Source organism: Dipteris shenzhenensis, chromosome 26, assembly GCF_047967505.1.
Source record: "Dipteris shenzhenensis isolate YYH24624 ecotype China chromosome 26, Dip_SZ_1.0, whole genome shotgun sequence".
Lineage (NCBI taxonomy): Eukaryota > Viridiplantae > Streptophyta > Polypodiopsida > Gleicheniales > Dipteridaceae > Dipteris > Dipteris shenzhenensis.
The window spans coordinates 18,206,560-18,278,648 of record NC_141621.1 but is presented as its reverse complement, the minus strand read 5'-3'; the positions used below and the strand labels follow the sequence as shown (position 1 = coordinate 18,278,648).

The 72,089-nt window shown below is 44.1% G+C and overlaps 1 protein-coding gene across 4 annotated transcripts; it reads left to right on the top strand.

The window, feature by feature from the left end:
* Positions 1–14,514: 14,514 nt before the first annotated feature.
* LOC147884762 (uncharacterized) lies at positions 14,515–59,160 on the top strand. Of its 4 annotated transcripts, none has more exons than XM_087397978.1 (4): positions 14,515–15,553; positions 16,309–16,511; positions 43,035–43,178; positions 58,929–59,160. In XM_087397978.1, the coding sequence occupies exons 1-4, from the start codon at positions 14,704–14,706 to the stop codon at positions 58,965–58,967; spliced, it is 1,236 nt and encodes a 411-aa protein (XP_087254104.1). In that variant the 5' UTR covers positions 14,515–14,703; the 3' UTR covers positions 58,968–59,160. The 4 variants fall into 4 exon arrangements, with proteins under 4 accessions (XP_087254104.1, XP_087254102.1, XP_087254101.1 ...); XM_087397976.1 differs by having other exon boundaries at positions 58,155–59,160; XM_087397975.1 differs by having other exon boundaries at positions 58,143–59,160.
* Positions 59,161–72,089: the final 12,929 nt, after the last annotated feature.

Below are 72,089 nucleotides of genomic sequence, written 5' to 3'. Positions count from 1 at the left end.
CTTTCTGTGCAGATTTGAGCCATTGAATAGCCTATTGATTTTGATTGTTTTCTTTCTTATTAAATCCTTAATTTGGTTATTTTACACCGAAAATCGCCATATCAATTCATACTTTTTTGTTCTAGTATTGTCCTATCGCAGCATAGTCTAGGGTTGATCATACAAGATAAATGGGTGCTCACATTTAATATATTTTTGAGAGTCAGAGGATAGTGGCTGTAGACTACAAAATCATCACTTTGAATAAATTTGGCAAGAGTCTTCTGATAGAAGGAATAATTTCTATCGCACTAACAATGAAAGAAAATTATCAAAAGGCTGATACAAGGCTCAAAATCACACTGGTGCTACTAGGCTTAATACTCATAGGCTAGTAGTAGTACTAGTGTATTTACTAAGTAGTGTGCGTGCCTCTCCTCATTAAAATTCATAGTCTTCAAAAATATATAATACATAAGTCAAAATATTCTAATTAGTTTTATTATCCTAATGTTGAAACTGACTTAAAGTCATAGTCTTCAAAAAGGTATAATACATAAGTCAAAATATTCCAATTAGTTCTATTGTCCTCATGTTGAAACTGACTTTCTCTTCCTTCGTCTCCTATGAGTTTCAAACCTTTAATCCATTAATCTCTCAAATAGTAAGAATGGTCTTGTATTAAGAGGCGATGATATCTAAAGTGATCTACAAATACTAAGAATGGGCTTATATTAAGAGGTGATGATATCTCAAGTGTTATACAAATCGTAACAATGGTTTTGTATTAAAAGGTGATGATATCTCAAGTGTTCTAGAAATAGTAAGAATGGTTCAAGTGTTCTACAAAAGTATTAGGTACCTCTTAGTGGCTGAAGGGAAGGAGTGATGATATCTCAAGTGTTCTACAAATAGTAAGAATGGTCTTGTATTAAGAGGTGATGATATCTCAAGTGTTCTACAAATAGTAATAATGGTTTTGTATTAGGAGGTGATGATATCTCAAGTGTTCTATAAAACTATTAGATACCTCTTAGTGGTTGAAGGGAAGGGGTTGGAAGTATGGGCAAAATCTCTAGGAACTATAGGATGGTTGCAAGAACAATTTTGAATGTCATAAATGACATGGGTTTTTCAACATACGGGTGAACTATTTTTAAACATTCACTTCTTTCATGGTTGATAACACTTTTAATAAGAAGAACCATTTTGAATTTCATAAGTGTTGATGCAATCCCATGCTATGAAGTCTACAGAAAGTTTTTTTTTCCCCACATATGGGTGAAGTGATGTTTACGTTACTAAGTTCAACATATCAAGCAATGCATTTGTTTTGATTATTGAAGGAGTTTGATAATAAGACCCATTTCAAATGCAAAAGAATTGTTGTATCAGTAATGGAATCCACTTTGGAGTGGAAATTCGGTTTCTTTCAAACCCACATACTATTGTTGCATAATGTGAGTATGGCTCCAATTGGAAGTTAAGGTAGACTATAATTCGCAATATTGGTATAGTTACACATAGTAACATAAGTTTTATTTTTGAGAATCTTCCCAAATAGTGGTTTCCACAAAGCTATGTTGAGTACCTCGATAAGGAAATTGTGGAAAAGCTCGCTCACTTTTTTGGGCCCGCTTGCTTTTCCTCGCTCACTCTATCGACTATCTCCATAGTACACTGGTTACTCTATTTCATACTCAAATGACAAGTCTACTTCCTCGGCTTGTATTTGATGGATTAGAACTGCTTGAGGAGCTAGATTTGGTGCTCTTGGATATGGTCATGGATTCGGATTCCTGAGTAGCTATGGGACTTGTGTCCGAATGGGAACATGATTTAGCCTCAGATCTGGGGGTGCTTGTGCAAGTGTCAGTTGCCTGTACATGGGCATGGATGCCGCTTGGTATTATTGTGGTCGAGGAGGGTTGTTGCACATGTTGAAGATGCAATTGTTCTCATCATGGCTGTCGATGATGCAGATATGGCACCACAACCTTGGTGGTGGATTTGTTTGTGTAGTGATCCTGGCTCTTAGGACCGGCCACTCATTTGCTGTATGATTGGCCATGCAATGTGGACACTAGACATTTTCTCGCAGTGGATATGTTTGAGTTGGCGGCTGAGATAAGTGAAGTTTTTGTTCCATGGCCTGCATCATGTCTTCTTTCAGCTGCATCGTCATGGCCTTTAGGTGACCTTCATTTGATGTTTCAGTAGTGGACTTGGATTTGCCTTTTTTTGAGCGCTTATCTCGTGAACTAGATCTGCCGTCATCACTGCTAGTGTCTAAGTCAGTCATGCCATCCTCGATGTCAATGGCTGCCGCATGAGCAGCACTGAATGTTTCATACTTATCTTTTTCATATCCTTTCGGTTTTCCTTTCTTAGTCCTACAATGAACCATGCCGTGAGGTACTTTGCATCGGGGCATGGGTCATAGTTGGTGATTAATCATTTCATCTTACCCAGGTATGTGCGTACATCTTCTAGATGGCCTTGTTCGATCTTGCTTAGTTGGAGAGCGGGATCATTTTGTAGCCTCTGAAAGCGTCGTTTAAATTCTATTGGAAGTAGGTCCCATGTGGTGAGCTCTTCCACTAGAAGGACTATGTACCATTAATACGCTTCATTAGTTAAGGACATGGGAAACCAAGCCACCTTGATTTCATGGGATTGATCTCCAGCTGCTCGACATGTTGCATCAAAATGCTGGCGGAATTAGGCTGGATCTCCCCTACCATTATATTTGGGAAGTTCCAATTTTCCCAAGGGGTGCCTACCTTGAGTGTTATTATTTCTTCGATTAAAGACATTGTCAGCCTCTGCATCGAGGTCAATATCCCCATCATTGTCGCGGCTGGCTTCCAACCATGTGGTGGCACGGAGGAGTTAAAGGGAGTGATTGAATATTATGGGGGGAATCGCGGTAGAGGATTGCCAGAGGCGGTGGTTGCAAAAAAGTTGTATGTGGGTTTGGCGAGCGTTGGAGTTAGAGGCATTGACCGGAATGTAGCTGCATGCAGATTGGGCGAGATTTGCAAAGGGTGTCTCTGTCGCCATAAGTGCGGGTATTGATGTAGTTTTGTTTGGAGGGTTAGAGTGGTGTTGGTTTGTGTAGGGACCATCGTGTTAACAAAGTGCCTAAGATTGTCCTATGTGTGTAGGGAACTGTGTCAGTGCAGACAGATCATTAATCGGAGGTCACAACGTGAAGATACGAGCGAATTTGTGCGAAACAAGGCCCATATGGAGGCGTGAATGAGTGAGTGCTAGGGATGCCAAAATGGTGTGAAATGGGATGGAAAAATAGCCCATAGTGTGGTGTTTTCGTGTGTGAAATTTGGGTTCAAACAGGGTCCCCAGTTTGGGTTCCAAACGGATGAGTTATGAGGGGTTAAAGTAGGGGTAAATTTTGCTTTTTGGGGGGGTGTCTTAAGGGGTCATGTGAATGGACTTTAAGTCCAACTGAGGGGTTTGAACTAGGTAAAGTCAAGTTAGATTAACTAACCTATATCCTCCTAGTTATTGTAACTGGGAGGTTAACCTAACTAGGTTTACTAACTAGTTAGTTAGACTAACCTAGCTATCAATAACTAACCTAGGTTAAACTAACCTAACTAACCTAACCTAACCCAACCTAACCTAGGTTTAACTAACCTAGGGTTAAGTTAGGATTTTTAAAAAAAAATTTCATTAGGGGGGGAATTCCGTGCGATGGCGGCAGTGTGTGTGGGGGGGTTCGCACAGAGGGGAGGGGAGGGAGGTGGTTTTTTTGCATAGAGGGGAGGGGAGGGAAGTGGAGGGGGGAGGAGAGGGAAGGGTGGAGGGGCGGGTGAGGGGCAGCGCTACAGCGGGGGAAGGGGGTGGCGTGGCGGGCGGGTGGGTGGGGGCCGACGCTACGGAAGGGGGTGGCATGGGGGGCAGGCAGGTGAGGGGCAGCACTATAGAAGGGGGTGGCGTGGCGGGCGAGTGGGCGAGGGGCAGCATTGCGGAAGGGGGTGACATGGCAGGTGGGTGGGTGTCGCCACTGGCAAGGCGGGCACTTGGCCCGTCACAGGTATAGCAAGGGCTTAGGCCCTTGCTTTAGTGGTAGTAGTAGGTAGGTAGGGGAGGAGCAGCGAGGGGGGGTAGAGAGACAGAGAGAGAGAGAGAGAGAGAGAGAGAGAGAGAGAGAGAGAGAGAGAGAGAGAGAGAGGGGGGGGGAGGTAGAGAGAGAGAGACAGAATAGGGGGAAGAGAGAGAGAGAGAGAGAGAGAAGAAAGAAAAAGAGAGAGAGAGACAGAGAGAGACAGAGAGAGAGATAAAGAGAGAGAGAGGGGGGGGTGGAAGACAGAGGTGGTTGAAAAGAAAAAAGGGGTGGTGGAGATGGAGGAGGGGGGAGGGGGGAACATGGAGGGGGGGAGGGGGGAAGGGGGTTGTGGTGAAGGGGGAAGGGGTGGTGGTGGAGGGGGGGGGTGGGGGGTGGAAGTGGGAAAGGGTGGTGGAGATGGAGGGGGGTGGGGTGGGAATGGGGGGAGGGAGGGGGGAAAAGGGGTGATGAAGATGGAGGGGAGGTGGGGGGGAAATGGAGGGAGGGAGGGGGAAATGGAGGGGGTGGGGGTGGGGAGGGGGAAATGGAGGGGGTGGGGGGTGGTGAAGATGGAGGGGAGGGTGGAGGGGGAGATGGAGGAGGAGGAGAAGAAAAAAAGAAAAAAAACTTGACGGACGGACAACTTTGATGGAAAACGGAAAACTTTGATGGAAATCCAAAGGGAGGAAGAGATGGTCACCTAAACGCTCTCCAAGTCTTTCTCGATGTAATGGGATTGTTGAGGACCAATGGATGGTGGGTGGATGGCTAGGTTATCGCTGCTATAAGATGGGCTCAAAGTCACTTACCATGTGAGGATGGGAGTAGGGTGGTGGTTGATGGAGAGGGGGGACTATCTTGTGTAGGGCTCGGAATGGGGGAGAGGATGGAGGCAGATGTGAAAGATGAAGAATGAGGGGGTGGAGTGGGTTTTATAGGAAATGGGTTTAGGTTTAGGGTTAAACCCTAAACTCTTCCCGAGCCGTAACTTTTTATGATTAGCTCGGTTTGCTCTTCTTCAACAAGGTGAAATGATCAAAATTGCAAGCTCTATGCATTCGTGTCCACTACCTAGCTTGATTGTTTATCAAGTGGCTTCTTTTTAAGAAATAAAGAAAATTTCTTAAGGTAGTAACCCAAGGTTGATGCATGGGGTTGATATGTTTGGCTAGAAATGGAAAAAATTTTACTCTCCTTAGCCTTAAGGATTATGTTCGTGAAAGTTCAAAGTAGTTTGTTTTTTACACATACCTGCGTATGTTTACTCGTTACTTGAGACACTAGTCTCTCTGGCAGTGATGCCAAATGTTAGCTCTTTCCCATGCCTTTCATAGTAGGAAGAGCAGGGTATTCTCAGTATGTAAGGTTCCGAGGCTTTTTGTTACCTATAGATATATCTAGGTTGTCATTTGTTACATGTAGCTTAGAACCTCAATTTGTGTTCCGGTGAGAGACGTAGGCTTAAGTGTGGTAAGCAAACATAGTGCATGCATGTGTAAAAGAAACGTGTATCATCATGGTTAAGGCAACGAAGGCTTTCACCTTCATTCGGGGTTGCAAGGTTTAGGAGGAGTTTAAGGGTTAGAAGGAGGTTCCAGAGTTTAGGAGGAGGTTCCAAGGATTAGAAGAGCTTCCAAGGTTTAGAAGGAGGTTCCAAGGCTTAGAGAGAGGTTCTAGAGTTTAGAAGAGGTTCCAAGGTTTAGAGTAGAGTACATGGTGGAGAACTCATCTCCCTTGTAGATCATGGAGATTAAGGGTTGAGGACCTAAGGGTTTAGGGGAAGCATAGGAGTGGGAGAGGAAGAAGGTGTAAGAGCATGGGGGAAAGAAGACAGAGGACGGAGGAGGAGGAGGGAGGAGGAGGGAGAAGGAGAAGGGGGAGGAGGAGGAGGAGGGAGGAGGAGGAGGAAGAGGGAGGAGGAGAAGGGAGGAGGAGGAGGGAGGAGGAGAGGGAGAGGATGGGTTGCAAGGTTGGAGGAGAGGGGAGGAGGAGTTGCAAGGTTGGGACATGCTTTTGGACATGGAGTGCAAGGAAGCATGGACACTTGAGACAATTGCTTGGAATACCAAAGTAGAACTCAACACAATGCCCCAAAGAGTGTGGGCTTCATTCCATTATGGGGTATTTATACAAGTTGGAGAGCTTCTCTCTTTGCATGTAGGAATTGTAAGACATTCTCTCTCTACATGTAGAACTTGCATGGAGTTGCATGTAGGAGTTACATGTAGAACTCGCATGTAGAACTTGCATGTAGGAGTTGCATGTAGAACTTGCATGTAGAACTCGCATGTAGGAGTTGCATGTAGAACTCACATGTAGGAGTTGCATGTAGGAGTTACATGTAGAACTCGCACGTAGGAGTTGCATGTAGAACTCGAATGTAGGAGTTGCATGTAGAACTCGCATGTAGGAGTTGCATGTAGGAATCATATGTAGAACTTGCATGTAGAACATGCAAGTTCGATTTCTAAGAGGGATTATTTCTAGCCTTATGCAAGTACAAGCACAGCTTTGCCGCTACTCTACACACACATTCTGTTTGACCTAAGTCCATGTTGGGACAGAGACAATAATCTTATTGCCCCCCACCCTTTTTTGAATTCTCCTATGTGGGCGTATCTTGCTCAGCTCCTTCGCATGCATAACTTGCTCTACCCTCCATCGTTGCAAACCTCCTCCTTCTTTGTTGCTACTGTGCCCCTCTCCTTCTCCTCCCTCTTCATCTCTCTCTCCAACCATCATGCTCCAATCCTACATCCTTACATCATTCCTTTGGGCCCTTGTCGCTCACCTCAGCCCCTCCTCCTTTGTCAGTCCCATAGAGCCCCATGCAAGCCCCCCCCCTCTCTCTCTCCCTCTCTCGTGGTCCTCAACCCTGCCTTCATGCTTTCCCTACCATACTATTTCTAACTCCCATGCCTCTCACCCTTGAATCAAGAAGATCACTAGGAAGAGGCATGGTTGTTTGCAAGCTCTTTGATTTGGAGATGGGAGTGACCAAAGACTTGGCAATCAACCAAGAAGGGTTATAAGAGGGGAGATTGGCTACTTGGTAAGAGGGTAGGTCGAATTACCTAGAGCTAACAAATTTCACAAACATGTATCATATTTGGTAAGAATGCAAGAGTACTTCGTTCAACTTCTTCAATGGCGATCATATAGAGCATCAGATTCTGACTGTACTTTTTGAATATATTTTCTGCTCCTGATCGTTAAGCATAAGTGTCATTTGACAATTCTATGTTGCCCTCTCCTTTATGCATTGATCCGAGTTAGATCGTCAACAAGTAGTTCTCTTAGCTGTTCCAGCTCTTTGTGATTTAAAGCATTGGTCGAATCCCTTTGTCCTCTCAGAATTCCATAACTTGCAAAGCTGTGATCCAAGATGCTAAAGCTTGCATTGTTCTAAAAATCCCCGAACAACCACCTGTGTTTTTTTCCAGGCTCATGGCATTTTATAGATATGTTCCAGTTACAAATTGGACATTCATTTTTAATTGACCCTCGAGGTGTATCTTGATTGAAACGCTACTAGAAAAATCACAAGGCATGGAAGTTCTGGCAATGACCAGATCAGAAGGACTAGTTCAGGAGAAACCATAAGCAAAGAAAGGAGTCAAAGAGAAAGCTCTTAGATGGAAGCACCAAGAAGAAATCCAAATAGCAACATTGAAAGAAATTGAGAAGGCACAAGTGAAAGAGGCAATGACAAGAGTTTGGCAATCGGTGGATCTGCAAGAACGGACCATTTCGGCAAATCTAAAATAGATTAATAATTTGGCAAGAAGTCTGAAGACAAGTTCAGGTCATAGCTCGATGTCCAATCCAAGAAAAGTTCTAACTACAGATCTGACGAGTAGCCAAAATTTGGGGAACAATTAGTAGTTCAAGAGTAGGGGGTGACTAGTCGAAAGTAGGATGAAGAGAACCTCTCAGCCAAATTGTTCCAAGCTCTGAAGCAAGCCTCTGTCAAGATCACATTGGATCAGCTATTGAGTTTGGCTCCCATGTTTCGTGAGAGCTTCATTACGCAATTGCAAGAGGGAAAGAAGGAGCAAAAGAAACCAGAATTTTCATGTGAAGTAGATTACCAGCCATTAGTGGAAGAACCACCAGGCTGCAAGTAGAACCTGATGATGTGGGCTATAAGGTCCAAGCAATTAAGGTGCATTGTAATGGCCAAGAAATACCAGGAACATTGCTAGATGGTGAATATCCTCCCGTGTAGTATGTATGAGAAGATGGGTTTAACGGAGGGATGAAGCACCTTTTCAGGTCAAAATGGTTGATCAAAGATGAGTTCAACCACCAGGTATTGTTTTGAATCAACAAATTGTAATTCAAGGCATGCCATTTCAAGTAAGTTTTGTGGTCTCATATGGAAAAGGGAGATTCCTCCTATCCAATGTTGCTAGGAAGGCCATGGTTTAAAACAGCCAAGGTAAAACAAGATTGGAGTGCCTCTAAGATCAGAGTCCAAAGTGGGAAAAAGAAACTCCGCCTAGACATGGTCCCAAAGAAAAAACCCAAGGTAAATAGGATTGGAGTGCCTCTAAGATCAGAGTCCAAAGTGGGAAAAAGAAACTCTGCCTAAACACGGTCCCAAAGGTGGTATTGCAAAAAGAAGATAGACCATTGATTACAAAGTGCGTCAATATGTCGTCAGAGATGGACAATGATGAGGAGCAAGAATTTTTGGATGTAAATCCATCCATTATGCAAAGTGCGTCAATATGTCGTCAGAGATGGACAATGATGAGGAGCAAGAATTTTTTGATGTAAATCCATCCATTATGCCACTGTTTGAAGTTGATGTAGGTCATATGGCATAGTGACACGATTGCCTATCAAGTCATGTTGATAGAATGGCAAAGAGCGCATTAATTCGGAATCTGAACAAGATGTGGATGAAGACTCTGCCCAACAAAAATGGGGCAAGGACGCCATTTGTAAGGCAGTAGAAGCCTATGAGGAGCAGATGCAAAAAACAACAAGGGTAAAAGAAGATGAGTTAGAAGAATTGAATTTGGGCACGGCCAAAAAGCCACAGATAGTAAACTTAAGTGTGCATGTGGAAGGAGATTTGAAAATAGAATTGATGCAATTACTATTGGAATTTAAGTATTATTTTGCTTGAGAATACAATGACATGAAGGGCATAGATCCGAGCCAGTGTGTTCCTCGCGTAAATCTAAAAAAGGGTGTAGTTCCAGTGTTGCAATAGAGGTGCCGAATGAATCCTAAATATTCTAAGTTGGTCAAATAAGAAATTGATAAATTGCTCAGAATAGGTTATACACCCTGTGGAAAAAGTAACATGGCGTCTCTTGTAGTCATAGCTCCCAAGAAAATGGCAAATTGTGGGTCTGTGTGGACTACAAAAAGTTGAATGCAGGCACCATAAACAACCCCTTTCCTCTGCCTTTTTGTGACACAATGTTGGATGTAGTAGCAGGCCATGAGGTGTACAACTTTTTAGATGGATTCAGTGGGTATAGCCAAATCCAAATGGCAGAGGAAGATAAAGACAAAATAGCATTTGCCATAGAATGGAGAGTGTTCGCAACAAGCAATGTCATGAATTTTGGATTAACAAATGCTCCACCCACATTTCAAGGATGGATGCAAAGGATTTTTGCACCATACCTCAACACTTTCATGAGAGTGCTTTTAGATGATTTCAATGTGTTTGCCAAAAAAGATGTACACATTGAACACCTTCGACTCTGTTTCAGAAAATGTTAGGAGTCTTGATTGAGCTTAAATCCGATGAAGTGTGCATTTGTAGTCCGCCGGCTATTTTACTTGGACACATCATTTCAGCCAAAGGGATGGCCATTGATCCATGGAAGGTCATGGCAATCCAAGAGAACCCAAAAATGCCAAAGAGATCGTGAGATTCATTGGGCAAGTAAAATGGCACAACAGGTTTCTCAGATATTTGTCCTATGTCTGTCACCCATTAACAAGATTGATTACGAAAAATGAACAATTTGTTTGGAGAGAAGAGTAGCAAAAATCATTTGATCTACTAAAGAAAATGCTAGTAGTAGCACCTATCCTTATTCCACTGGGCTGGACGTGGGACTTCCATGTTTTTGTGGATGCATTGGATATTGCCATAGAGGCAATCTTAATGCAAACTTTGAAAAAGTGTGGGTTCCATCTAGTCTACTATGCCATCCCTACCTTATCATCAGCCGAACGAAACTATTCAATCACCAAAAGGGAAGGCTTGGTTAGGGTATATGCATTGCAAAAAATTTGGCATTATCTTCTGGGCAATGTAGTGGTCTTTCATGTCAACCACCAGGCATTACTGTATTTGGTCAACAAGCCACAACTATTTAGAAGGATAGCAAGCTGGATCCTCTTCTTGCAAGAATTCAATTATAGAATAGTGCATACACTAGGAAGACAGCATCTCATTGCGGATCACCTTAATAGATTGGAGTCCAAGGAACACCTAGGACAAGGAATTCCAGATGACTTACCAGATGCATCTTCATTCCAAGTAGAAGCCATTTGTAAAATGGATTGGTATGACAGAATGCTACAATTCCCGACATCCTGAGAGTTTCACAAGAGTTGAAAGGCATAGATTGGCTCTCAAAAGCAGACCATTCATGATTATTGTGGGAGCATTACATAAAAAGGTAATAGATCAAATACTTTGACAATGTGTCCCAAACCATGAGCACCATGCTGTTTTGCAGGAAGCCCATCAAGGGACATTAGGTGGTCATTTTGCGGGTGATATCACAGCGAAAAAGTTTTTTCACGCTGGATTGTGGTGGCCGATAGCAATTAAGGATTCACATTAATTTGCAAAGAAATGTTGGTACTGCTAAAGAGATGGACAACAATTGAATGCTGACGGATTTCCACTTAACCCAATCTTACCACTAGAGCCATTCCAAAAATGGGGTCTAGATTCATCAAATAGTACCGCAGAGTTCATGTGTCACAATATCATTACACGGTTCGGATGTTCGATGGAGTTAGTATTGGATCAAAGAGGACACTTTCAAAACAGAACCATTAAAAAACTGACAAAAATTCACATAATTGTTCACAAAATCGTATCAACATATCATCCACAAGTAGTCGGATAGGTAGAAAGTTCTAACAAAATCATGAAGCGGATTCTGAAATTGATAGTTTCAAAAAATAGTATGAACTAGAACAAAAATCTAGATTCAGTGTTGTGGGCATTCCAAATAGCATTCAAGGTAAGCATGGGAATGACACCCTTCAAGTTGGTATATGGAATCGAGGTGGTAGTGCCAATGGAATTTGTGACCGCCAGTTTATAGGTGCCACATTGCCCCAAGCTATGCTAGTAGATAACTGCATAGTCTTAATCTGGTGGGATGTTACATCGGATACAAGGGCTCACAACTTTTTGAAAGTATTGATACAAGGGCTCACTATGTACATCGGATACAAGGGCTCACTACTTTTTGAAAGTAGAAATTTGAAATTTTGAGGTGAATTCAGGTCCAGGAAATTTGTTCGAATTCCTATGTTAAGGGGTAAAATAAGTGACCTGACTTTAGTATCGCAATAGTTAAGCATCTTGAAGTTAGAGGTTGTAACCGAAATAACAACTACCGAGTTGGATATAGCAAGAACATGAGGGACAAATAGAGAGAGAGAGAATACACTATGTGAGGTCTTGTAACAGTTTCTCTCTAATAGGGGAAATAGAATATAGCTCTGACTATTACCTATTCTGTGTGTTATGTTTCCTTTATTGTTTTTCTGAATGCAATGTCACATATCTTTCCTTCCTTCCTTTTAAGCAATGAGAGAGAGAAATATATTCTACCCCACAGTCGGAATATCTCAAGCACTTTGTAGACCTCAGTTCTTCGTTTTAGCAATGCATTGTTAGTCTAGTTCTGTCCTTTTCCCTGAACAACAGTGTTTTCTATTTACATAGTCCTCTTCCGATATAGCTATTTGAGATCATGTCTCATCCTTCTCTTCATCTGCTTGTCCAGCAACAATCATCATTAGCTATGCTATGCACTTCTTAAGCTAGTATTCGTGTGCTATTTCTCTTGCAAGGTGCCATCCAAGTCCTCCCGTTTAAAAAGGGTCCTTTCCACTTAGTCTTGAAAGTATGATATAACTTATTGTTGTAACGAAGTACAAGATCACTCTTAACCTTTTGTCCTTAATCTTCTCATTGGCTCTTTGTTGGTTTTGCTCTTGGGTCATTCCATAAATGCTCCAATGCTTACATTTAGTCTATCCATTATTTACAACCCCAAGAGCCAGTTCTTGAAGCAATGTTGAGGTTCCTCATTCGTCTTCATAACAAGAACTTCGAGGTTGGCACCTTTACCTTGACAGGCAATAGTTCTACAACTCCATAGAGAAGGTGAAAAGGAGTGAAATAGGTTCCCTCCTTTACTGCAATCATACAAGCCCACAATGCACAAGGGAGCTATGTGTCCCAAGTTTTCTCATGAGTCAGGGTCATCTTGTTAAGCATGATATCAATTTCCCATTGAAAATGTTAATTTATTCCATTACACTGCAGATAGTAAGTAGCAGCATACCTGTGTTTGAATTTTAACTTCTCACATAGAAGATCCATCAATTCACTTTAGAAGCCAAATCCTCTAGCTGAAAAGGAGTTCCCACGGTACTCCAAAACACCATCAGATTTCCTCATATACAACTTTCACATCTCCTTTGCATTTACCCCGCTTTCACTATGTGATTGGTTGCAAATGGGTCTACAAGGTCAAGGACAACAAAGCTGATGAGAGTGTAGACAAGAAACCGTGAAGATTGGTGGCAAAAGGATATGGTCAACAAGAGGGCGTTGACTATGAAGAGACTTTTGCATCAATTGCAAGGATGAAGACAATCTGCCTTATTCTTTCTTTTGCTTGCAGTAGTAAGGGGTTACGCTTGCATCAAATTGATGTCAAATCTGCATTCCTTAATGGAGAATTGTAAAAGAGGTGTATATGTGGTAGCCTGAAGAAATTGTTGAAAAAAAATGTGCATTTTTCTAGGACACACTCCCTAGGGTTGCCAAAGGATTTGACTCTACCATCCATAATCCAATAGAGGCATTAAGTCCTTTGGGACACACTCCCTAGGCTTAACTGCCAAAAGGCCTTGAACCTCCATAATGCCCATCCTTGCTTAGTTGGTGAGTGGGTAAATAGTCGTATGTGAGGAGATCTAGGATGCCACACCGTGTCCAAGTTTTTAGGAGGACAAGGTCTTCGAGACTATAGCCAGCAGCATGAAACATTTGGGTAGCGCAAGAGCCTGTGTGATGGGGGACCCCACCCTCGTGAAGATATGGTTGGAAGCTCTTGTGACAATTGCTGCTTCTTTTTCAAGATGATAAGTGATAGCATAAAATCTGCGAAAGTATACTTGGTTTTTAATATTGTTTTCCCTCCCTCCACACATGTGACATGCACGTGCACACAAACACACCTCGTGGCTCCGTCCTCTGTCCCTCGTCCCCTCCTCACACTCCCACACACACTCTCGATGGCTACATTGATAGGCAACAAGGGTCTTGTTAAGAGGACCTCCCCACGTTGCTCACACTGCTGAAACTTGAGTAATGCGATGCTCAGAGGAACCTAGCAGTCAAGCGTCCCCTTGAAAGCTTTATTGAGTTGAAAATGGCATTTATGAAGCTTGTCATTTTTGCAGGCTATTTTAACAAATGGCATGGAGGATGGAAGGACTTGAGCCAATGAGAGTGTTTGGGCACTAGAATGCTGAACTAGAATTGTTCCAACCAGCCTTGCTGGACTAGCAGCTCAACGCTACTGCTAGTAGGGCTGGGTTAGTGTTGCTATCCCACGCGGGGAAGCCCTCTAAGAGCAGGCCCCCTAAAAAGCTAGTGGGCATATCCCAGCCCCACTAGCAGCTTGGGATCACATCTCCATGATGGTGGATTGCTGAACTCTCAGCATTTGCCAGCTAGTCTAACTTTGTGAAAATCCCCATCTCTAGCGCAGCCATTGGCTGCTAGACTGGAAGAGCGGGTGATTCCAAATGTCTTGGCATTTCAATGAACTCCTCTAGTCTATTCAGATTAGAGCAAGTTGGGGAGCCGTACTGTGTGAGAAGCCTTAAAGGCTTGGTGTGCAGCTAGCTTGGATTAGAACATCAAGAGCAGACATAGGGGGGGGGGGGGGACACACAGAGAAGCTGCAGGCTTCTGATGCGGACGGGGCAATCTCGAGAGCGTGAGTGAGCAGCAACAAACACGCGGGAGGTCGAGGAGTGGGAGAATGCCCAAACTGACGACTGAGCTGCGAGTGCCCGGGGGGGGGGGGGGTTGTGTCTAGCTGGCCAAGGAGGAGAGAGAAGGTCAAGTTAGGTGGACTCAAGGAGGGGGGGGGGGGGGAGTGGGGAAGGTTAGGTGGTGATGAGATCAACTTCTTCATTGGAGGGCTTAATGCTCTGTTTATTGTTGTGTTCTGCAAAGGATTTTAAACTGTTGCTGAGTGTTGCTGCCTTCCTTCTTTGTTTTCTCTTCCTCCTCTCATTTTTCCCTCTCGCCATCGCCATTTCTTTTTCGAGCTCCCTCCTAGCTTCCCATCGATATATTGTTTCCCTCCCTTTTCCCTCCCTCCCTTCTTCCTCTCCCCCCTTCTCCTATGGCCGACACCGATGCCGATTCGCTTCCTCCCTTTTCTTCCTCCAAAGAAGGCCCCGTCCTCTCCATGATGACCAAACGCCTCCGCGCTTTGAAGAAGAAATACAACCGTATCGTGCAGATCGAGGACAGTAAGGCGCTCGGCAAGGCCATCAACAGGGAGCAGGAAGAGGTGTTGAAGACGAAGATTGCAGTGGCGGCGCTCATCGACGAGTACGAGAAGCTGCGGCAGCCTCTGGTGGTGGCGGTGAAAGAGGAGCTGGTGGAGAGGGAGAAGGAGCTGATGGCAGCCACGCTGAGGAGGGAGGAAGAGGAAGAGAGTGTGGCGGGAGAGAAGGAGGCAGAGGGAAACGAGAGCGCAGTCAAGGAAGCTCGAGAACTGTCTGGCGATGAGGTACGCAAGGATTTGGATGGGGATGCCCCTGCAGTGTGCAATGGGGATCACGAAAATGCTGGTTTTGAGTTCAGAGATGGCGAGCAGCAGCAGGAACAGACTACCGATGGCTTCGAGTCCGTTGCTTCTTCCGACCTCCTTGTAGCTGACCTCCTCCAGCTCCTCTATTTCGCACAGCTTTTCGATATCAAATCTCACCGAGAAGCTCCTTCTTTGGTTTGGACAAAGGTTCATGAACGAAGCTCCTGCCTTTCTTACGATTTTGTCACTGAAGACTCCACCAGCCCTCTGTTAGAGGATGACCTTGATGCACTTGCTCTCTTTGGATCGTTGGTAACATCTCGACCACCGAATGCGACGTTTTCGCACAGAGATGCTCTGGAGCAATGCATTCAGCACGCTATCCTCTGGCTGCAGGACTCTGATCGGCCCATCCGCTTGGACCTCGGCTTAACATGTATCCTTGTTCTGTTTTACGAAGTTGTATTTAACTCGATGTGTTGTTCCTCATTCTTGCAAGTTTTACATTTTCCAACGATTGTCTTGCTGCCATATTTACTGGTCTCTTTTATCATAAGAGCTCATCTCAAGTGGTACCAGAGGCATATAATGGATCATTTCTCATTACCATATCTCTTTACAAACGAACGCTAATGTGTGTTAAACAATCATGCGATGCACCCTTGAGTATTATATTCTCTTTATTGTACCTTTTAGTAAGCAATGTGGTTTCCATTGGATCCTGTACCGCTTTGATGAAAGTAGAAATTCAATTCCAGTTTGTGCTGTTTGGGAAGAGAGAGTACTTTGGGTTCGTCCCCCAACTTCGTAAACAATAGAAACAGCCTCGCATTCCTTAAACAAAGAAAGGTAAAGTTGTCATCCTTGTGATGACTGTGGGTATAAATCCTTTTGTACGAAACATATTTTGCAGGTGTTCACTCTTCAGTATTAATTATTCTCTCTCCTAAGCAGAGGGAGCTTATGTTTGAACATCGATGAGAACATGAATGTTGCTTTACTTAGTATTTGATATTTTCAAAGAGCGCCTCTCTCTCTCTCTCTCTCTCTCTCTCTCCCACACCCTGCCATCCTCCGCTTCCTATTGTTCTCTTTGTTCTTCTCTCCCCTTTACTTTACTTGCAATTATTCTTATGTGGTTAGATCGAATAGCTTTGATGAGTTATATATTCTTTGACATCTATTGTTAAGACTCACACTTGAGAGAACGGCTCAATAGGATTTTGTCCTCGGAGTATTTTGCCATGAATCCAGAGTTGCAAACTGTTAGTCAAGAGACAGCAGCTGCGGCAGCTACAGCAGCAGGGCAATACACATCACAAATGCTGATGCAGGAAGCTTCAGGGGGAGGCACATTCGAGGCAGAAAGTGCTTCTGTGTTTCTTTCCCATCAGGTATAAAGTTTTTTGTTCAAAATTTTTCGGCTAAGAGTTGCAGTTAAAATTTTTTTGGACATCTGATTCAGTGCAACAGGGTTTGTAGTGTTGTAGCATAGGCATGAAGATTTTTGAGGCCATCTACATTGATGCCTGGCATTTAAGGATCAAAAAATGCTCTATAGATGACTGTTCATATTTACGAAATAATAAATGCTCTATAGATGACTCTTCATATTTATGCCTTATTTGATATAACAGACTGTAATGTCCAAAGGATGTATATGCATTGCAACAGGTTATGGATGAGTGCATTTTTTGGAATGTTAGACCAGAAGCTAAAATAAATAGGCGGCATGCATTTATATGCAGACTAAAGCAGAGAAGCAACAAATAGACAGCTGTTGTCACCTAAATTCTCTAATCTAGCCTCTACTGCAGATCACGGGAGTAGCACCATGATTCTCCTCCCAGCCAATTCATGCTAAGGCTCCAAGCGAGGCAGAGAGCTACGTTACATGAATCCACGTGAATCAAATCCTTCTCTTCTCTCTCTAGCCTTAGCAAACCCCAAATCCCTAGATAGATCTAGATGCCACATGTCATCCATATAGGGCCTTCCTAATGCAACATTTCACCCCTCTCTTGGGATGCATTTAATTCCTTGCCCCTAGGCACAATCTTAGCACTAGGCCCTTGGTCTCAGATCTATCTAGTCTGGTGCTATCAGCCCTCACCTAGGACCTTGACATTAAATCCCTCCCGATCATTTACATGAAGCGCAAACACATATATTACAGAGATAGATCCTTTAAGGGAAATGTCGACTGATTCTTCTGAGGTCATGCTACCTCGGCTAGAGCGTAACATTCCTTCCCTCTTCAGACATCAGCGTCCTCGATGATAAAGTCTGGGAACACTCTCCGCAACTGATATACGGATTCCCAGGTAGCTTCGGATAGAGGTTGACCATGCCATGCAACCAACACCGTGGGTATCTTTCGATTTCGTATTTGCATTGTTCCTCGGTCCAGGATTCTTGTTGGTTTGCGCCTTGCAATATCCTCTATCTCCTGAAACGAAACCACACCTTCGATTAGTGAGTCACCAGTATGTAAAAATTTCTTTAAACGTGAAACATGAAAAACTGGGTGCACCTTACACCCCTCTGGCAATTCTAATTTATAGGCTACACTGCCTATTCTCTTTAGAATTGACCACGGCCCACAGTATCGAGGTGATAACTTAGCACACTCTCCTGAAGTCAACGACTTCGAGTGCGAAGGAATTTTGAGAAAAACTTTTTCTCCTTCTTCAAATACTCTTATAGACCGATTTTCATCCGCATACACCTTGGCTGTATCCATAGCCTGGCGGATATTAGCTCTCGCAAGTGCTAGCATCTCCTGCATTTGAACTACAAAGTTCGCGGCACTAGGCACTTTCTGCGGTACTCCAACTATAGTCGGATTGGTTGGTCTATAACCATAGTTCAGTTCAAACGGACTGAACCCAGTAGATGAATGTTTCCTATCATTGTAGGCAAACTCCAACAATGGCAACCACTTGTCCCATGTATGTTGCCTCAATGACACATATGCTCTCAGCATATCCTCTAAAGTCTGGTTGACTCTCTCCGTCTGACCATCCGTCTCAGGATGATCCCCACTACTCATTCCCAACTCAGTCCTTAGTGTCTCGAATACCGCTGTCCAGAAATGGCCGGTAAATCTGACATCTCGGTCTGACACTATGGATCTAGGTAATCCATGCAGACGAAATATATGTCTAATAAACAAATCCGCCACTTGCGGGGCACTAACAGACTCTCTAGTCGGAATGAAGTGAGCCATCTTGGTTAGACGATCAACCACCACAAGGATGATCGCAACGCGGTCAGACTCTGAGGGATTGGCCAAGTTAGGATCGCAGCCACTTTCTTCGGATCCATTTCTACCCCCTGTGGAGTAATTATGAACCCTAAATACTCAAGCCTAACCATACACAGTATAGTTTTCTTTTTATTCACGTAAAGACTGGCTTTCCTCAAAGTACTGAACACTATTCTTAAGTGTTCACGATGCTCAGTAACCCTTTTACTGAATATCAAGATATCGTCAATAAAATGTACTACGAACTTTCCGATATACGGACGTAGTAAATCGTTCATAAGCATGACGAAGGTCGCTGGAGCATTGGTAAGTCCGAAGAGCATTACCAAAAACTCATAATGACCAAACCTGCTTCTAAAAGCGGTTTTATGCACATCCTCGGCTCTAATCCGGATCTGATGATAGCCGCACTTAAGATCTATCTTGCTGAAAATCACGGCTCCATGTAATGCATCTAGCAAGTCATCAATCCGAGCCATCGGATACCTGTGCTTAACAGTGATATTATTCAATGCTCTGTAATCTATACAGAGGCGAAACGTATCATCCTTTTTCCTCTTTAATATCACTGGTGAAGCAAAAGGTGAGAAACTTGGCTGAATCTGCCCCAACTTGAGGTATTCTTCCAGTTACCTACGTACCTCCGCTTCTTCAATAAAACTCATTCTATAGGGAGGTCTATTTACAGGTTCTGCCCCTGGGATTAGCTCAATCTTATGCTGAACTTTCCGCTCTAGAGGTAACCCATAAGGTAGTTCATCCCTAAAACATTCAGAAAACTCCTCTGTTATAAGATTAGCCAGCTTGGCCATCTCACCACTTTGCGTAACATCAGTGCTAGTCGAAGAATTATCCATCGACTCTACCGATGCTGTGCAAAGGTATAAAAACTCTACTTGAGCCTTTCTGATTTCCATCACGGAAACCAATGGTCCTTGAGGTATATCTCTTTCACCTCGCAAGACATAAAACACATCATTCATCTTGAATTGATATACGTGCTTTTTCCAATCAATGGCTGGATTCTTCCTAGAATGCCACGCCATTCCCAGGGCTATATCCGCATGAGCAAGCTTGGTTATTTCAAAATCAAGCTTCTCAGCATAGTCCTGAATCCGAAGCTCTAACTGGGTAACCCTTTGGTCCCATACTTCAGTTGAACTTCCATCGGCCATCTTGACTGTATACGCATAGTCAGATGGACTTGTCTTTAATTTCAGCCTCTTCACGAGCTTGGAGTTAATCACATTGTGAGTTGACGTTGAATCAAACAACACAATGACATCATGACTGGCCACTTGCCCTTTCATTTTGATTAACTCCGTATCATTGAAGGCTGTATACCCCGTTGCTGCGGGCTTAGACAGGATGTTATCAGGTGCACTCGTCACTAACTTAGTAACAGACACACAGAACAAACAAGGTACTAACCTCTGAGAAGATCCCGCTAGCTGAATCTGCATCTCTTCCGCTCTGGGACTTCCCTGCATCTCCACGTCGCACTCTGAGATCACCATCTCAGCCATCCGACGATCTTTATTACGTGGACAATCTCTCCACTGATGAGGTTGAAGGCAACCAAAGCATAAGCCTTCTCTCCTCGCTTTTTTCCCGTTGTTTTGGGTTCAAGGGAGATTTAGACCAAGCCCGGGCTGCCATTGGAGTTACTTTCCTCTTCACTCCAATGGTGGTACTTGGTTTAGGAGTTTCAGCCGGTCTCGCCTGCTTGGCTTGACCACTCGGCTGCGAACCACTCCCTCTACTAGCCCACTTCTTCTTAAACCCAGATTTTTTTGGATACCCATACTGGGTTCCGACCTGTGCAAACCTACTTGGCTTGCTGCCCTTGGCATCCTCGTAGTTCAGGACTATAGCTATTGCATCATCTAGCGTGTTCGCGTACTTAGCTCGAACTTCCATTTTTATTCGATCATTCAATCCAAATATGAAATCTTTCACTTGGATTGATTGAGGCAGGGGTTCGTCAACCTTCATTACACTCTCTCGAAACTTATCAGTGTATTCTGCCACTGATAAATTTCTCTGACGAAGGTTCCTATATTGATCCCAAGCTCGGGATGCTTTGTCAGGAGGTAAGAAGTGTTTCCTGAACTCTCTTTTAAACCCCTCCCAGGTAGTGGATGCTATGCCATCTTTTTGTTGTTTAATCCACCACCGATCCGCAGCCTCACTAAACATATGGGTGGCCTCGCGGATCTTTTTGATGTCATTTCTGATCTCACAAATGGCGAACGCCTCGTCCCATTTGTGTAACCAGGTCTCAATGACATCGGAGCTACGGTCGTTCATCCGACCAGAATACTTTTCCGGTCTGTAATTCACAATATTCGGCACTTTAGCCTTTCTAGGCTCGACCGTATGGACACTAGACTCCAGTTCCATTGGAGCCTTGCCCTTCTCTTCTCGAGAAGGTCTGGCAGACATACTCTGTAACGCTCTCCTAAGCTCAGATTGCCCTGCGTTGGCTTGCAATTGCTGCGCTAACAACTGTTGCAAGGCATCCTCCAGCAATGCAATCCTGCCAGATAAAGTGTGAGCTACTGGGCGCGATCCCTGCTGGGTCGGCCGAACTCCTGATTCACCAGGGTCCCTCCTGGAAGCCCCTTCTTCTGCTTCCATTTAGTTCAGTAGGTGTTTTGTTTTGGGGTTCTTTTTTTTTTTTTCTTTTAAAAACACCCCTAGAATACTGTAATCACAAGCTGACACAATTCAGTGTACTGACACTCTGAACACAATTCCCTATACTAGGGAATTCCTGCAATCCCACATTCACACAGATCAAGCATTTAATACGAGCATATATCACAGATGGCGCTTTTCCCTATACTAGGGAAATTTCTGCAACTTAACTCAGACTCAAGTATACAGGCATCTGCACAGGCATAGTCTGTCCCTATAGCATCGTAGACTGGAAACTCATATGCAAGCGGAGCATCACCAAACTAAAACAAGAGAAGAAAACACAGCATTGACAGAAGTGACAGAGAGCCCCCTGGTCTATGAACTCCGATCCAAATCTGTCTAAAGGAATCGAAAACTGGGACGGGTCGAGGCAGCCAGATATCCCGAAGCCCATGGGTTCTATGCCTTCGTGTTCGCTGCGCCAAATCCTGACTACGTGCTCACTCGAGCAATTTGCTCCTGCACACCGCTCACGAGCTGCTGCTGCTCCTTGGAGATATACCAGTAATCACCTGTCACGTTGCAGGCCTTCCCGTTCACGAGCCACTTGCGTACGTCGGTCTACCAAAGGAATGCGTCCTTTCTTCGTGTTTCGTCAGGTCAGCCCATCGTGTGGAGGTCTTGTGCGTCGCCCAACTCACGTACCACGTTGAAAGCCTCCTGCAATTCTGCTCTCTCCAGCCTATCGACCGTCGTCACAGGTTGTTCACGAACAGCCTACGCTTCATGTCCCGTCCAATTTCTGCGCTCTTCGTCGAATCACTTGCGTAAGCCCATTCGCATGTCAACGCGCTGCACAATGTGACCAGACGACCGCCCGTGTTCCTCTGCGCTCCACCGATTTGTAGGCCTGTCAAGTCGTTACAGGGACCCAAGTCCTCTCGCAGGCCCTTCAACGTCGACAGACAGGGACTCAAATCCAGGCATCGTCGGCAACTCCTTCACGAACAACGTCGGCAGCGTTGGATCTCCATCGACGCCAGTCTGACGTAGAGCGGAGCTGTTGTGACTACGGTCGACGGACTCTCTCTCTTTTCACGTCCAATCCACGTCGACCGTATGCCACCACGCTATTCTACGCTCCCTCGTTTCGTCGAGTAGCCTTACGGGAGCGCCTTCTATCACAGACTCCCGCTGTTCGTCGTCACAGCACCCCGGTATCTCGACGATCCCACGCCTCTTTAGGACGTCACCCGTCCCTTCTTCTCATACAAGGCTCTGATACCAATTGTCACCTAAATTCTCTAATCTAGCCTCTACTGCAGATCACGGGAGTAGCTCCATGATTCTCCTCCCAGCCAATTCATGCTAAGGCTCCAAGCGAGGCAGAGAGCTACGTTACATGAATCCACGTGAATCAAATCCTTCTCTTCTCTCTCTAGCCTTAGCAAACCCCAAATCCCTAGATAGATCTAGATGCCACATGTCATCCATATAGGGCCTTCCTAATGCAACATTTCACCCCTCTCTTGGGATGCATTTAATTCCTTGCCCCTAGGCACAATCTTAGCACTAGGCCCTTGGTCTCAGATCTATCTAGTCTGGTGCTATCAGCCCTCACCTAGGACCTTGACATTAAATCCCTCCCGATCATTTACATGAAGCGCAAACACATATACATAGATAGATCCTTTAAGGGAAATGTCGACTGATTCTTCCGAGGTCATGCTACCTCGGCTAGAGTGTAACAGCTGTGGACAGAACCCTTCCCCCTGAGAGAGAGAACTGTCAGCGTTATGTCTCATCTACCATTGTAACACAATCATGGGTTAGTGTGTGGGAAGTGTGGTTAAAGGAGTGGACAACTGGACCAACCTCATCATGCATGTATATAAGTCATTTTCAATAAAGAAGATGTACGTCACTACATCACCTCTCTCCCTCATCTCTCCTTTCTACATGGTATTAGAGATCCTTGTCTCTTGTGAGCATTGAGAGGTACGCTTATGAGGTTGAGGTTGAAAGAGTGAGGAGCTTGCAAGTGCTTGAGAGTGAGAAGAACAGTGCAAATGAATGTGTGGACTTTTTGTCGAAGATTCCTTCATTGGTATGGCATCAACAACACAACTAAGGGTTCTAGAGACCATGATTCCGGCAACAACTATTACATATGAAATTGTAGAGTGAAGAACTTTGTTGTTGGTAGGAAGTTATGGAATCTTGTGTCAGGTTTGACACCAGTACTAGATAAGAAAGTACCGAAGAGGATTAGCTTATGATGATGAGAATTCCAAGGCAATGGACATTCTCATAGCATGCCTGAAAGATACAGTCTTTGCATAAGTCAAGATTAAACATTGGCAAAGGACACATGGACAAAATTGGTGGTAAATAGGTTGAACCTAAAGTTAGTGGAAGAAGATTAACCTATCATGGAGCATTTGAGACATATGTGGATTCTTTAGAGACAATAAAAAAGTTTGGCTAAAAAATCAAGATGATGAGTTCGTGGAGCACATCTTGAGGAGTTTACCAATTGCCCGGGACATCGAGAAAGCTCCAAGGGTCCCAATTGCAAGAATCTTCTTGGGAGGGGTTGCGGCTCGAATTGGGTGACGAGGAAGCTGAGCTCTAGCCACAGTGCCTAGGCAAGCGTGGACGTTGCTAGGTGAGAGAAGCAGGGAGGGAGGAAGGGAAAGTCACAGCTGTGGGGGATGGCGGAGGGGGGGAGAAAGTTATGATTTGGGGGGCGGGTGGTGGGGGTGATCACTAGATGCACTGTTAGGGTAGCGTGAGGTGGCAGGAGGGGTTAGGATGGGTGGGTAGAGGGGAAAGGAGAAAAGTGGTGGGTCGATAGGGGCGGAGGGCGGAGGGGGTCTAGAGAGGGATCAGGGGAGATGCTTCTCCTACACTTGGCCTTGAGCTGGTTGGAGCTGTGGGGCATGGCGGAGGGGGGGAGAAAGTTATGATTTGGGGGGCAGGTGGTGGGGGTGATCACTGGATGAGCTGTTAGGGCAGCGTGAGGTGGCAGGAGGGGAGAGGATGGGTGGGCAGAGGGGAAAGGAGGAAAGTGGTGGGCCGATAGGGGTGGAGGGCGGAGGGGGTCTGGAGAGGGATCATGGGAGATGCTTCTCCTACACTTGGCCTTGAGCTGGTTGGAGGCGCGAGCTGCATTGCCAGGGCAAGCTCTTACCAGGTGTCCCATTTGTCTACACTTGAGGCATTGCCTTGGGAGGCTTGAAACCTTGACCCTCTGTCTGAACTCGCTTGTGTAAGGTCTTAAGAAGAATATCCTTGGGGAAGGATTCTGGGAACTCTGTGATCACCTTGGGACATGGAACACCATAGTGCAGCCCCTGAGATCCTCAGATCTGGCCATGCTCTAGCCTCAGTCCCTTGGCCATCAGTTCAGCCTGATCTGAAGGTGTCCACGCAGCACGACAGTCGGAGGTTTGGACTAGCAAATGGAGAGAGGTTTCATCATGCTCCGGGACGATATGCCACTCCAGCTGCCTTCCAACCGACTGGAAGACCATCTCATCGATCTACTTCCGGACTCGATACCTCCAAGTAAGTTTCCTTATCGACTTTCAAAGTCTATGGAGGGGGGGTTAGAGCAGCAATTGCCTCAATTAGTGCGTGCAGGTTTTATTAGACCTTCTTCTTCGCCTTTTGTTACACCCATTCTATTTGTGGCAAAGAAGGATAAGTCTGCACGACTATGTGTTGACTACAGAGCACTCAACAAGCTTACGGTAAGCAACAAGTTTCCTATGCCCCGATTGAGTACATCTTGGAAAGACTCAATGGTGCAAGATTTTTCTCAAAGATTGGCCTCAAGAGTGACTACCATCAAGTTCGGATTTTTGAAGCTGACATCCCAAAGACAGCTTTTCGAACGGAGTGAGCTCATTACGAGTTTGTCGTCATGCCCTTTGGTGTGAAGAACGTACCACCAATAGTCAACAAGATGATGTCTCGGGTATTCGCAGAGTATATTGGAAAGTACATGTTCATCTTTCTCTATGATATCCTTATTTTTTTCGCTACAGCCGAGTAGCATATTAAGGATGTGTGATGTGCCCTACAGTTATTACGTGATAACCAGCTATACCTCAACGCAAAGAAAAGTGAGTTCAGCTTGTTGGAAATTCAGTATTTGGGTTGCATCATTAGTGCTCAAGGGATTCGATTGGACCTTGAGAAGATCCAAGTTATCACAAGTTGGGTCAGGAGATCTGATCTTTTGTGGGTTTGTCCAGCATACAGCTCGCACATGGAGGGTTTCTCAACATACGCAACCCCTCTTACAGATTTACTCAAGGGGGTAAAGACACACAGATAAAAAGTTCAAGTCACAGGCAAAGCTTTGCAGGTCTTCCACGACTTCCAACCGTTGGCCACGCAACACCAGTTATGAAGATCGCCTCTTGGGATCAATTTCTGAAAATCACAGATGCTAGCAACATCGCCATAGGGATAGTTTTATAACGAGAAGATAGGCTTGTGGCATATTACAACAGAAAGCTTAACGATGCCGAAAAGAATTATTCAGTGTATGATAGAGAGCTCCTCGGTGTCATCCAGGCATTAAAACATTGGAAGCCTTTCCTATACGGACGGACTTTCTCGGTGAAGATAGCTTCAGACAATGCCTAGTACGCAATGAAGCGATCGGCAGCAGCGGTGGAGCCAGATATTCCAGCAATTTGGGGGAATGATCGAGTACATTTTCGGCAAAAACAACCCCGTTGCAGACGCTCTGAGTCGAAAAGGTTCCATCCAGACCATTGAGCAGGCCACTGTGCTCGAAATCAAAGGAAAGGATCTTGATAGCATGCAGACACAGTACGCGGAGTCAGCAGAGTCTGGCACACAGTTCCAATTAGCCTCGACGCTTGCTCTAGGCCATTACTCATTAGAGGACGGTTGGCTTTTCTATAAGAAAAGGTTATGTGTACTCAAAGACAAACAACAGTTGCTTCTTCATGATGCCCATGACGCCCTTACCGGTGGCCATAGAGGTATCAATGGGACTTTGGAGAAGTTAGAGCGTTATTTCTATTGGCCAAAGATGCGGAAGGACGTATATGGCTCTGTACAAAATTGTCAAATATGCCAAAAGATCAAGGCTTTCCACAAGAAAGCAGTAGGCTTACTTATGCCATTGCCAATCCCCGACGGTCCTTTTCAGGACATAGGTATGGATTTCGTGGGGCCACTTCCAGCTTCCGTAGGTACGCATAATACTCAATGTCTTACTATTGTTTGTTGCTTTAGTAAATATTGTATGCTCATTCCTTGCAAACAAATGGCCAGCGCTGAAGATGTAGCTCGTTTGTTTATCAAGTATTGGTATCCCATTGGAGGGTTGCTAAAGACCATCACATCTGACAGGGACTCAAAAGTTTACGTCTAACTTTTGGCAAGTCTTGTTTGATAATTTTGATACTAAGTTGCAGATGTCCAACGCTTTCCATCCGCAATCGAACGGCGAGACGGAAAAGTATAATGGTATGGTATTTGATATTGTGAAATCATATTGTCATGATGCTCAGGGAAAGTGGGAGCAGTTTCTTCCGCTTGTGCAAGCCATTCTGAACGATACCTATTCTTCGAGTATTGGTTGCACACCTTATGAAGCGGCGTTTGGATGGCGGTTTACCAATACTCCTCACCCATCTCTTGAAGCTAACAAAACCATTGAATCAATGGCAGAGATTACGGACTCCGTGAAAAGCCGCATCGCCAAAGCTCAGGCATCGTATACGCACCAGGCTAACAAGTCCAGACAAGATGTCTAGTATAAAGAGGGTCAATGGGTGTATTTACGCATTATCAAGCAACAACTTGAAGCTCTTGATGAAGCCAAAGTTTTGCAGCGAGAATAGATCCTTCTTCATAAATTCAAGCATGGGTCAGGACGCAAGATTCATGAGTTTTACAACAAGTTCCGTGATTGAGGTACCCATGAAGTAGTGTGGTTGGACGAAGATTTTTTTCCAGGAGTTGCCTCAGATATTGGCGGACTACTTCGAAGCAATGAACCTACTGCCAAGTTAAGGAGGAGGGAATGTCACATGCACCCTTGCACTTGGGTGCAAGGTGACACATTGGCTACATCGACAAGTGCATTATAGTTCCCAGATAGGAGATTTTGTCATATGCTGTGACCCCTTTGTGAGCCCTTGTCCAGGGACAGTTAGGCACAAGCTACGTAGGTCAGTCTCTCAGCCTTAGGTCAAGTCAGTAATTCAGTTCTTGTTCACTAGTACCCACTGGAGAACAGTAGGTTAAGTGTTTCCATCTTATAGGTTAGGTCTTAGCCTAGGTTAGGAGCCCCTTTAGGGTCCCCAAAGGCTGGACAGGTAAGCAGGGAAGGCAGCCTGCAAACGCTGCCCAAAAACTCCCTTGGCAAATGAGCCAGGGAGGGCTTTTATAGGCTGGTTGTAGGCCAACCAGTCTGTAAAACAGACCGACTCAGTCGGCTATTTACAGACTGGGTTGGCTCAGTTCCAGCCCTATAAAAGGGCCCCTTGGCTGTCCTCTTTCCTCATTCAGTGCTCCTGCCTTCAGCCCTCCTACAGCTCCACTTCAGCCTTCTTGTGCAGCGCCTGTGATCCTCAGATCTGGCCCTGCTCTAGCCTTAGTCCCTTGGCCATCAGCTCAGCCTGATCTGAAGGTGTCCACGTAGCACGACAGTCGGAGGTTTGGACCAGCAAACGGAGAGAGGTTTGGGCACTGTTTCCTCAGCTTTCTCAGCTTTCTTTTACAGGCTACACAACCTACTTCTTAGCTCTATTTTCTCAGTCATATCTCAGCTCTCTCTCAGTATCTATTACTCTCAGCTTTCACCCTCTCACTCACATAGTAACCCTGCATTCCGGTAGACAGCACAAGCCTTTGCCTTGCCTTGTAGAAGCGTGCTACATTGTCAGTGTGGAAAGCATCAAGGTCGAGGTATTGGTCGACGTTGCCTCTCAGGTCTTTGGGTCTGCTATACGTGTGCACAGTGAGCTCTTTAGAAGCGTGTTTCATGCTCTCTCGAAGAGTGTTCTTTGTATTTCTCAGTTCTCCAAGTATAAAGCAAATTCTCTCCCCTGATTGGGGGAGGGGGCCCTTAGTGGGTACATGGACCCAATTGGTTGTCGACTCGATTCTCTCTCTACCCTCATCTCCTTTCTCTCTCTATGGTAAACAACGCTCATTCCTCGCGAAAGGTTTAAAGAAGGTCTTGCTGTGAATTACATGATCAGATTACCGTTGCATGTTACAATCATCGACCATAACTCTAACTCTTTGCCTCTTAATTTTTCCATGCATCCCCACAAAATCGTGAGGACCTAAAGTGGTAGACAATATATGTGGGTGCTGTCCTCATGATAAACCTCTACCTTGGTGTACTTTTTAGTACCTCTAAGCGGTTACACCTTCATTGTGTGTATTTTGTTACGCTCAAGACGAGGTGACATGACCTCGGAAGGGTCAGTTGACATTTTCCTTTAAAGGATCAATGTTTGTATTATATTTGTTTGGGCTTCATGTAAATGATAAAAAAGGAATCAAGGTCAAGGTCCTTGGTGAGGGTGACATGGCACTAGACTAGGTGGATCTAAGGCTAAGGGACCTAAATGCATGAAATGTGCCAAGGGGCAAATGATTTTAATGATATCCCAAGAGAGGGGTAAATGATGCATTAAGAAGGGACCGTGAAATGAAGACATGTGGCATACTAGATCCATCTAGGGAAATTTGGGGCTTGGTGGAAATTAAGTAAGCAAGAGCTTCAACGTAACGATGAAGAAAGAAGAGAAAGCTTACTACTACCGTTGAGATCGGTTGGGAGGTGATCTTATGTGCCTGCGCCCGTGATTTGACGTATAGCATAGGAGTAAACAAGGTTATGATCTAAGGTATCAGAGCAGTCGTGATTGGGTTGGATCGAGGACTCATCAGAGTGACGCAGCGGAAGCAAGGAATCTTGTCTTACGAAATTTGAGTGAGAAAAAAACCAAAGAGTGACGTACACGTTAGTTTTATGGGTGGTTATTTTTGGGATTCCGTGACAACGCGTGGAGGTGTGCTGTGGTGCATCGTATTAGAAGTCGCTGAGGAGCAGCGTGTAGAAGCGATTGCCCGTTGTATTGCTCGTAAGGTTGCCTGTTAGCAGATGTTATCGCAGGTCACTCTGGTTTCAGCAATAGTTCGTCAACGTTGGAGCTCCGTGAAACATCAGGGTGGCGCACGCGTTGGTCACGGTTTATTGACCTCTGGCTTCTTGGCATCGCGAAGCGACAGTTATTGCACACAGCTTGATTATCTGGCGTTATGATGAGCTGTTGGAACTTTGGTTAACACCAAAGGCTAGAACGGAACATCATTGAATTGGGCTGGCTACTGCCTTTGTGCATAGGGCTCTCTTCATTTGAAGGCGAGGTTACTAGAGTTACGACTACCTGCAGAGAGCTATTGGGTGATCACGAGACTTACTTGTGACATTTCGTTATTTGGAGATTCCAGTTATCAACAAGTACTATGCAGATAACATAAGATAACTGTTGAAGTGAGAGATGGGGTGTTTGGGTCTCCAATGAGGGTGTAGCTGAGCCACAGCAGGAATATTCATCTGGTTCAAATACAGGAACAACTTGATCTCTCTATGCTACATGAATGACCAGGGAGTTTTCTATGCTTTGTAAGTTTATTTGCCTCCGTGTTTAAGTTAATTATTGTAGGAGTTTCCCTAGCATAGGGAAAAGTGGGTTTGGTTACAGTGTGATATATGCCTGGTTAGCTGTAAATTTGAAAGTTGGACTTTTGATTTGTAAATACATTTTCAAGCGGTGTTTTATTTTTTATTCAAAAAATAAAAATACCCATCGACCTAAATGGAAGTAGAAGAAGAAGCTTGTAGAATGGATCCCGTAGAGTCGGGAGTCCGGCCGACCCCGTAGGTGTTGCGTCCAGCAGGTCATACACTATCTAGCAGAATTGCAATGTTAGAGGATGGCTTGAAACAGATTTTAGCGCAGCAGTTACAAGCAAATGTAGGGCAATTTGAGCTTAGGAAAATGGTGAAGAGAAAGGTAAATCTCCAATGGAACCTGAGTCCAGTGTTCATACGGTCGAGCCTAAGAGGGCTAAAGTGCCTAATATTGTCAATTATAGGCGAGAAAAGTATTCTAGTCGGATGTCTGAGTGTAGTTCCGATATCATTGAGACTTGGTTACACAAATGGGACGAGGCCTTCGCCATTTGTGAAATCAGAAATGATATGAAGAAAATCTGTGAGGCCACCCATATGTTTAATGAGGCAGTGGATAGGTGGTGGATAAAACAGCAGAAAGATGGAGTGGCATCCACTACTTGGGAGGGGTTTAAAAAGGAATGTAGAAAATACTTCCTACCTCCTGACGAAGCATCCCGAGCTTGGAATCAGCATCGAAACCTTCGTCAGAGAAATTTATCAGTCGCAGAATACACTGATAAGTATAGAGAAAGTGTTTTGAAGGTTGATGAACCTCTACCTCAGTTAATCCAAGTAAAAGATTTTATCTTTGGATTGAATGACGGAATCAAGATGGAAGTTCAGGCTAAGTATGCGAACGCGTTGGATGAAGCAATTGCCATAGCCCTGAACTATGAGGATGCAAAGTAGGCGAAACCAGTTGAGACTCCAAAATCAAAATCAAGTACCACCATTGGAATGAAAAGAAAAGTAACACCAATGGCAGCTCGGGCGAAGTCTTGTTTGAACCCAGAGCAAAGGGAAAAAGCGAGGAGAGAAGGCTTGTGTTTTTGGATCCAAAGAAAGTGGCTGCGATACTGACTTGGCCAATCCCTCAGAGTTTGACCGCTTTGCGATCATTCTTGGGATTTGTCTAATTTTATTGAAGGCATATCAAAGGATATTATTGCCATTGATTGATCTGACCTCAAATAAAGTGTCTTTTATATGGGGATAGAATCAACAGGAAAGTTTTAACATCATAAAACAAGCCGTAGTATCAGGACCGGTGTTAAAAATAGTTGATCCCCAGAAACCGTTTTTTATTGAAACCGATGCAAGTGGCATTGCGGTAGGAGTAGTTCTCTTTCAAGAGGGAAGGCCAGTAGCCTTTGAAAGCAAGAAGCTTTCTCTCTCTCAACGAAATTGGCCAACTCATGAATTAGAGTTGTATGCTGTTGTCCATGCTCTAAAAACATGGAGACATTATTTGTATGGGTCAGAGTTTTATGTTGATGTTGATCATGATACTGTGAAACATTTTTGTAAATAACTTGACTTGAGAGGCCGCCAAGCTAGGTGGGCAGAACTCATGCAAGAGTTTAACTTGACGATTCGGTACCGAAGAGGGAAGGATAATAAAGTTGCTGATGCGTTGTCACGCATTATGCATAATATGAGTTTTACGGTATTAGAGAGTGCTCTAATGATCGAGATAAGAGAAACTCAAAAGGTGGACGAGTTCGTCCCTTTGGCCTAAGGCTCATGTATTCAAACTCGGGGAAAAGGATAACCTGGCATCTAGAGAAGGTCAAACTTATGTAAGATATGCCATAAGGGATGGTATGCTGAAAAGGAAAGGCAAGGTAGTAGTACCTAATCAGAATGATCTCAGGCAGAGAGTCATTCAACAATGTCATGATAGCCCATGTGCGGGACATCCAGGAGTCGAGAAGACATATGATCTCGTGAAGCGAGATTTCTTTTTGCCAAAGATGAAAAAGCATATTCATGAATATGTGACACGTTGTTTTTCGTGTCAGGTCAGCCCTTGGAGATACCACTGGGTAGGTGGGAGAGCATTTCCATGGACTTTATTGTAGGTTTGCCTACGACACAAGGTGGATATGATTCTATCCTTGTGGTGGTTGATTGTCTTACCAAGATGGCTCACTTCAGTCCAACTAGAGAGTCTGTTAGTGTCCTGCAAGTGGCGGATTTGTTTATTAGACATATATTTCGTTTGCATGGATTACCCAAATCCATAGTGTTAGACAGAGATGTCAAATTTAGCGGTCAATTTGGGACTGCGTTGTTTGAGACACTAAGGACTGAGTTGGGAATGAGTAGTGGGGATCATCCAGAAACGGATGGTCAGATGGAAAGAATCAACTAAATTTTAGAGGATATCCTTAGAGCATATGTGTCATTGAGGTAACATACATGGGACAAGTGGTTGCCATTGTTAGAATTTGCCTACAACGATAGAAAACATTCCTCTACAGGGTTCAGTGCTTTTAAGCTGAACTATGGTTATAGACCAGCGAATCCAACTACAGTTGGAGTACCTCAAAAAGTGCCTAGTACTGTGAACTTTGTGGTTCAGATGCGGGAGATGCTAGCACTTGCGAGAGCTAACATCCGCCAAGCTATGGATAGAGCTAAGGCGTATGCGGATGAAAACCGATTTGTTAGAGAATTGAAGGAAGAAGAAAAAGTTTTTCCCAGAGTTTCTTCGGACTCTAAGTCTTTGACTGCAGGAGAGTGTGCTAAGTTATCACCTCGATATTGTGGGCCATGGTTAATTCCAAAAAGAACAGGCAAGGCAGCCTATAAATTAGAATTACCCCAGGGTTGTAAGGTGCACCCAGTGTTTTATGTTTCTCGTTTAAAGAAAATTTTGCATATAGGTAACTCACTAATCGAAGGTGTTGTTTTGTTTCAGGAGATAGAGGATAATGCAAGACGCAAACCAACAGGAATTCTGGACCGAGGAACAATGCAAGTACGTAATCGGAAGATACCCACGGTGTTGATTGCATGGCATGGTTTACCTCTATCAGAAGCTACCTGGGAATTCGTATACCAGTTACAGAGAGTATTCCCAGACTTTATCATCTAGGACGATGATGCTTGAAGAGGGAAGGAATGTTATGCTCAAGTCGAGGTAACATGACCTTCGGAAGAATCAGTTGACATTTTGCTTTAAAGGATCAATGTTTGTATTATATTTGTTTGGGCTTCATGTAAATGATCAAAAAAGAATCAAGGTCAAGGTCCTTGGTGAGGGTGACATGGCACTAGACTAGGTGGATCTAAGGCTAAGGGACCTAAATGCATGAAATGTGCCAAGGGACAAATGATTTTAATGATATCCCAAGAGAGGGGTAATGATGCATTAAGGAGGGACCCTGAAATGAAGACATGTGGCATACTAGATCCATCTAGGGAAATTTGGGGCTTGGTGGAAATTAAGTAGGCAAGAGCTTCAACGTAACGATGAAGAAAGAAGAGAAAGCTTACTACTACCACTGAGATCAGCTGGGAGGTGATCTTATGTGCCTGCGCCCGTGATTTGACGTATAGCATAGGAGTAAACAAGGTTATCATCTAAGATATTTGTTTTTGTAGAGGTTGATTCGGGGCTTTAGCTCCTGCCTGTTTTTGTTTAGGGCCGTTCCAAGCAGCATGATCTTTGCCTGAACTGTTAGAATTATTGTCATAACTCCAGGCAGTGACCAATGTAATCCATAAGTGAGTTAGGGGCACTTTTTCCTCACTAGAGGTTTTCCCCCCTAATCACAGTTAGTGGGTTAGTGTGGTTTTGTCACTTAGACAAAACCACCTCCACACTACTTTGTAGTTAATCTTATCTATTGTAGCTTTCATGTTTTGGCTCTGCAGCTCTTGCTTCCAGTTTGTCTGCTTCTTTCTTTCTCACATTTGGTATCAGAGCATGCAACTCTTGGATTAGCTTCCCACCATCATTCCAATTTGCACGCCTTTCGTCTGTACGATTGTACGAAACTGTCGTGCGCATGTCGGTCGTACAACCGTTGCCCGTCAGTCTTACAAGCTTGCTGTTTGTTGCTGCCGTTTTGTACCGTTCCCGCAATCCGTACTCTCGTACAACACTTGCGCAGGTCGTTTGTACTTTGTACCTACAAGAAGTTGTCGCATATTGTATGCCGCACATTACAGCCGTTCGTACAAAAGTTCGCCGTACAGTCTGCTTGCCCTCTGTCCGTACTGTTGCTGCAAATCCGTACTTAAGTATGGATTTTCGTACTCTCATCTGTAGGTGTTGTACATTCTGTACAGCTCAGCTCTATCCGTACTTTGGGGATTTTGGGTGTGCTCACAGGCACACATTTGCACTCAAGGTGCATTTTGAGCTTGTAGTTCGGATTTTGATCGTGTTCATTTGCACACATGTGCAGATTTGGGGCTTTTGCAAGCAAAGTTCAATTGTGCAACATTTGGGGCTTTTAGTCAATCTGAGCTTTTTCAGTTGCAAAAAATTTGGGGCTTTTGCATTTCGGATGCAATTTAGTAGTGGACAGTTACTTTGGGAGTTTTGCAAGCATTTTTGGACTCAGATTAAGTCACATTGCAGACATTTGCCATTTTTTGCAGACAAATTTGGTAGATTTTGGGCATTTGCAGAGCATTCTGGTGCATTTTAAGCCTTTGATAGCCTGTGACATCAAGCTGTCATTTTGGGCAGATTTTTTTGCAAACTTTGGTTGGGCATCTTTGATCCCAGAAAGCGATTTCACTTAACAGATTTGCTGCATTTTTGTTTTATCTAGTAGATATGGCTCAAAGCAATCCCAATGAGGTTTTTTGGTGTTCTCACACAGGAGGATAAGTTGGATGGCACCAACTACTCCTTATGGAGCTTTATGGTTTGCAATATCTTAGTTGGCAACATCTTTGGGATTATGTCAATAGAGATGAGACAAGGCTAGAGACTGTGGTTGCACCTGCCACTCCTCCTCAAGTCAAGTACAAGGTGCAGGACAAGTGTTAGGAGCAGCAGTAGTTGCTTTGGTGCCTCCCACACAGGAAGAGAAAAGGTGGGTTTCACATGATGCACAAGCTCTTTAAGTTATTTCCCTTTCTGTCAAAAGGTTTATAATTCCACACATTCGGTCATGCAAGACCTCGAGGGCAGCTTGGGATGTTTTAGAGAGCATGTTTGTAGCCAGAAATGATGCATGGGTCTCTTTCCTAAAGAGAGCTATCTCACACACATATGGATGAGGGTGATTCCATGAATGCTTTCCTCACCAAGCTTCATGATCTGAGGGAACAATTGTTGAATGTAGATGAGATCATTCCTGATTCAGAGATGATTACCACCACTTTGAATTCTCTTCGTGAGTCATCTCGATTTTCATACCTCGCTGAATTTGTCATTGAGGGGGGTACCAATCCTCTCTCTTTTCACGAGTTGGTAGGACTCTTGTTGCAGGAGGAGCAAACCAGGAAGAACATGGCCGAACGGGCTGGTGAGCATGCCATGCTTTCAAAATTCAAGCCTAAAGGGAAAGGACAGCAAAAGCAACATGCTAATCAGCTACACATCAGCATAAAACTGGTTCTGGACAGTGCTCTCACTGTTGGTAAGCTGAAAGGAAAGGAAAGAGTGGACACAAACTCAGAATACTTGCATTATGGAATGAAGAAGAGTGAGGTCCTTAAGTAGGCACCTCATACATGCTCACTGACATCACTGATGACTTCAGAGCTCCTCAATCATCTCCTCAATCTGCTCCTAGATTCTCTCAATCGTCCTATGTGGCTCTCCACCACCTAACTGTGCTTGTGGGCACCTAACTGTGCCTCTAGCACTCACACATAGAAACATAAGGTGTGCCTGAGGCATACACCTTGAGATATCCCATCAAACCCCCCCTCAAGGGAATGCCTCAGGCTATGTCAAGGATACATCTAGTCTCATAGTTTCTCATGCCATCTCATGGTGGTCAAGGATTAATCTATGGCTAGGTTCTCATGCTAGCAAGGGTTCCCTTGGGTGTAAGGTAAACAAAAAGGGATACAAAAAGACCTTCCAATGGTTATCTCCCCTGCATGTACATGCACACAATGTCTGCAGGAGGTACCATGGAGCAAAACATACACATGGCCTACATCATAAGGTGACGAGAGGTGTTTACAAAACACACAAAAACACAATAGTTTATTTCATTCATTTTGGAGGACTATCCAGGCTGAGTACCTTGACATAAAAAGAGAGATATGGAGCATACATAGAGATGATTTAAAATGCATAATCTTCAAAGGATGCCTCATCTTGTGGAGGCACATCAACTGAAAGTAGATTTGCATTTTCTGTCTTTGCTTTGGCTCTGCAAAACTTCTCATTATGGTTGTTCTTGCCACAGTGCTTGCATGGATTAATTTTGAAGCAGTCCTTTGAAAGGTGATTTGTCTTTCCACAGTGATTGCAAGGGGTATACTTGCCCTTCTGGACTTTTACAGCATAAACAATGTCATTGCCTTTCCTGAGCTCCATATGCCTTTCTTCTTCTTGGAGAGCAGAGATAATACCTTCAAGATTAGGATTAGGAAGATTTTTCAAAGTGCAAACTATGTGATCATAATCTTCAGGCATACTCTTAAGTAACACTGCCATAGCATCATCTGGAGTAATAGGAGAGTTGATAGAAGCAAGCTGAGTCATAAGACTTCGCATATAGTTGACATGAGCTGCCAAAGTAGTACCACTAGCCATCTTCAATTCAAAGAAAGAGATTTTAAGTGATAGTTTAGAGATGTGAGAGCTAGCACCGAAAATCATGTCAAGCTTCTGCCAAGCTTCTGAAGGAGACTCCAAGTCAGAGATATGGTGAATATAATCATCTCCTAAAGCAAGAGCAATGATACCATATGCTTTTTCTTCTCTAGCTGGAACCCTTGCCGGTCGTGTCGGAGTTGAGGATTCTCCAGCATTAGAGGCCGTAGAAGAAGCGGTAGGAGTAGGTTTGACAAGTCCCCATAGGTTCTCCCTCATCAATGCAAATTTCACCTTCATCTGCCATGTGTGGAAGCCCTTTCCATTGAACTTCTCTAGATTCAATAGGGTAGCCATGAGAAGGTCTAACCCAGATATTGGGCAGTGTCTATCTCTCTTACAAGGCGAAAAATAACTGAAAGACTTCCAAAATATGAGCACTTGATGTAGCAAAGACTAGTGACCAATATTCAATCAATGATGCTTCTTCTTACATGCTTCATAGAAGTGGCTAAAATGAATACTTTCCAATCAAAACCAGGTCTAGCAAGTCAAAACAAAACTGAAGCCACACTTGTACTGAAGTTATTGAAAGTTTCAAAAAACCAGAAATGCTAGAGTAGCATTTTATGTAGCATCATCTTCAAAAACTTATCCAAAACTGTAAAACTAAAAGGCTGAACTTGGAGGGCTTGTAGCTCACTCTTCAAAGCAAGGAAAAGAGGGCTTTCTGAAGCAAAAGAAAGCTCATATACTAGAGAGAGTCCAGCACAGAGGTTGGACGAAATGGTGCGCACTTTTGCCCGGGGGAGTTGCTATAGGCTGAACCTGAGTTTTGACGATTTCTCCCTCGTTACTGAACCAAATGAGCTGAAAAATGGCTCAAAATCTTCGTCTTGAGGTCGCCCATCTACTCCTAAGAGGGCTCAGGCAATGGCGGAGCAGGCAGGGAGTATTGAGCAATAGAAGAAATGGCGAAAAATGCGCTGTTTGGGGAATGGCAGCCAACACAAACGTTTTTTCTTCAATTGCTTGCAGGTGCAAGTTCGGCCATACTAGAGGATATTGGTTCCTCAGCCGATATTCATGCTGAAAATCAGTATTTACAGCAGCCTCCTCTTGATCCGCATGCCCCGATTCAGCCACCTGCTGATTTTGTTCCTCCACAGGCAGTGGATGATGTTGTTAGGCAAGAGATTCAATGCAGCAAAAACAGTTCTGAACTGGTTGCTGCAGACTCTCAAGGAGAGTAGACTTGAGGCACCTTTGCCTGGTAGGACTTGTAGTGCAGCAAGGCACGTAGGGGGAGGCCTTTCTGGTGAATCAGCTTATGTAGGTGCTTTTCTTGATGAAGAAGGAACTGATACTTTCGAAGAAGCTAAGGATAATGTGCACTGGATGAATTCATGCACAATGAATTGCAGTCCATGGAGAAAAATCAGACTTGGGATGTTGTGGATTTACCACCAGGAAAACATACCATTGGTACCAAATGGGTTTTCAAAGTGAGAAGGAAGCCAGATGGGTCCATTGATAGGTACAAGGCACGGCTGGTTGGCAAAGGCTATGCTCGAAAAAAGGGCATAGATTCTAAGGAGACATTTTCTCCTACATTCTGGATGACAACTATCAGATCAATTATTGCCATGGCTTCAACTTTTATTTGAATGTCCATCAGTTGGACATAAAAATAGCTTTCCTTAATGGGGACTTGCAGGAAGAGGTTTATGTCAAAAAACCTCGTGCCTTTGAACTTTCAGGCAATGCACTTCAAGTTTGCAAGCTGAATAAAGCTTTATATGGGCTGAAACAAGCCCCACGTGCATGGTATGCCAAGATTGATGCCTTCCTGGCAAGCAAGGGGCTACACAATAGTCCCACGGAAAGCACTCTCTACATCAAGAAGGATGGGGGGGGATATTTTAGTCATCATTCTTTATGTAGATGACATGCTGCTCACGAGGTTAAACGAGGAAATAATTGCAGATTTCAACATTGAAAGCTGAATTTGACATGACAGATTTGGGAATGTTAAATTTCTATTTGGGGATCCAGTTAATACAAGACAAGTGTGGCATTGTTATGTCTCAATCCAAGTATGTGCAGAAGCTCTTGGATAGATTCAACATGCAAGATTTTAAGCCTACAGCCACTTCCATGGAGCTAGTGCTGAAGCTTACTATGTATGATGCAAGTGAATCAGTGGATGCCACACTTTATAACCAAGCTGTTGGATGCCTCATTTATTTGTGCAATACACGGCCCAATATGCAATATCTCAGGTGAGCAGGGATATGCACAGCGCAAAGACAACACGTTGGCAGGTGGTAAAACGCATCTTTCGTTACTTGCAAGGCACAAAGTCTTATGGCTTGATGTTTCCCAGGGGGGTGACTTGCAGATGCATGCTTATAGTGATTCAAATTGGACTGGAGACTATGACACTAGGTAGTCTATAATTGTTTCTTTTTGGGTAAAGCTTGCATTTCTTGGCTGAGCAAGAAACAATCTACAATGGCTACTTCCTCATGTGAAGTTGAGTACATGGCAGCTTTCACAGCGATAGTTAAATGTGTTTGGATGCGTCATTTGTTTGTTGATCTTTATCTGTCATTGGAGGGTCCTTCTCCAATTCTCACAGATAGACAGAGTGCTATAGCAATGGCAAAGAATCTTGTGTTTCATGCTTGCACGAAGCACATTGAGGTTCATTATCATTATGTCAGAGGAAAGTTGCATGCAAGGGAGATCAGTATGATCTATGTGTCAACACATGAAAATGTTGCATACATTTTCATCAAAGCACTTCCACGTGAGAAGTTTGAGGCATTTCACAGTGTCGTGAACTTATCTCCTTTTGGTGATTGATGACTTCCTTGTACATCATCACATTGGCACTGCAGGGGGGTGTTATAATTATTGTCATAACCCTAGGCAGTGACCAGTGTACTCCATAAGTGAGTTAGGGGCACTTTTCGCTCACTAGAGGTTTTTTTTCCTAACCACACTTAGAGGGTTAGTGTGGTTTTATCACTTAGACAAAACCACCTTCACACTACTTTGTAGTTAATCTTATCTATTGCAGCTTTCACGTTTTGGCTCTCCAGCTCTTGCTCCTAGTTTGTCTGGTTCTTTCTTTCTCACATGAACATTTAAAGCAAAGATTTTCCTGCTTGGTTTTCTCTTAATCCTCTTTCTTGAGGAGAGGATATCTTTGTGTTTAAGGTTTCTTAGGTGGTGCTTGAGAAACCTCCTTCTTAAAGTGCCCCTTGGTTTTAAGATTGGGAGATTTATTGAACTTATGAACAAAACTAGTTTGTTCCAAAGTTTCAGCTTTCGATTTCCCCGTAGTATTGTGATATCTTTGGGCATATTTAATAGCTTCCTCAAAGGTCTGGGGAGAATTTCTTCTCACCTTAATCTTGTAGGTATCTTTCAAACCGCTCTCGAAATCCCTTATCTTCTAGAATCATCAATTCCTTTGAACTTAAGGATTGTCTCCCTATAGGTCGCTATGTACTGGACTAAAGAATTATTGTCCATGCTATTATTGTCCCAAGCTTCCCAAGCCCTTTCTAGCTCATGTTCAGGTAAGAATTCTTTTAAGAAAGCTTGTTCAAACTTAGCTCAAAACCTAGGAATTTTATCTTTTTCTCTGAGGATCATCCACCATTTATAGGCCTTATTCCAAGGGAAAGACTTGCTTCCACGATTTGATTTTTAGGAGGGGTGTTCTTCAGTCGATGGAAGTCTTGCTACTTTTGCAAGAACGTGTTTATGGCGTCCTTGTTTCGTTCTTTCTCTTCCCCATTGAAAATTGGTGGTTTTAAGTCCTTAAGAATGTTCGACATTTCTTTGAGTCAAGAAGTAGACCTCTCCTTTTGACTTGGAGGAGTCATTGATTTTGCAATGGGAGTCATTGATTGAGATTGAATAACTTGGATTTGGCTTGGGTTAGGGTCTTCAATGAACCTAATTGTTTTTCTATATTTTGTGTTCGTTTTTCTAGTTTGATGAATTTTGAATACGTTTTTTATTATCCTCATGATTTCATGATGTATTCCGCTTTGAGCTTGCTCTCGCGGGTTTTTGTTCTTACTTAATAGAAGTCTTTTTCATGGGAAAAAAAAAAAAGAATACGGAATTCGGTATTCACCGTAATCTATATCCTCTATTTCCATAGTTTCCTCATGTATTTCTTCTTCGACTATAGCCTTACCCTTTCTAGCCCTTTCCTCGCTTTTCCTAATCATTTCATCTCTTTCTAGACTCGTCCTTGTTTTTAAAATGGGTAAAGCAAAAAGATTTATAAAAGAAAGAAAAATGCGATGTCCACTTCCCTCGTGTTTTGTTCAATGCCCTTGGAATCCAAATTTGAAGTTGACACGTCCTTTACTTCGAAAGAAAAATGCGATGTCCACTTCCCTCGTGTTTTGTTCAATGCCCTTGGAATGCAAATTTGAAGTTGACACGCCCTTTACTTCGTAGTCTTTTCTCTTCGCTAATCCACCAGGTTTCAAACTCCTCGACTTGATCTTCAAAGTCCCTTTTCTCTTTCCCGTCCTTGGCTTTGAAATAGGCGAGGCTAACAACTTGAGGTCTTCGAGTCTTAGAGAGAGGGATAAATGAAAGGACGAAGAGGCCTTAGGAACTTTGCTTTTTATATATACAAATATAAAAGCATGGCTTTTCCAAAGGCGTGTTGAGTCTTATCGTGACATGGGTTGTCTATTTTGCTCTTCTCCGTGTGCAGGTTAACATCGCAAGAGGTTGCCTTCACTTTACTTGCTACCAGTCGTTTAGGAGCAATGGTTGCTCATAGTCGCTCAACTCTCATGCTAATGGTGTGATCATCCCCATCCACAAGTGATCCAACAAAAGATGTAATCTCCATATTGTAAGTAGGAAGGTTATAAGCACCAATTGCTGCAGCGGGCTGCCAAAAGAGAGGCTTGATTCCGCCCGTATATATTACTTGGAGCGGCCGCATGGCGCCCACGATAACCCCATCCAAAAAGACATGCACCTCTCTGAATGGTTCGTTCCTTGGATAGCCAGTCAGATGGTTGTCTTTGATGTACTCATTAGGAGGATTGGTATACTAGAATCCATCATCTCCATGGAAAGAAATGTAGACTTCTAGTATAGCTTTGTAGAAGTTGAGGGGAACCGGCAAAGTTTTGAAAGCGCTATCGTTTTCACTAGAGAGCTAGAACCAATAGCGATGTGAAAGGGGAGTAGGAAGAGAGATGGGCAGGATGAGATTTGCTGAGAATTGTATGGATGGAAGGTTTGTCTGCTTTGCTCCAATGCCTTTGTAAGCTGGAAAACGGGTACAGCGTAAGAGAGCTCTGGAACCGACTCTCTCTCCTACGTTGGGTAGTGGTAAACCTTGGACAAATTATCCTTCGAAGATGCATAAAGATCATCGGAAAACTCAGTCGACCTGTGACAATCCCTTGGTTCTTTTTCTATGTATCTCTGACCGGGCATCAAGTTGACAAAAATATGGCCATAAAATCTCAAAACCCCTTCACAAGCCCAAAGCTTAGCTCTGATACTAGTGCTACACCCAACTCAAACAAGGAGGGCTCTTGACTCTTTTCCACCAAGTTGAGAGCTCCTGACTCTTTTCCACCGACCCACCCATCAAACAAGGAGGGCTCTTGACTCTTTTCCACCCAGTCGTGAGAGAAGCCTTCGTGAGGGAGAGGGTTCTCCCTCTTCTTCCATCTTGGAGTTCTCTCTAGAACTCTCCCCCTAGCCCTGTGCTTGACAAGTGGCCTCTTCTCTTAGTGTCATGTGTCCCACAAGGGACCCCTTCCTTTAAGCCCTCTCTTGGGCTACCCTATGCATTTCTTGATAAATATCTAGGCCTAGGTGTGACCCTAGGTCCATAATATGCCAAGCACGATCGAGTCCTCTGGTTTCCCACCTCACCATAACCAAGCTGCAAGGCCCTGCGATTATGGTTGATGTAACAGGAGGGGAGGGGGGGTTGGGGTTAGGGGGAGGGCAGCTCAAGCAAGGAGAGCCACTCCCTCTCTCCTAGGCTATAAGGCCTTGTACTAGCTCTTATTGTTGGACATGTGTCTTGAGGCACCCCTATTAGCGTACCAACCATCACTATCTCCACTCACAGCATCAATGCTCTATGACTAGAAAAAGCTCCTCCTTTGCAACATTGACCAATGAAACTTTGTTAAGTTTCATAGGATGAAGGTGGGTGTGTTTCTAATTTGCTTTAGTATTGCTTATAACTGTGGCTTTGTGATCTTAGCCGATATTGTGGTATCTTAGACCAAAGCACTTGTAAAGTAATAGTACAGGTTGATATGCTTTGAACTCATATGAACACTGTTGGACGATTACAACAATTCTTGTCTTTCTTCTAGCATTAGATTTTCGTTTTGGTATTATCAATCTATAATTCAATTATCTTGTTTGTACATAGAAGCATCACAAATGGCTCTAAACTGATATGATGCCTTCAAATTGCGTCTTGTGTGATATGACAGGATGCCATGTCTTTCCAAAGGGAGCATTACACGTCCCCTCCTATGATAGGTAGTAGTAACTTGGAAGCAGCAGATGGATTGCTAACAACTAACATGGATGCACCTTTCTTATTTGATGCCACAAGTGCATATGAGATTCCCCAGGTGGGTGTCTCGATTTGTTTTTTAACTTATTGAGCGCGTTTCTTTATTTTCTTGCCTAGTTGGATCACTGTGGTGTTGCTATTGCTATTTGCGAGGACAATTTCGAGATGAATCCATTAAACTGACCAACAAAGTGCAACTAAGGAAACAATAGTGTTGGATACAAGAGTCTACATTGGACAGAAAGTTTGAGGAAAGTATGACATAAGTGAAATAAAAGAGACATATTACTGTGGGATAACGTGTGACTGCTTGAATGGTAGAGTAGGAAAATAGTATGTTAGACCTTAACAAAGCTAGTTTCCCCAGTGATATTCTCGATTGGTTGTTCTAGCTAGAGCGGCTATTGGACTCTGGTGGGTTTTGATTAGTTTGGTTGACTTAATTGGTTCAAGTCAAGGTTTCGTCCATGCTGAGGCTTGTTGATATTGTGATAAATTATTTCTAAGTGGTGCATTGCCCTATCAGCTAGATTGTCTAAGCATCGTTTGGAATTAGACGATCCATCCCCAACGGGAACGGCTCCCTGCTCCCGAAGCTGCTCCTCCTCATTGCCATCACCATAGCATCCTCTCCCTCCCATACAGCCCAATTGCGCCTCCCTCGCCACTCCTTCCTTGCGTTGTTCCCTCTCCTCGGCCCCCCACGCATTATCCTCCCCTTTGTGCCATCCCCCCCCTTGGTGCCTCTTTCTCCCCCCCTGCGCCTTCTCCTCCCACCCCTTGCTTCATCTCCGCCTCCCTGTGCCTTCACCCCCGCCCGGTCTCCTCCCCCCCGCACGCAGGCTGCTGCCAACCTTGCCCTCTTACTCCTCCCTCTTGCGCGCTTTCCGTGCCCCTTCATTTCAGCTCTCCGCTCCCCTCGCATTCTTTCTTCACCCCCTCCTCTTCCCGCATAGCCCTTTTCCGCCCCTCTTTGCCGGAGTTTTTTCTTCCCTCTCCCATCCTGTTAGCCTTTGCTTGGAGCAGCTGCAGTTAGGCAGACCAGCCGCCTGTGTTAGGGGCTGGGCTGAGTGTCGACGGTCTCCTTTTGAGCCCCCTGAGAGCAAGACTTGAGCGGAGTGCACTTCTTGAGAAGCTTGGAGGTGTCGTGGCATTTTGGGCTGCTTGCACATTTCTTAGTTTGAGCGTCAGACCGTCTACAGCGCCAGTGTGACCTTTTTTTCTTTCTTTCTTTTTAGGAGCTTTAGGTTAATTATTGTATTCTTGGGCGGTACTCTTCCTCTAGTAGTGCCGCACCGGTCTTCCCCAAAAGGGGATCCACATCTCGGATAGCTCTTACAAGAGGAGGAGGTACAACGGACAGTGGATATGGCAGATGCTAGTTGATGGGCTGGTTGAGGGATGGGCGGCTTGGGTTGCAGATGCGATCTAGAGGAGCAACGAGGAGCTTTAGTCACAGGCCTTGCGACGGAGATATGCGCTTCAGGAGCATGAGAGAGCATTGAGGTGGGATCTAGCCTCCATAGAGAGACTTAGGGAGCACGACCCAGACTCTCAGTGACTTCGGGATTGTCATGGGCTGCGAGACTCAATGTACAGGCTACGGAGGTCTGCAGAGATGAGTTTTTGTATCCCTTGTCCCGAGCCAAATGGGTCCAGCAAGGGGATAGGATGACCAAGCAATTTTTTCAGACTACTGGCCACATTCAGTAGGGACGCAATTGCAAAGGCTGCGGGATGCCGAGGGACGGATGCACTCAGACCCTCAGGAGATCCTTGAGATGACCACAACTTTTTATCAATAGTTGTTTCAGGTAGAGGTGGTGTCCCCTGAGGCACTTATAGCACGCAAGGCAGTCTAGGACCAGGTTTGTACAGTGGTCACACCGAGTTTGAGCAAGTCCGTGGAGGCTCCGTTCACGGACGAAGAGCTCTGGGAGGCCCTCAAGGCCCTCCCTCCTTAGATTGCCCAGGGGAAGATGGCCTTACTCCGACTTTCTTCTTGAGCTTTTGGGAGCTCATTAGCATGGCCTTTCGTCTTGCCTGTCAAGAGATCTTTGACTTTGGTTCACTCTTGCAGTCCTTGAGTCGAGGTTGGATATGCCTGATCTTGAAATGGGGATATAGATCGGACATTGGTCAGTAAAGATGATCACGCTTTTGGATACCGGATACAAGATCTTGGCCAAAGTCTTGAGCTTGCGGTTGTGGCCACACCTTCCGGACATCATCCATGACACACATACAAGTTTTGTGTAGGAGAGGAGCATCTTGGACAACATTTTAACTTTCTGAGAGGTGGTGGATTGGGCCAGGGAGGAGTCACAGCCTCTCGCAATTCTTCTCTTGGATTTCAAGAAGGCCTATGATAGGGTGGAGCGGTCCTTTCTAGAGGGCACGATGTGGAGGCTAGGCTTCATGGACAGATGGATTAGAGGATTGGCGGCTCTATACGCTAGGAGCTCTAGTCAGGTGATCATTGGCGGACACACATGGGAGACCTCTCTCTTTCATGCTTGGCTCGCCAGGGCTACCCCTTCGCCTTCTTCCTCCCTTTGTAGCAGAGGCTCTAGGCTACTTTCTTTGCTCCCGATCAGTTGGGCCCACGGGGATGTGGCTTCCCATCATACAGGAGGAGGAGCTGCTAGACTTGGAGTGTGCTAACGACACAGCCTTGTTTGTCAAGGGCACCACAACGAGCCTAGAGTCGGTTAGGGGAGCTCTAGCCATCTGCTGTGAGGCTTCCGAGGCTCGAATCAACTGGACCAAATCGATTGAATTCTTTATAGGTGCAGAGGAGGTTCAGGATTGGGGTTCGGCTATTGGCTTTTGGTGGATCCCGTGTGGGCAGATTGTGAGATACATTGGTTGCAAGGTTGGGATCGATATTTCAGCGGAGCAATGGATCTTCACGGGTTGGAGAGTGTGCGGCGAAAGCTCTTGTACTGGAACTCTCTCTCGCAGGCAGAGCACTGGTGGTCAACTAGGTCCTTGCTACAGCTTGGTACATAGCCTCTTGTTGGTGCTTTCACTGGGGATGCATGGAGCAGCTGAGATGACTATTGCGAAGTTTCATTCGGGCCAGAGTCGCATGGCAAACAGTGATTTAGCCTCAGTCACAAGGAGGACTGGGTATCATTGATCTAGAAATGCAGAGCAGAGCCCTCTTGGGCCAAGTTAGTGGTACGAGGTCTCACCCCAGGCACGGAGCCTTGGAAGCTCTTCTATAGCACGGGCTTCTCGAGAACACTCCCTGCACCGGTGGGCAGTGGCAGAAGTCACACAGATGGATCATTTGAGAGGGGTTTCCTCACAGGGAAGGGCTCCCCCTTGATGAGGAGCCTCTTTATAGTCTGGTAGCGGCTCTTCAGCGGACTTATTCGGGCCGGGCCATCATCCAGGGAGGAGTTTGAGCATTAGCCACTTATCTGGCATCCAGAGGTCCAGGATGCAGAGGGACACATGTTAGGAGAGAGGACACACATCGGTTTGGCACAGTGGGATAGTGGCTCAGTGAGGTCATTTGGAGCTTGGAGACGGCTTTCTCGCGAGGAGATAACAAGGACACTGTGCTTTCTCATTTGAGAGGGGCAGGCACCAGGATGATGAATCATTGAAACTAGCCTCTTGGTGGGAGGGCCTGCGTTCGCCCTGGACTCCACAGAGCTGGGATGTACCCCTTAGCGTTTGCTTCTACAGGGACAATCTCCTCTCTTTCCGCCATTGCTTATGCAGGGTGGGACCAGGTGGCCAGTTACAGGCGGAGTTGGAGAGTGATGGCGAGAGCGCGGGTGATTTGTGGGGGTTGGATTGGCAACGGATCAAAGTAGTAGGCTGTCTAGGCAAGGATTGGCACATTGACGTGGACACATCACTCTCAAGATCGGAGGGAGCAATGTGGCACCTTTGGCTTTGGGAGGCAGGCCTCTTCGCGATTTGCAGTGGGACCTAGGGGAATAGTTCTCGTTGGCTCAGGTAGCAAAGTCGGACAGAGTGGAGGAGGTGCCTTTCTTCTCTTACACGACGCACATCGGTTGATGGATCTAGTTAGAGGCCGCAGCTTGGACCCTGTCGAGGGAGAGACACTTGGTAGAGTAGGATGTTCCCAGGGAGGTAATCCCACGATTCTAGCCTCATCTCTGGACCAGCCTGAGACCACGGAAGATCTCCTACTTTTTCTAGTTGATGGCTCATGGAGGATTGTCCATCGCCCTTGGCTACAGCAAATGTGAGTTGACGGGGCAGGTGCCTTTGTTGTGCGGAGGGCATGTTGGAGACGATCTCCCATTGCTTGTGGGGTTGCATAGCTACGAAGAGGATCTGGCTTGCGTCCTTTTGTAAGGTGGCGAGTATTGAGCGGATGAGGGGGGACTTCACTTGGGGATGGTAGCATGGCTGATAGAGGGTGAGCACGCTTTTTCCATTGACCCAATGTTGCTAGCTTATAGGATCCATGGCTAGTAGGTCTCTCGGATCAAGGCCTATGATGCACCACTGCCTTCTCGCTCATGCCCCCTTTCTCACTAGAGGACAGTGTTTGGTAGACGGTGGCTAGCATTACATCTTGGAACATTTGGGTTGCTCGGTGCAGTCAGGTGATGGGGGGACAGACGACGACTCTGGCGGCCACCCTAGTGGCCATTTGGCAGGACATCATCTTCACGCTATGCGCTACTTGGAAGCGTGGCACTCCAAGACCGAGAGGGACTGTTGAAAGGTGGGACCGCTCAATGTCACAAGATACGTTTCTAGAAACATTTCTAGATTTTGGCAAGCGTTTCGCCTAGAAACGCGTAAAAATATTGTATTTTATGTATATTATATATACTTCATAAATAATACTACATCTAGGCTTTAGCAAGGAAGGGTAGACCAGAGGGTTTAGCAAGGGAGTAGAGGGCTTAGCAAGGGGGTAGAGGAGAGGGCTTAGGCAGCAGGCTGGAGCATCGAGTAGAGGCTGGAGTAGAGGGCTTTGGCTGGATAGAGTACAGGGCTTGGCAAGAAAATAGAGTAGAGGGCTTAGGTTGGGTAGAATAGAGTGTTTTGCAAGCAACAGAGCAAGCAAGGGAGAGGTGAATCGAATCGGACCAGAAAAACAGTATAAATAGTATATTTTATACCCAGGATGTTTCACCCTAAATGCCACGTTTCACACGTTTCTAAGAAACGTTTCGGCCCAAAACGCGTTTTCAGGTCACACTGGACTGCTTCAACCTGCAGGGATTTTTTACACTTCCTTGGAGTGTGATATCCGTTGGATGTACAGACCACCTCCGTGGCTATTAACCCTATTCCTGAGGCAACCTAGGCAGCGAGCCGTTGCCCTGGGAACAGGCTGTGTTTTCTAAACAGTCTTTTCATTGTATTTGCCATCTTCAATCCCTTTATGGAGGCTAGAAGCACGGGGTTTTTTCAAGCATTAATAGAAGTTTTCTTTTCTCTAGAAAAAAAAAGATGCTCGTTTGGGTGAATACTAAAATCAGATCGTATAGTCTTCACAAGCAGTTATAGCTTGAATGAAGAGAATGTGGACTACTTTTTGATCATCCTTCTCCTTGTAGTGCTACCCTTTTGTCACGGCTGAGTTTGCCCTTCACCTCTGGAGTGTTGACAAAAACTCAGTACGAGGTCCTGTATAAATAGATGCTCAAGTATGGGTGGGTGTGTGGATTGGTATGTGTGAGAGCATATGTTTGTACTATGGTCTACACCACTATTGGGTGTTGATGACGCAAGTGGGGGTGCCATAGGAGCTAGTCCTCGCTATGTGTGATGGAGTCCTCGCTATGTGTGATGGAGTTTATGGGTTTCAACCGTATGAGTGACTATCATGAGATTGAGACTGCACTATGTGTTGTGTTTTTACAGGATCATGTTCTTGGATTCATCTTTTTGGTTAGATTGGGCCTTGTTTCTGTGGCATGTGTCACATTGTCTCCGACATTGATTGTAGTCGTCCTCAGCTTTAGGGTTTCCTAGTAAAGTCAAGAGAGGCAGTAAGGTTTCATTGATCTTGAATCATCCAAACATTAAGATATTCAATTTTAGGAGCTGTTAATAGTCGTGTTGTTGTTTGCTGCCACCTTCTTTTCATCTCTCGGGGAAGAGAGATGCAAGGATTGCAACATTGTGATATGGCTTGGCTTTTTACTGCTGTTTAAAGTGGCAGAGGACAGATTGGCATCCATGTGAGAGTTTGTGGAAGGGAAGAGCTCAAATTGTGGAGCACAGGTGAAATGAGATTGAAAAATGAGGTAGAAGAGGGCATCAACATGACAAAACCCTAAGACCCTAGGGTGAGTCAAAATTGGCTATACCATTAACTCAACCACTAACTGTAGTTAGGGGAGAAAAACCTTGTAAAGGAAAAAAGTGCCCCTAACTTTTATTACATGGGTCAGTGCATTAGAGATTATTTCTTTTTTTTCCCCCAGAGAACTTTCTATTAATGCTTGAGAAAACATCATGCGAATTAGCAATCCAAAACACGCTAGAGACTTGGCTATCAGAGAAGAACCTACATGTTTTTAGAGAACCCAACTTGTTGTCGATGAACCTTGCTCACTGCCTAGGGTATCTCTAGAAAAGGGGCTAACAATTTGGGTGGATCTATATATCCTCACTCAATAAAAACATAAAAAATACCTACAAGCCAAGCCTTGTAGAAACCCTCCCGCCTTTCGGCAATTACCCTAGATTCCTAATTCCCGTACTCCTAGTTGGCGCGTAGGGTGGAGATGATATTTTACCAAATTGTGATAAGGGTGGCTGCCAGGGGGACTTGATGACTTCCCATCACAAAACTGCAATGAGCAACCCAGATGTTTCAGGTAGCGATGCTGGACACCATCTTCTAAACACTATCCTTTGGTGAAAGTTAAGGGCGTGGGCGGGCAAGAGGTCCAGTGCCTCTATTGTGGATACTTGCTGGCCCTAGATCCTATCGGCTAGAGAAGCTGGATCATTGGAGAAGGCATGACACCCTCGCGTCAGCCATGCAACCATTCCCCAAGTGAAGTCTAGTTGCAACCTCTTAGTGCTTGCAACAATTCGGAGGACACCCATTTAGATCCTATGCGAAACCCTATGGACAATGTGAGATTGCCTCCAGAACTATGTTTGCGCAATGTTGCACCTACTATCTACCCTCATCTACTCCTGCCAAGGGCCAATGAGCAAACCTTTGTGCGTCGCTATCTAGAAAATATATGAGATCTTCCGTGGCTTGCAGCTGGTCCAAAGACCTGACAAAAAAGGGAGGCAACCTCTTGGGGATCTTGCTGCTCCACCCAATGATGCTCTCTCGAGGGAATCAAGGCTGTTGTCTTTAGTTGAAGAGGTTGACCAATACAGCTTGTGTATGAGAAGAAGGGCACCTCCTTCACCTTGTCCCAGTGCCCTACTTGTACGGGCCAAAACCGCTCACATGGTTTTCCGATTGAATCTCTTGAAGAGGCTGACCCTCCCATAACCAAAGGTGCCACTATGCCCAATTGTGCTCTGCTTGGAGTGGAATTGGGTCAATAGTCCAGTCCTTACCCAAGTGACCCATTACCTTGATCCGAGCGCGTCTAGTGCCTCGTTGACCCCAAGGTCCCCAGGAATCTTGTGCTGAAGAAGTCCTCCAAGCTTCACTCTATATAGTCTACATCGATAGGAGCCAAGGGATTGCTAAAGAAACAGAATCTTGAGGGGCGCCCTAGACCTAAAAAACTCTCCGTACCATTGAGCGGGGGTCCGAGACACTTGCAGTCCCTCCCACCATGACTTTGGAGCAGCGTCACAAGAAATGTTTCTAGAAATGCATAAAAGTGTTGTATTTTATGCATATTTTATATACTTCACAAGGGGGTAGAGTAGAGGGCTTAGCAAGGGGGTAGAGGGCTTAGGCAACAGGCTGGAGTAGAGGCTGGAGCATGGAGTAGAGGTGGGACTAGAGGGCTTAGGCTGTGGGTAGAGTAGAGGGCTTGCCAAGGGAGTAGAGTAGAGGGCTTAGGCTGGGTAGAGTAGAGTGTTTTGCAGGCAGTAGGGCAAGCAAGAGAGAGGCAAATCAAATCGGTGCAGAAAAACAGCCGTGTGTGCCAATTGGTACCTAAGTCGTTTTGCCCTAAATGCCACGTTTCACACCTTTCTAAGAAACGTTTTGGGCAGAAACGTTTCTACACGTTTCTGATTCCTGAAACACGCTTTCTGATGACACTGCTTTCAAATGTCGATCTTTGCCATCCGTGTGCCTGCCCACCTTAGATAAGCGAGTGCTTGACTTCGTGCCTCGACCTTTGCAGGAAGGCGGCTCCAAGCCTTGAAAAGATTGATTGGGCCACTATCCCACTGAGCCCATTTGAGGTGTTGTTAGAAATTGTCGAACAGAGGGTATGCGCAGTGGAAGACTGATATAATAGTTGAGGAGCTCTCACATTGTGCTGGTGTGGGTGGAATCACAAACTTCTTTACTTAATGTGCTTCACATAGATGTGTTGTGCAGACCTGCAAATACACTGTGAACCAAGCCAGATATAGAATCCACCAAAAGAATATGTTTCTGTCCAAAGCTATGGACACAATACGAAAGATAGATCCAGAGTCCCACCAGGATGTGGTCCTCTGATCTTACCTAATAGTTTTCCTACTATCTGCTAGGTACCTCTAGATCTCTGAGCCCGCGTGCTCCACCTTGAGCGTATGTAGACTCACTGTCTAAAGATCTCAGCACCTTGCTGCCCTGGTAGACAGCCTAGGCTTCAGCTCCAATTGAGCTCAGTCTGCAGCACCTAGGGCCCTCCTTTGCCTCCTGGATGTAGGCCCAAAGATGAGGCCCTTGCTGCTGCTCCTACTCCTCTGCTTGCTGCTCTGCTGGATGCGATATGAGGTCCCAAAGGGGCCCTTTTGTAAGGACAGATGTCCCCTCGAAGCCCACCCACCCAGGCCTACTGGCTGACTTTGCTGCCCCTCCAACTAACCCCACACGTCCCTAATTATGGGGCTGTGGGAACATATATTAGGGCTGTGTGCTGGATGACCTGGTTGGCCAGCCGACCGGCCAGTCCAGCCCTATTTAAGGGCAGGGCACTGCCCATTTGCAGCCCCCCTTTTCTGCTTCACCTCGCCACCTGGGTGCTCTGCATACCTGCCCTCCTGCCAGGCCTATTGCAGGCGATAGATCTGCCCACAAACCTGTCCATAGGCAGGCACTCATGCTGCAGCACCTTGCCATGTGTCGCCATCCACCAGCGCCTCCTGGCCCACGTTCCAGGCCTGATACAGGCCATATACCTGCCCTCATACCTAGGATGGCCCCTTTTGCTTTTGCTGTGAGGTGCTGCCCATATGTCAGCAATCCCCCCCCCCCCCCCCCCCCGCCCCGTCTCTCTCTCTCGCTCCTCTCTGGGCATATTTTGCTGTAGGTCTCCCTCCCCCATGCTCTCCTCATTTGGGGGCTTATAGATGGGGAGGTGACCTTTCCAACAGGTGTGTCCTTCGCCCCAGCATGAGTCGCTCCTAATCTTGAACCGCCGAATGCCATATGTGTGGCTGCTGCTCGAAACTCCTCCCCAGTCCTTTGGTGATGCCAAACCCTATGGAGGCTCCTCATCATGGGGGAGCCCTTGCCTGTGAGGGGAGCCTCTGAAAAAATCCACCTACTGGCTAGAGATTAATATTTCTAACACCGCCCTGCAGTGATAATGTTTGAATGTACAAGGAATGGTGTCAATCACCTAACAGATCTAAGCTCAAAGCTTTGTGAAAAGCCTCAAACTTCTCACGAGTAAAGCTTTGGTGAAGAGATCTGCCACATTTTGATGTGTAGGGCAAAAGAGCAAGCTGATCTCCCTTGCATGTATGTATCGGCTTGAGGGCATATGATAATTTATCTCTGTGTCTTTTGTATGTACATGAAACACAAGATTTTGCACCATTGGTATGACACAGCGAGAAATGGAGTAGGCTCCTCCAATGATGCATATAGGATCTGCCAAAGAATGTCTCAATGAGACACATCGTTTGTGGTTGTAAAAGCTGCCCTGTACTCAGCTTCACATGATGAGGTAGCAACCGTTAATTGTTCTTGTTCGACCAATAACTGCACGAGTGTTTGATGAAGAAACATCTACCATTGTTGATGGGCTAGTATGAAAATCACCAGTCCAATCACGCTTTGAGCATGTAAATGCAAGTTACCCCCTGGGAAAGAGCAAGCCAAGACAGCGAGTACCTTGCTTAAACACGTCTCATAGCCTGCTAATGCAAAGTCTTTGGGCTATGCATAAATCTGCTCAACAAGGATACTGCATACTGAATATCTGGCCTTGAATTACATATGTACATTAGGCTTCTACAGCTTGGCTGTAAATGGTCGCATCAAATGGTTCATTGTCATCATGCATGGATAACTTAAGCCTTGGCTCCATAGGAGTCGTATAGGCTTACAATTCTGAAATTTGAACTGTTCAAGTAGTTACTTGGACTGCAATAGACCAATGACCAAAAGACTAAAATGAAATCGTTTAGACTTCACAAGCAGTTGTAGCTTGAAAGAAGAGATTTGGACTACTTTTTGATTAGCCTTCTCCTTCAGTGTTAGCCCTCGTCATGGCTGAGTTTGCCCTTTACCTCCGGAGTGCTGACAGAAACTCAGTACGAAGACTTTGTATAAATGGATGCTCAAGTATGTGTGGGTGTGTGGATTTGTATGTGTGAGAGCGTACTTTTATACTATGGTCTACACCCACTGTTGGGCGTTGATGACGTCAATGGGGATGTCATAGTAGCTAGTCCCTGCTATGCGTGATGGAGTTTATGGTTTTCAATCTTATGAGTGACTATCGTGACATTGAAACTGCACTATATTGTGTTTTTAGAGGATGAGTTTGGGAATGTTCCTGGATTCATCTAGGTATATTCTCCTTTAGTGCTAGCCTTTGTCATGGTTGAGTTTGCCCTTCACCTCCGGAGTGCCGACAGAAACTCAGTACAAAGACTTTGTATAAATGGACGCTCAAGTATGTGTGAGAACATACTTTTATACTATGGTCTACACCAATTGTTGGGCGCTGATGACGTCAGTGGGGATGTCATAGTAGCTAGTCCCTGCTATGCGTGATGGAGTTTATGGTTTTCAATCTTATGAGTGACTATTGTGAGATTGAAACTGCACTATGTTGTGTTTTTAGAGGATGAGTTTGGGAATGTTCTTGGATTCATCTAGGTATATACAATGAATTCCCAAGTGATAGTGTAGCAACCCCAAATCATACATTTCAAACGTCTTCTGCAATTCAGCCTTAAAGTCTGCAATTTTTGCAGCGTTAGTACTCGTGAGCAGCATGCCATCAACATACAAGACAATGTTGACCAAATCACCCCCTTCTTTCTTGCAATAAAGGGTGCTCTCCATCGGGCTGTTCTGCATAACCTGGCTGGTAAAAAAGGCATCAATCTTTGCATACTAGGCTCTAGGAGCCTGCTTCAAGCCATACGAGGCTTGCTTCAACTTGCAATTTTTACTTCCTTGCTAATAATGGAGTATAGCGGACTGTTTATTGATGTATGATGGCTTTCTCACTCAAGTAGTTTGCCTACTCCTTAGTTATGTACTCCCCCTCTATGTCCAAACGTGGGGTCAAGGTATAGGGCTAGTATCTGCAACCAGATTGATTCTTCACCAAAGCAATGAAATGCTTAAATTCAGTGAACACTACAGATTTTGACCCAAATGAATTTTAGAACTCATCTATAAAAGTAACAAAATAGAAGTGACCCCCAAGAGACCATCTCCTCATAAGACTGCAAACATCACAGTGAACTAGCTGCAATTTCTTTGCAGCCCTAATTGTACCATCCTTAGGGAATGAGAACCTACGCATTTTTCCAAGAATATGCTACTCACATATGTGCCTAGGAGGAGCTTCTAATTGAGGCAAGGCATCTACCACTAAAATTTCTGAAAAAGCATAAGACTATCAGATTTTACATGCCCAAACCTTGCATGCCACAACTCTGCATCTTGCAATATATAAATTGAATATGCACTGTGTGCTCTTGAATATTTTTTCACATGCGTCAAGCTGAAATAGACCACGATAGTGTGTACCTATTATCACCAATGAATAATCATTCTCCATTTCACCAACTATGCACTTGTCATCCTCAAAGATGACTTGAAATCTTTTTCTAGTGAATAAGGAAACTGAAAGCAAATTATGCAAAATTCTAGCAGCTGCAAAGTTCCAGCATACCCCTTTCTCTCTCTCTCTCTCTCTCTCAAGCATTAGGGCCTAGAACCACCAACCTAGACTGCCCTGGAAAGGTAATTTTATTTCTTGCAGCTCACAGGCTACATGATCATACATGAAAAATCAATAACAAAGGAGAGGAGAGGGACAACTCTGGCAATTGCCACTTGTCATGATTCTACTACAATCTAGACCATGCCAATTACTTGGCAACTCTGGAGCCTTCTAGGCCACAGTGCATGGACTTCTCGTGATTGCCTGGTAAGCTCCATAAAACGAGGGTAATAAACCACTCTTGAGTACCTGCAACAATTTAACGAAGCACACCACCATGGCACCCTTTAATTGTTAGCTTTTGCATACAAAATATAACTCTAGACTAGTCCTAGTCTCAGTGGGCGTCCCCACAAAGCAAACCGGTGCATACCAAAATGAAAGTATTCTGGTTGATTGAGATCAATCCACTTTGATCATGATTAAGAATCTTGCTTGAGGTCAAAATACTTAATCCTAGTCAAGTCTCTTTGACCGTAGTCAGCACAAATACCCTAGTTGCCTGTAGTTAACCCTCTTGGCCTAAAACAAGTCCCGCTAATTGAAGTTAGGCCTTCTTGACCGAAGTCAAGTGTCTTTGACTGAAGTCAATGCTTTGACCAATTAAAAGAACTCTTTGACTATAATTAAAATAAATGAGAAACCTTTTGACTATGGTCAAATTAGATTTGTATTTTGGCTTGGAGTATTTACGACTTGATGACATCCCCTCGGCTTCTAACCAGTTGACAGCAATTTAAAAGCCTCTTTGTAAATATCCAGAACTCGTGCATAATCAGAAAGCATGTCTTCATCCATCCACTTGGCATTCAATGCCGACTAATTGTTGACTTGACAAGGTACCTATATAATACCTTGCCTTGAGGTCCCTTGCGTACCGTATGATACCCAATCTGTTCTGGCTGGGGTAATTCAGAGTGCCTTGTTGTGACTAGCAAATTGCATTCGCTAGGGTTGCAAAAGTTGCTCAGCGTTGGCTTTCTACATGAAGTTGCTCAGAACTAGTTGTCTGTGTCAAGTTGTGCGAATGTAGAAAAGGGGTAGGGGACAGATTCGAGAAAGGGAGATTGAGGAGAGGAAGGGAGAAAGAAAGAAAGTTTATTAAAGTCTATAGAAGACCGATGTGTCTATGAGACTGTGAGAAACCTGCTGATACAAACAAGTTGAAGGGTGGAGCTACTAAACGAGCATCAAGACCCATGCTTAATGCTAATTGCAACATAGCCATAAACATTAGTGATGTCGTATTTGCGGACATGCAAATTTCACCTCGTCCATGTTGCGGCTTGCTAGTGTTGCGATAATTCTTTCTATTTAAGTGGTGCGTTGCCCTATCAGCTAGATTTAGTGCTCGTCTGGGAGAGACTAAAATGAAATCGTTTAGTCTTTACAAGCAGATGTAGCTTGAATGAAGAGATTTTGGACTACCTTTAGAAGTGCAGTCGTCGTATCCCCTGGCCCGATATAGATCACTGATGACTTGGAATGTTGCATCAAGTTGCAGTGGAGATGACCCAAACTCAGCATGGATGATTTGGTGAGGAACCGATGGCTTACTACAAATCATCCATGATCTCATGAGAACCTGTAGGCGCTCCACACGAGCCCACTTTGCATTTGAGAGATTCGGCCCCCAACAAGGGCTGCCATCGTTGGTAGAACCAAGGAGTCGAATAGGAAGGCCTTGGTCTGAGGTCCTTGAAGTGTGAGTGGAAGCATTGCCTCTCTAGCTCGGCTAGACAAGCATATCCTCTGGTTAGACGGGCGTGCATTGCCGGTCTCAACATAAAATAAGGGCAAAAAAAAGGAACTCCTAAGTATGTGTAAGACGAGATCAGCTCATGATGGGAGCCCACCATGTGATATCACTCTTTATCAGCAGGCTGTTGGATGCCTTATTTATTTATGTCACACCAGACCTGACTTGTAGTATGCAGTATCTCAGCTCAGCAGATTCATGCACATGCCCAGTTCACAGCATTGGCAGGCAGTGAAGAGAGTCTTTGTGGAATGGCTATTGAAGGCCATGTCTCTTTTGTAGGCAGAAACCCACTTTTAAATGTATTTAATTGAGACTGCATGTGGTCCTGCAATGTCTCTGTTCCCACCATATTGTCTGGTAGGCGTTAAGGGGAAGTTCAACCATTGCATCATCTAGGCATTGCCTCTATGGTCTGGTTTGCATAACCTATGGTGCATGAGGGACAGCAGTCCCTAGCAAAGGGACGTGATCTCAGTGTTAATAGAAAGCTAATTTAGCTATGCACAGGAAGTGCTGACAGAATCCTCAGCATGTGAAGAGAATCTGATCGCAAGTCTGCACAGGGGGTTCGAAAACTTTGCTGTTTGTTCTCTAGAGCAAATAGATCATGTGGCTTCCCTAGTAAAAAGCATCATGATGAAGTACGTTACTAATTTCCTTGGAAAAAAAAGTATGTTACTAATGGACTTTCGTTGCCTTCTAATTGTATCACTAATAGACTTCGGCTATCTTGTTTGTAAGTTTCGCGTCAAAACTTGAATGCAAGTAAATTTGTAGTACCTTCCGAACTTGTATTTTGAATCTATTAAACTGGATTGTTCTTGCAACAAACACATGTAGCCAAAGGGCAAACGTTCTCACGCTTTAAGGGCCCCCTTTTTCTATGAAGCGAAGTGGTTTTCTTAAACTTCTGTGAAGCTCCTTTTTGTTCGACTCTTGGTGACTTCTGCTAATGGATGGGCTTGGATGACAGTTTGGCCACCAGGTCAATGCCGATCAGGTGTCTGCTAGTACACCACCTGTTCAAGAAGTACAGGAGGAGCAACAGAGTCCTCCATCAGCCCAGTCTCCACAACAGGAGCAACCACAGCAACCACAAGAGCAGCAACAGCAGGAGCCTCAATTTTCCCGCGTACGTGTAGGCCCAAGGGGCTATCAGGGACCAAAGGGTGGTGGACGGGGTTTAGGTTATGGAACAGGTGGGAGGGGAAGAGGCTATATGAACGGACGTGGTCGTAGTGCACGTGGAGGATATACAAATGGTCGCAATGGTCAGTTTCTTGACCAGGGGGGATATTATCCTAGAAACTATTATGGACGAGGGGGTGGTCGGGGTGCACGAGGTGGAGATTCTATGTATAATGGGCATGCAGATGGTCCTACAACTTTCACAATGTGATCTGGTATGGAAATGTAAGTGGCAGCATCATCAACTATGGCTTCCTAAGTTACGCACCAGTCAAGTTGAAATATGAAGATTGGCGAGTCTCCTCCACAATTAAGTGGCATTGTCTGCAAATGGCCAGCTTATTGCTATTGTTCTGCCCTGAATAAAGATAGTTTGTTGGGAAGGGCCTGCATTTGATGCAATCTATTGCTAGGTAAGGTCATGGAAGTTTGTTTTAAACATTTTGTAGCATGCTTCAGGCAGGTAGTTTTGAAGAGAACATTCCATAGCTTGACTTAAATATGGTTTTAATGGTTGTTTGATCTATGTATATGTATATTGGCCATTCTGACACTTTTTTATTTTGTTAAGGTTTTTGGAGAAGTAAGCTTATCTCTTTTGAGATCTTAAAATTGGAGACTCGAATACTATGCTTCTGGATATGGTCTTCTTCAGCTCATAGTCTATCTTTTGAGGGTATTTTGCTAAGGAGTTTTTATTGCACCTATCCGTCATATGTTGAAGGCTGTTTCCATGTTTTTATGGCACACGTATGGATTGCAGTGTTTGACAGCTTGGATTGAAGATATGCTAGATTGTTTTGTGGTTGAATAGAGGGGTGTCCAGTATGTCAAGGTGGGTATAGCCCAGCTGAACGTTGCAGCGTTGTGTAATTCAACAATTTTAGTTCAAATATTGTTTCTTGAAAGAAAAAATCCATCTATTTCTATTAGGCATTTCTCAAAAGGGAGATCCAAAATTGTGAGGCTCGAGCATATTCAGGCTAGTATTGAGTGCACATTAAGATCACCTGTCGAGGGCCCCCCACCCTGGACCTATGCTGCACGTAGCAAGGTTTGAACATGGCCTGCCGTGCTGGTTGGCAGATGCCCTACCACTACACTGCCACGGCATCTGCAAATGTGTACCACTTACATCATGATTTGTTAGGTATGCCACAGGCCTTGGCTAGGTCCTCTATCCCATTTGGAAGCCCAATGCACACACAAAAGATATTGTATTGTAGAATACTCGTATCTATCGATTTTCTGCTACCCCTCCATCATCCTGTCTTCTGCAAGGTGGTGCCACTTAGGCTAGCTTGAGATGTCATTTTCAAAATTTCCCCTTTCCGTAACTAACCCACATTGGTTGCCCATGTCCTGTCCATCCACAGGACACCCACCGTAGATTAACTTTCCCATGCTTAGCAGAGTGCGCTTGCCCTGTCATGCAGTGCCTACTCTTATATGAAATGTGGTACACGCTTCCTTTCTTCTTTAGCAACTTGTTATTTTGAACAAGAAGGCTGGCGTTCAGCTGGTGTGTCACTTTTTCCTACCCTAAGGCTTTTGTTGTTTACCCTGTATTCTCCTACCTTGCACGGGCAGTCCCTAGGAATGAATGATTAACCCCTTTCCATAAGTAGCAAGCGTTAATGAAGGTAGTGAAATTGATGGGAATAATGACCTGCCATGTTTACCGAGAAATGATTAACCCCTTTAGATAAGTAGCAAGCATTAATGAAGGTAGTGAAACTGATGGGAATAATGACCTGCCTTACTGCCATGTTCACCAAGAAATATTGAACTGGACTTTCAGGTCTCCCACAGTGTGTGCCCAAGGATCGTGATCACCTCCTTATGCTGCGTTCGTCTTTGCTTTGTTGGTCACATCGAGACCTCCCTAGTGACACAAATATTCTACGGACAGTTTTCGTTCTCCTAATTTAGGGCATTGGAGGAATGTTGTCTTAGGGGACGGTCACGCGTGCCTTGTACTTCGCCAGAGCAGTTTTGTATGACATATTTAGGTGATGTGGCCACGCCCAATCTTTCAATTCCTTGAAAATTGAGAATGTGGTGGAAGCCACCCTTACGTAGGCTTTGAATGCCAAGCCATCCACAAACAAGAACGTGCCACCTATGGCTTCTGCAGGCAAGATTGTTAGGGAAGCGGAGGCTCATGGCAGCGCCCTTTCTCTAGAGGAGGGCCTCAAATTCGAATGCAAAGCAGCAACAATTTATGCCAGACTAATCAAGAGACTTGGGGACGTCACAGCTTCTTGAATAACAGGGCAAGTGTGACCGGTCCCTTACATCACCTTGTTTAAAGTTGCTGCTCAAGGGAATAATACACATAGTTCTTCCTCGATATTATCCCTCTTGCCTTGCATGCGTAGCTTCGCATAATTTTGTAGCATGTCACACCTTCCATCCCATGAAATACAAATACCACGTGTCCAAAAAATAAAGTTTGCTGTTTAATGAATTTCCAAATAGTTTTGACAACTTTAGCCTCTTGTTCTCCAATGTGAATTGGCTTCCTTTTGAAGGTCTTCATTTTTGTTTTTCCATAGTTGTTTATCCTCCATTGTATTCGAGAAGTATTACCCTGTAAGATTGTGATTTGAATTGAGGATTATGTTGCTTATTTGTGTTGAGCTTTAGTTGACTTTTTAGAACTTACGGTTGGTAGTTCATTACGGAGGCAGACTCCACTATGTGAAATTCAGCTACCCTTGTTGGGAATTTTTGCGATCTAGTAGGTGTTATATCTTCTCTCTTGCCACTGGGAGGGGGCTGGTTGTTCACCATCAATTGACAAATTGTGTAGAGAACGTGACATGAAGCTTATATGTGTTAATGCTAATCAAGGCATACGTCACTGCAAATGTTAACTACAATTATAGAGCTTTCAAGAACTTGATTATGCAATGTCAGAGGTCTTGTACGTTACAAAATAAGTAGTCAACAATCAAATTGCGTCTTCCTTAAGCACCCAATCTATGTGTTGCTTTTCCACATTTTTTGGAGCATGCACTTTTTGCAAACAATCCCTTTTTAGAAAATAACAAGCTAGTGTTAAGGAAAGTCTATCAACTTCTATTGACAATAACACATCAATTCATGAGATTCTTGTAGGATTGTTAAGACTAGTTAATTGCTGGAAGTAGAAAATTACCAAAATTAACAAATGTGGTTTTAGATCAATTAAATGATTAGCTTTTGTCACGAATAGTAATGTGCTTAAAAAGCTTGTGAAGTTGTGAATCTTTGCAAAAAGTTATGACAAGATGTAGTGTTGGTGTAACGACTTTATGTAGAGACTCATTGATTTCTTGGATTCACTTGCACCTTTGAATTTCTTTAGAAATTTGCATATCAAATCAAAATACCAACACATTTTGCTAAAAGTGCAAAAGAAACTTCTATTAATGCTTGGAAAACCAATAGTGCAAATCAAAGGTGTTGATCATGGGAAAATAAATCAAAGCAAACTTGGTTGTTTGAAAGAAGCTAGCTCGTATCTCGAGAACCCAACCTCACTACTTAGGGATCTTTGGGATAGAGGCTAACAACCAAGGTGGTAGACTATACATCGAGTAAATACCTCTCGTTGTGAGGACATTAAAGCACTTGTTAGTCAAGCCTTGTAGAAATGCTTTTGCCTTTTGGTAATGTGCATCGCCAATCGATGTTTGGTTCTCTCAATAATCTTGTTGTATTCATTGTCAATTGAAGGTTTCAAATTGACTACAGAAAGCAGTTCCAAAATCTGCAAGCTCTCTGATATCGTTGAAAGAGGGATTGCTTGTGGGTTTCGATATGTGTCAGCCTCATATTAAGATGCCATCAATGTTCAAGGAGTTTGTATCTCTATGGTTCTATTTCAGAGTTTCTTCATGGCGATAACTCAGATCTTTGTTTCTCCCTTGCCTTGAGACGTTCGTTGTCTCTTTTCTGTGGTTTACAACCTTTCTTTTCTAAGGTTGCAAAGTTTGCAATTGTTTTGTGCCTTTTGCAAAAGTCTTCAAAGGTTGTTCAATTACATAGGTGATTACCTCAATTTGCCTCTTTTTCACCAAAAGAGAAGGATAGAAGAGAAGAAGCAAGGAATTCTTTCATTCAACCCATATTCTCAGTATTTTTTAATGCATTTTGAGTTGTAAACTCATGCAAGTGCCATTTGTTAAGGGATTAGACGCTGCTGATCCGGCAAGACTTTCCCAATGGTGAAGCATATTATCACAATTGATAAGTTTGACAGAATAAGCTTTCATACTTGGTAAGTCTCTCTCCGCTACTTGCTCATGTCTGAGGCAGCTCGGTCACTTGTTAAGGGCACGAGAAAAATTGATGAAAGTAATGAAGATGATGAGAAGGCACAATCAATAATTACGCTACATCTCAAGAAGATCTTATCCATCATGTTTGGGAGCTTACGTCTCATCATCTCACTTAATTTTTCTCATCATCAAGTTTGAGACATGGTGTATAAGAAGAATTAAGTGAGATGATGAGACGTAAGCTACCAAACATGATGGATAAGATCTTTCATGAGATGTAGCGCAATTATTGATTGTGCCTTCTCATCATCTTAATGTTTCTCGTGCCCTTGACAAGTCACGAAACTCCCTTAGACATGAGCAAGTAGCGGATAGATATTTGCCATGTATGGAAGCTCGTTCCTCAAACTTGTCAATTGTGATAGTATGCTTCACCATTGGGAAGGACTTGCCGGTTTATAACGAGATCGACTGTGTCTAATCCCTAAACAAATGGCACTCACAATGAGTTTACAGCTCAAAATGCATAAAAAAATGCTGAGAATATGGGCTGAATGAAAGAATTGCTTGCTTCTTCTCTTCTATCCTTCTCTTTTGGTAAAAAATAGGCAAAATGAGGTATTCAACTTTGTAGTTGACCAATCTTTAAGGAATTTGGTAAAAGGCCTAAAACAAACTGCCAAGTGTTGATCAAAGATTTGCAACCTTAGAAAAGAAGGGTTATAGAACATAGAGAGACGATGAATATCTTTGCGCATTAGATCATTTGCAAAGTTACCACCTGAATATGATGCTCTTGTCACAACACTCAAAATCTTCTCTCTCTATCTTTTGATGGATACATTTCTTTACTTCTTGTAGAAGAGAACAAGGTAAGGAACAAACCTCTACATTGACACCCACAACGTCCACTCAGGCCTTGGTTATGTCTACCAAGGACCAATTAAAATGCACCTTCTGTAAGAAGAAGGGGCATACGGAGTCTAGATGTTTCAAGGACCTGTCAAAGAAAAAGTGTGGAAAATGCTGAGAGATGGGACATCTGACCCGTGAATATGCAAGCGGTCGTAACACAAAAGAGGTGGTCAACTATGCAAAAGCCTCCTCTCACAAGTTGTTTAGTGAACTCTTATAGTTCACTCTTTATGTAAAACCCAATGGTGTAACCATCTTATAACAATGCCTATCATCATAAAGGCATAGCATAGTGTATGTAAGATGTATGGATTTCTAATGGCCAATGAATTCTTGCATTGAGGGGGGTATTAGAATATCCTCTCATAGGACGTCGTATGAAGAGTCCCTTTAGGTGTGTGGACAAGAGAATCATTTAAGGATGGACTATCCATGGAAGAGAACCATTATTGACCTAACACACACATAACTTAGAAAACATATGGATCCTCACCCTTGTCAAAATTGACTTGGGTGTTGTAAGCAGTGATAGCTTTGACATTCTCTAGTTCTTCTTCTTCTTCAGTCTCTGCTTCCTCAACAAGATTGGCTGAACATCTCTTCTTGGCAGAACATTCCTTTTCACAGTGTCAAGGTTTGCCACAAAAGTTACACTTCATTTTTCTCTTTCCCTTGAAGTTGCTTTTGGCCAAATATGCCCCTTCTTTGTAATCACTTCTTTGTTTGATGTTTCTCTCCTCTTCCAAGAGGGATGCTTCAATTTCTACTAGACTTATCTCTGGTATATTGGTGAGTGTGGTTACATTAGTGCCATATCCTTTAGTGAGACTTCTAAGTAAGATGGCAATTACAATATCTTCATCAAGATTAAACTTGATGCCAGATAACGGTGTCAAAATGCTCTTCATTGAATTTAGATGTGAATCTATCCAATTTTAAATCAAAGAACTTGATAAGAAAGCTAAACTTAGAGCATCTCCCCTGTGCTCCAAAGAAATGTGGCTTCTCCCAGAACCTCTTAACTGGGGTCTTCTTTACCTTGTACTTTGTCTTTGTAGTCTTCTTGGCATTTGAAGAGCTTTGAAAACTTGAAGTTGGCATGTTGTCAAGAGATCAACATCAACTGAACTTGGAAGAACATTCTCTGAACTGAAAGGCCACACTTTGAATCTCTGAACTGAACTTTCACTCCTCAAGCATTTAGTGTAGCATAAAAACACTCCCATAATTGACTAGAAATGCTTGCAGAGAACATGGGAACTTTGAAGGCTTGATACCTCACTTCAAACATCATCAAGCTTGGGGCTTTTGTTGCGCAATCATCGATCTGTAGTAGGTAATGAAGACTCAGAACAATCCATAGGAAAAATGGCACATTATATCTCCTGGGGCAGCATCATCTTCTTCACTTGAGGAAGCTTTGTCTTCTCTAGAGTCGCCTGGTTTTTTGCTGATTACTCCCTCATTACTGGACCATATCACTCCAAATCTCTACAGTGGGTAGCTCTAGTAGTAGAGAAAGCATGGCTTAGAGGACTTTCGAGGTAAGCAAGTGTGGTGAGCAACATTGCACAAGTGGCGCGGATAAGACAGAGAGGCGGTGCGCAAAGATGGCAACGAGCTTCATCAATCCCTCGTCATATAGGTTGCCCATATGTAAGGAAGGTCTGGTTGAAGGGGTTTCTCAAACCATTTTGTGGATGGAGAGAACTAAGCTTCCCAAGGTCACGATGGAAGAAGGAGAAATAGGAGGCATTTGGAAAGAAGATGGAATCTATTTGGAATCTACTTGTAATCTCATTCTAGGCACTAGGATTCTAACCAAGCTCTGATACCATGTGTGAATTCATAGAGAAAGCAATGAGGCACAAATGTGAAACTTTATTCAAAGAGTGGTTACATATATAGGTAACTGCCTCCAGGTTGGAGATCCCAGATCCACAATCATCTCCATGATTATCTCAATCAGTCACCTCCTATGATCACTCACACATCACACCAACCTGACACACCTAACTGATAAGTCACTAGAACCTTCTAGCACACCTACACTCACACACTCCTTGCATAGGACTCCAAGCCCATAGTCATACACACACACACACACACACACACACATCAATTTGCCCCTTCAGCCATCTGTCCATGCTTGATTCATAAATCCTTCCCTTACCACCTCACCATCTATAGGATTGAATGAAAGAGAGAGAGAGTGCAGGTAGCAAAGAGTCGCTAAGTTAGCCATCACGTCAAAACTAGGATAATGAAAGAATCTAAGTATAAGGTAATTGTACCTAGACCTAGGACTAAGTGTCCTATGTGGCCTAAAAGGCACTAACACTACAAGTGCCTACACTTATGCCTACAAGGCACATACCATGGCCTATAGGGCATCACTAGAACCATCAGAAGATGGCCTACAAACCCCCCTCCATGGGATGGGCTGAAGTACTCTGGAAACGTTTAGAATATTTGGTATTTTCTGATCATGGTGGCACATGTTCATCCAAAAGGATATAGCCACCTATGAATGTACAAGGGATGTCAGATCATGTAACAAAGGGAACCAAGTGTAAAGCATGTCGAAAGACTTCAAACTTGGGACGAGGAAGTGCCTTTGTAAACATATCTACTATGTTGTCCTCTGCGGGAAGATAGGACAACTCTATGTCTCCTGCTGACAACCGCTCCCGAACATAATGATAGTGAACTTCAATATGCTTGGTACGCGTGTGAAACACTGGGTTACACTCAATGGCCAAAGCACTCTGGCTGTCAGTGTAGACAATAGTGGAGGATGTCTGGCAAATACCAAGATCTGTAAGTAATTGTCGAAGCCAAACACACTCTACTGTAGCAGTGAAAGCTGCCCTGTACTCAGCCTCACAGCTAGACGTGGCAACTGTTGGTTGCTTCTTGCTGAGCCAAGAGATACATGAATTGCCAAGCATAAAACAATTGCCAGTATGTGACACTCTGGTGTCGGAACATCCTACCCAGTCACTATCCGTGTAAGCATGCATGGTAAATGAACCCTGATCACCATAGAAGAGGGCTAAATCTTGAGTGCCTCTGAGATATCTGAAGACTCTCTTCACTACCTGCCAATACTGTGAACTGGGCATGTGCATGAATCTGCTAAGCTGAGATACTGCATACTGCAAGTTAGGTCTGGTGTGACATAAATAAATAAGGCATCCAACAGCCTGCTGATAAAGAGTGATATCACATGGTGGGCTCCCATCATGAGCTAAGAATTTGAAGCCAGGGTCCATGGGAGTACAGATTTGCAATCCTCAAACTAAAAACGATCAAGGAGCTGTCCAATATACTTGGACTGAGACATCATGTTACCCCCCTGAACATGAGCAAACTGAATGCCCAAATAATAATGGAGTTGTCCCATGTCCGACATATCAAAAATCTGCTGCAAATCAGCCTTGAAAGCTACAATTTGCTGAGTATCTGGGCCCGTGATGAGCATATCATCCACATATAAAATCAGCACTAAAAAATCAAATCCACTCCCACGGACATAAAGAGTGGGTTCTGTGGGACTATTCTGAAAACCAAGGGATAGTAAGTGTGCATGAATTTTGGCATACCATGCCCTAGGTGCCTGCTTCAAACCATAAAGGGCTTTTCTAAGCTGGCATACCGTATTTTCAGAATTAACAACCTCAAAGCCAGGAGGTTATGTGACATAGACTTCTTCCTGCAGATCCCCATGAAGAAAAGTAGTCTTGATGTCAAGTTGGTGCACTTGCCAATGATGATGGGCTGCAATGGCAATGACACATCTAATGGTAGTAATCCTGGAGCATTTGGTCTATTCTTGCTTTCTTGTGGGAATGCCTTTCTCTGTTGCTTGCCCATCATGCAAGCTTCACACGGTGCTTTGATTTCTGTGACTGCAGGTAAGTGAGCAACCATACCTTGCTTCTGCATCTCCTTCAGCACTACAAATCCGATGTGGCTGAATCTTTCATGCCAAAGTCTGCTTGTGCCCACTCCAGTGGTGGGTGTAAGAGAACTTAGCTCATACAGGTTGTTCCTCCTTACTCCTGTGCCAACAAGATTGCCTACACTATCCATAATTTTTGCTCCTGTCTTGTTGAACCTCACCTCATGGTCAACGTTAGTTATGGAAGCAACCGATAGCAAATTTCTCTTGATTTGTGGAACATACAACACATTAGATAGTTTCTTAACATCTCCATTTATAGAAATAAATGAAACTGCACATGTACCCTCAATAGGGCATTTTGCGTTATTACCAACTATCACAGTGATGGGTTCCTGTAGAGGCTGCATGGAACAATATAGACCCTTCTTGCAAGTCATGTGACGGGAGGCACCACTATCCAATACCCATGAATCAGTGGTTGAAGCTTCTTGAACTGAGGAACACTCTTCCTCAATGGCCAGAAATAGATCCAACTCTGCTTCCGCTGTGTTAGCTGTCTCTTTCCCCTTATCTGTCTTCTTCAGGATACCATTCTTTTCATCCACTTTCTTGACTCGGCAATCTGCAATCCTATGGCCCTTCTTTTTATAGTAGAAGCATTCTCCTTGAAATTTCTTCTTGTTGCCCTTCTTCTTTTTGTCACCACTACTAGAGGACTCACCGTTGGTGGAGGAACCACCTTTGCCTTTCGCAATGGCAGAGCAAGCAGCATCCCCATTGCCACCTCCATCTCGAACTTTAAGCCTCAATTCCTCCTCCATAAGTAAAGCACAGAACTCCTCAAATGACAATGGTTGGGGTCTCACCTGAGTGTTAAGCACTGTTACCAGTCCATCAAACCTTGGTGGACATATCCGGAGACACCGCTGAGCTAGCTCTTTGCTAGTCCTTTGTATCTCAGCACCAGCCATCTGGTTATGCAAATTTTTGATTTGGGTTATGAACACCTCCACTGTCTCTCCTTCTTTAAACTTCTCAGCTATGAGCTGATTCTCACGGTTTCAGATCCTTGTCTGATTCCACGTCTCATACTGACTCTTCAATATGTTCTAGGCCACAGTTGCCTTAGATGTATGCTGAATGAAGGTCAAAACACTATCAGTAGTACTTGTAACCAGGGCACACAGAGCATCTGCATTCATACATTTCCAAGCTCATAGAAGGTCGGCATTAGGAGGTATCCTACTCCCTAGATTTGCTAGGTCAGGGGTTCCTTATGCTTCTGGGTCTTCTGAGTCAGTCCCCAGTATTGTCTCCAGAGGCTCACATGAATCCAGAATAGTAGTAATTTTAAACCTCCACAGAGTGTAGTTCGTACCATCTAGCTTGCCTTTAGTGAAGGCTGGTGGGTGAATCCTCAATGCCTAGAATAGCAGTTGCTAAACTCGAGCCGCTTCCTGTGGAGTCGCTTCTTGGTTCCATCACTCCATATGCTGTTGAAGCCGTTGCCTCTCTTCTATTCTTCGATCCTTAGAGCTGCCTGGGCTCTGATACCATGTTAAATTACACGGCGCAACGGAACAGAAACTAAACAAAGAATAGAGAGTACACAGCAAATTAGAGAGGAACAAATCTTTCCTTCAATACTAATGTAGTACAGATGATGGCTCCGTCCACCTGTGCACTCCCATAGTGGAGCTTAGATGGCAATCTAGACAGATACTAGGTGAAGAGCTACTAGCTGGAAGATCTGATCTGATCTGATGCAATGGATTGGGGAGGTCGCCTCTTTATAGCTATGAGGGCGGTAGTTGGGTCAACGTAGTCGGTGGAGTTGACCAGTCAACCTAGTCGGTTCCACTGACTAGTTGTCCATGGAATATTCAGGGAATATTTCCTATACCGTCGCCTTGGGGGCTCCCCCCCTAAACCCCCACCAGGGGGGCCGCTGGCCCCCCTGGAACCCCCCAACTCGGGGCTAGTTGGCCCCCAAGCCCCAGCAAGAATAAGGGGCTCCTACACAATCACTTTTCTACCATCAACAGTCTCATTGATAGACCTCATCTGACATGCAACCATCCAGTGTCCAAGCTCACACATGGCTTCTCCTCATATGGGGGCCTTACAACTTGAGCACCTTGGACCACTGGTGGTTACCAGGAGGGTGGGGCATTGAGCATATCTAACATGATGAACACCACTTGGGCACACCATCCGAGTTGCCACTTTGGGCATGCAACCCATCAGCGAATGCATCACCTCAAGCATGTAGCCCATATGATAGGCATCACATTAGGTGTGTAGAAATTGTCACCTCAGGAGTGCAACCCGTTGGCAGATGCATCATCTCAAGCTGGCAGCCCATCGGATGGGCATAGATGACTTGGGTTTGTGGCTTTCAATGATCATCAAATTGGGTGTGTTGCCCTTGGTGATCACACAATGTTGCCTTGACGAGCACACTTGTTGGGTTCGCCACGATGCCCAGGAGACTATCACTTTATGCATTATGGTTGCACCACCTCGATGGCTACACCCAATGTGCACTTGTGCATAATTTTTTGCCCATGCACAGATCCTGTTGCTACATCCTTGCCCCATTCCGCTAATTGTATACACGTGCTATCCCTCAAAAGTGGGGCATCAGAACCAAGCTACATAGAATCTAATCTACCCATGGGAGTTATGGCTTGGATTTTATGCTTGACTTCTAGCTCATCATTGGCTAGGGGTTAAAGGGCATCGGGTCCAAGTTGCACTCACTAAAGTTATCTTTGTCTTACATATTGCAATTTTCTTTGGGATTATGGCTTGGCCTTTATGCTTGACTTCTGGCTACATCAATGAGCTAGGAGTTGTGGGGCATCAGGGTAAAGTTGCAATCCTTCTACTTGCTACAATCTTTCCATGGGGGTTATAGCTTGGATTTTATGCTTGACTTTTTGCTCAGCAATGAGCTAATAGTTGCGGGGCATCATGGCCAAGTTTTAATCCTTTTAAGTATTCCAATCTTACATGATGTAATCATTACATGGAAGTTACAACTAGAACAATAAGAAAGATATTTTGTAAACGTATGTACATATAGTGAAATCTAGGTTGAGGACTAAAAGATTGAGATTTATTGATTGCTTGAAATAGCTTGTATCTTTTTTCAATTGTTAATCTATTTTTATTAAACATATAGTCCAATGTACAAGAGGATTTTCGATGCAGTGTTTCATAACTCCAGCAATGTCATACGCTTGATCCATTAGGATGCAATGCTAAAAACCAACGAATAAGAATGAGAGAAAACACTTACGGCAACACTTACAAAGCAAATTATGGCTAAGCTTTTATGCTTGACTTTTGGTTCAACAATGAGCTATGAGTTGTGGGGCATCAGGGCCCATGCTACAATCCCTTAAAGTATTTAAAATACATTTTCCTTACATATCATAACCTTTCCATAGGGGTTATGGCTTGGCTTTTATGCTTGACTTCTAGCTCATTAAATGAGCTAGGGGTTATAGGTATCACGGACATGTTGCAATCACTTCAAGTAAGTTATCTTTATCTTACATATTTCAATTTCTTTTGGGATTATGACTTGGCCTTTATGCTTGACTTCTAGCTTATTAGTGAGCTCAGAGTTGTGCGACATTAGGGTAAAGTTGCAATCCTTCTACTTGCTACAATGATTCCATAGGGATTATGGATTGGCCTTTATAAGATGGATTAGAATGAGAGGAATAATAGGAAATAAGATCTTTACATCATTTCAAAAAAATGTATATCTTTATGCCACCCTTATATGTAGAATTCAACAAACTCTTAAATTACTTTATTTTAGGAATTATTTGAGTAGCAGTGACCTTTGAGTTGCGGGCATTAATGGTAAGCTACAATTCCATCTAGGCTCCTTCCCTTCTACTGCATAGCTATGCCTTCCTACCATGAGGTCTGTGCTCTTGAATTGTGAGGCATCGTGATGAAGCTAGGATCACCTATATAAATGTTATTTCAAGTCATTCTTCTTATAGTTTCATAAATGAAATGATTGAATGAATGGCTAATTATGGTTTTGTTGCTATATATTATAGCTTGCTATTAGTAAGATATCATGGCTCTTAAGACACCAGGACGTAAAAGTGATAATAGTAGAAGATAAAGAATATAGGTTTGGAAGAAAACATGGATTGTGCTTTGAAATGGATGTGTTCAATTCTTGGATAGATCATTTGAGCACTTTCATGTGGGCATATGGTCAATTGCATCAACCAAGAATGTGAATTACATTGTTTATTTGATGGAGAAGCTTGTAGTGAAAGAATTTCCATTCTACAAAATTATCGGCCAAGAGCAATGCTATGGACCACTTATAGAGATGTTATATAGACTATACAAGCCATGTGTTGAATGTATGTTTAAGCACTTGCTTGCCATTTGGGCAAATGATAATAAATTCAATCGTGATGACACCTTGCTTATTGATGATTTTCTGTTTACGGGGTGTGAAAACCCTAGAGAAATTTGTATATAAAAAGATACTTTTGACATAGATGAGACTCATCACATATTGAATATTGAACTTCTGAACCAATAAATACCAATCATCATCAGTTTGTGTATTTCAAAGAAGTGATTTTGGAGTGGGAGG

What these genes read in the sequence shown, in the direction of transcription:
- LOC147884762 (XM_087397975.1), top strand. Translation starts at nt 14,704, where the DNA reads ATGGCCGACACCGATGCCGATTCGCTTCCTCCCTTTTCTTCCTCCAAA. An exon ending in CTTGGACCTCGGCTTAACAT is followed by an intron (nt 15,554 to 16,308) that starts GTATCCTTGTTC and finishes TCTATTGTTAAG; the next exon opens with ACTCACACTTGAGAGAACGG. An exon ending in CTGTGTTTCTTTCCCATCAG is followed by an intron (nt 16,512 to 43,034) that starts GTATAAAGTTTT and finishes GTGATATGACAG; the next exon opens with GATGCCATGTCTTTCCAAAG.